Raw genomic sequence first — 72089 nt, 5'->3', positions numbered from 1 at the left:
GGAAAAGAAAGCAGTGAATACTGGCCCAAAGGGGGAAATACAACCAAATATATTTATTATACTGAATAATTTGAGTAGAGTTTTTAAATGACAAAGTTGGGACTAAGGTTTTCAATAGTTGTTTAACAGTCTCTAGTGTTTTTATTTAAAAAGCTCATTAAGTTCTGAATAGTGGAACAGCCTGGTGTCAGGCAAGGAAGACCTATAAACACATATTCCAGGGGTATAAATTATGAAAATAGAAGATGGACTATGTAAATAGAAGATGACTATGTTAGAATAAACTGTAATAAGAAAAAAGACGTTTGCCCCAGAACCAGATTGAAGGGGAAAAAGTCTGTAAGTCAACCACTAATTTTCATTCTTCAGCACAGAGCATATTTTTGGTTAGAATGGAAGTTTAGTTCTAAAATGAAATGAATTTTTCATTTTTCAAGATATCCTATATTAAAACATTAATTCTCATCTGACTCGACTCATGCAATGTTTCTATATATTCCTCCTCATTGATTATTATCAACTCTTAGTTACTGTCTCTAAACTTTAGACATCAAATTTTCATAAACATTCAAGCTAAATTGTCAGCCAAGTAAAAAATAGTTGAGATCATTATTAATATTTCAAGCAAGAGGTTGCTATATTTGAATTTTATGATGTGACCTCTTTTCCACAATCATGTATTATTTACGTGGTATAATGTCAAGTTTTCATCATACATCTTTTGACAGATTTTCTTCTTTCAGACAATCTTAATAAGGTATCCAATAATCACAAGGTGTTCACTTTATTAGGCCCAGTGGAGAATATAAGACATGACTCCATCCTCAAGAAGCTTACATGAGAATAGCAAAAACAGAAAATATACACCATAAAATAAACTCACATTACACTTCATAAGGCTGCTTTCAGTGGAAGATGTACTGTGTTGATTTTTGTAATGAAAAGAGTATTGGCTTTAAGACCCAATGACCACAGTGAGTCTCGACTCTAATACTTAGTAGGAGCTTTGGGCATGTTATTTGACTTGACTTCTTCTCCTTGTCTGCAAAACTAGAATACTAACATCTAAATTATACAGTTATAGTTAGGATTGGAGATAATGTATATAATATGCCTGACACGTGGTAGTTGTTAGAAGACAATTCTCCGTGATCATCTCATGTTTCAAGCCCTCTGAGAAATGGCATTTACAGCCAGTGTTTGTATAAGGAGACATTCCAGGAAAGTAAAGCTGGAGACATCCCCTCCCTGGAGACATCCTAGGGTAATAAAGGTAAAGACCTTCCCTTCCCTTCCTTCCTCTTCCCTTCCCTGGAGAAAATTTTTTTTTACATTCCAGGGTAATAAAATCCTGGATGAAGATGCCTTCACCCTCTTTCCCTCTGGACATTTGCTAACAATTCAGTGCAGTGATAAGGTTTCTCTCTTTTTCTAGAGGACAGAATGGGCATGTCACTAGCAGCCCTATATAAGATGAGAGTGTCCTAATTTTGGACTTCCTTCCTTTCCTTTGATGTGCAAGCAACATCTGGCCCTTACCACATCACCCTGTGGGAACTGGAGCCTTAAGGAATCCACACAAAGGTATTGCTCTTGCTGCTGCTTTTTTGTGAGGAACAAATGGCCTTTGTCTCTGACCCAGATACATACAGTTGGTGGAGGTATATATGTATGTACGGATGGATAGATAGATAGATAAACATAATAAATAAACTGTCAGGTTAAATTTTTGGCTTGCAAGTACTGTAAACTTTCAGACCATTTACTACATAACAGTAGTTACTTAAAATTTAGTCATTATTATTATTAAACTACTATATTCGTAATTTAAGAGGCATCATTATTATTAAAGAAAGTATCAAATATGAGGTAATATTTGGGCTGAATCTTTAAGGATGAATGAAACCCTTTACAAATGTTGTGAGAAAGCATTACAGATATAAGGAATAATATGGACAAGGCTGTGTGCAGGAGCTGAATCATTGCTGGGCTCATCATAGCAACAACCAATTATTAATTTTGATAAAGTACAGGTGGCCCAAGGAAGACTAGACAGGAACAAACCAGAGAAAGAACTTGATTTGAGAGCATGCATTGCCTTACCAGGTAAGTAACTTGAAAAACATCAGATAGCAATGGAAAAAAAATTACTTTTAGCAAACAGCAGGACACTCAAAATCAATACTTTGAAAAGATAACTCCATTAGTACTATGTATTAGGGAGAACTGAACAAGGAGAGACTGGAAGAGAGACCTTTCCAGTCATCCACGTGAGAAGTGATATGGCCTAAAACCAGACATGACCATGGAAACAGGACTGGGAGAGGCCAGAGTAGTGTAATGTTTGGGGTCTTGGTCGTAGGTCAGTATTTTTCTGGTCTTTGTTTCAAAGAGTCTGATCTATTCATGATCTTTCAGAACACATGCAGTAGACTTAGGGTTCTGTTATATAACATTTTCTTATGGTTTGGGAATAAACTAAGTTTGCAACTCTTAGATTAGCAGAAGTGAACCAAGCTTTACAGAGCATATGAGAAGTAAGTTTGGATGCATGCGACCAAAATTCTATTATGACAATGTACCTAAACTTTTCACCTCCCACAATCTCTACATTGATATACGGCTCTCTCCTAATGGTCCAAGATGACTGTCTGACGTCCAGCCTTCTTATGCCAAGCAGTAAGATGAAAGAGTGGCAAAAGAAGCATACTTTAGAGAGAGTTCATGAAGGAAATCTTCACTTACATCTTTTGAAAAAAACACAGTCACAGGCCTACATGAAACTCCAAGGGAAAAAGGGATATGTAATATTTTAGCTGGCAGCAATGTGCCCAGATAAAAATCGGTTTTGTTATTCGATGCAAGGGAAAGAGGGGCATCTCCTAGGCAACTATACAGAGCAGTGCTATGGAAACCCAGTTTCCCACAGTATTCCTGAGCTACTTCAGATTAAAGCTCAGGGTTTGCCCCAATAAAGACTTGACCTGCTCAAACTAGATTTCCATAACGTGCCACTCAAGTGTCACACGGCCTCTTGACTCAGAATTCACCTTCATTGATTAGTATTGTCTAGAGAGCTCTAAGCCACCATTTCAGCCAGTGGCATACTTCTCAACCAAATAAAATATAAAGCCTGGAGGTTGTTGCTATCTTCATTTAATTATTTAACAAGGTTTGTTTGTTGGTTTGTTTTTCAGAATTTTCTTTGCAAATGAGACATCTCACAAGATGAGATAGAAGTTGATGAATGTCAGAGTTATCAAGAATATTCCAAAGATATTAACAATGACAAAGGACCAGGGGATGAGGAAAGTTTTTAGAAGTATGTGGAAGTTGAGCTAGGCCCTGAAGAATGGCAGAATTTAGAATATGTAGAGATGGGAGGGAGAGAGGGAGAGTATTTATGGTGAGGAGAATAAACCCAGAGTGGTGTGAAAGCACAGGTCAAGAATGTAATAAGTAACTCCTGGAGCTGGGGCTGCAGGAAGGGAAATGGGAAAGGCAGGTTACATAGTTCAGGATGAGATCACAGATGGCTTTTAATTCTGAGCTCCAGAGTCTGTAATTTATTCTAAGCATTAGATGACCATTTCCTGTGGAAGGCACTTCATTGCTCCCTGTTTAGTTAATGTGGGCACACAGGAAGAGAAACAGGGGAAAGAGTTAAGTACTGAGATGGGCAAAACAGTGGTGAGGTGAAATAATCTGCTGACATCCTGCCTCAGGACTGCTCTTAGGGTGGGAGAAGGCACATCACCTCCCTGGAATGGGAAGACCTTTCTGTAGGACAGAACCTCATGCAGAGAGAGGAGAGGGCACCCCCAGGCTACTTTCTCTGTGCCTTAAGCAGACCATCCTTTCAGTTCCCAAACAACCAATTTCCCATAACTCATATAACTGAAAGAATTGAAGCTCAACAAATGTTTTGGCTGTTAAGATAGCTATATGGCCACGGACATTGTGAAACCCTCAATAAAATGTTTATTGGGCACATAATGAAATCTAACTATGTTTAAAGCAAAACAAAACTGTGTACTCAAGACCACTATGAGCCTTTCATGTAAATTTAGACATTGACCTAGCTCTATAAAATCGATTAACTCTTCTTGGACATGGCTAAAGTATGATTAAAGGTGCTATTTTCATATAAATAGCTATAAAGATAGTTTCAAATGTGTAAGAATAGAAGAAAAGTAGACGAGAATCGAGTCTACATTGATATAAGCTTGTATTTTTAAAATTCACCTAACCTAAACAGAATGCTACAGTGTAGTTAAATGCTTAAGCCAAACCACATCATTGGAAAAGTTTATTTTGATTTGGTTGTGTTTAATTTGACTTTGCATTCCCAGGAATAAAATATCACAAAGTCAACTGTGAAGACAATTTACAATCATGTATGGCCATTTTTCCTGTTTTACTTTTCTGTCTCTCTCATAAAATCTTTTGGTGACAGCAAAACCTAGAGACACAAGTAAAATTGCCTCAACCCTAATCCATTCCTGTTCCTCTGACGTCCAAAGGTCCTTAGAAAGTGTAGAGCAGTTTCGTTTGGCCTAGGACTTCAAGAATGCAATCAATGAATATCAATAACTTCAGATTTTCTGTCATAATCTATTCGCACACTCGGTTTACAGGCATCTGTTCATGTTTTTAAGTATCCTGCTCTACAGCCTAGGTGTATGAAAGTAACATCAAGTTGTAAGGTCAGCAGGCTCCAGATTCTAAAGACCCTGCTTCTCATATTCAAAAATTTGTTTTGTATAAACCCAACTCTCCAATCTCGGTTATGCTTTTTCTAATACAAGAAGTGCCTTTACTTTTTTTTTAATGTTTATTTACTTATTTATTTATTTTCTTATTAGTCATCAATTTTATACACATCAGTGTATACATGTCAATCCCAATCTCCCAATTCATCACACCACCACCCCCACCCGCCACTGCTTTCCCCCCTTGTTGTCCATACGTTTGTTCTCTACTTCTGTGTCTCACTTTCTGCTCTGCAAACTGGATCATCTGTACCATTTTCTAGGTTCCACATATATGTGTTAATATACGATATTTGTTTTTCTCTTTCTGGCTTACTTCACTCTGTGTGACAGTCTCTAGATGCAACCACATGTCTACAAATGACCCAATTTCGTTCCTTTTTATGGCTGAGTAATATTCCATTGTATATATGTACCACATCTTCTTTATCCAGTCGTCTGTCGATAGGCATTTAGGTTGCTTCCATGACCTGGCTATTGTAAATAGTGCTGCAATTAACACTGGGGTGCATGTGTCTTTTTGAATTATGGTTTTCTCTGGGTATATGCCCAGTAGTGGGACTGCTGGGTCATATGGTAGTTCTATTTTGAGTTTTTTAAGGAACCTCCATACTGTTCTCCATAGTGGCTGTATCAATTTACATTCCCACCAACAGTTCAAGAGGGTTCCCTTCTCTACACCCTCTCCAGCATTTGCTGTTTGTAGATTTTCTGATGATGCCCATTCTAACTGGTGTGAGGTGATACCTCATTGTAGTTTTGATTTGCATGTCTCTAATAATTAGTGATGTTGAGCAGCTTTTCATGTGCTTCTTGGCCATCTGTATGTCTTCTATGGAGAAATGTCTATTTAGGTCTTCTGCCCATTTTTGGATTGGGTTGTTTGTTTTTCTAATATTGAGCTGCATGAGTTGTTTATATATTTTGGAGATTAAACCTTTGTCCGATGATTCATTTGCAAATATTTTCTCCCATTCTGAGGGTTGACTTTTCGTCTTGTTTGTGGTTTCCTTTGCTGTGCAAAAGCTTTTAAGTTTCATTAGGTCCCATTTGTTTATTTTTGTTTTTACTTCCATTACTCTAGGAGGTGGATCAAAAAAGATCTTGCTGTGATTTATGTCAAAGAGTGTTCTTCCTATGTTTTCCTCTAAGAGTTTTATAGTGCCCGGTCTTACATTTAGGTCTCTAATCCATTTTGAGTTGATTTTTGTGTATGGTGTTAGGGAGTGTTCTAATTTCATTCTTTTACATGTAGCTGTCCAGTTTTCCCAGCACTACTTATTGAAGAGACTGTCTTTTCTCCATTGTATATCCTTGCCTCCTTTGTCATAGATTAGTTGACCATAGGTACGTAGGTTTATCTCTGGGTTTTCTATCATGTTCCATTGATCTATATTTCTGTTTTGGTGCCAGTACCATATTGTCTTCATTACTGTAGCTTTGTAGTATAGTCTGAAGTCAGGAAGTCTGATTCCTCCACCTCCGTTTTTTTCCCTCAAGACTGCTTTGGCTATTCGGGGTCTTTTGTGTCTCTATACAAATTTTAAGATATTTTATTCCAGTTCTGTAAAAAATGACATTGGTAATTTGATAGGGATTGCATTGAATCTGTAGATTGCTTTGGGTAGTACAGTCATTTTCACAATATTGATTCTTCCAATCCAAGAACATGGTATATCTCTCCATCTGTTGGTATCATTTTTAATTTCTTTCATCAGTGTCTTATAGTTTTCTGCATACAGGTCTTCTGTCTCCCTGGGTAGGTTTATTCCTAGGTATTTTATTCTTTTTGTTGCAATGGTAAATGGGAGTGTTTCCTTAATTTCTCTTTCAGATTTTTCATCATTAGTGTATAGGAATGCAAGAGATTTCTGTGCATTAATTTTGTATCCTGCAACTTTACCAAATTCATTGATTAGCTCTAGTAGTTTTCTGGTGGCATTTTTAGGATTCTCTATGTATAGTACCATGTCATCTGCAAACAGTGACAGATTTACTTCTTCTTTTCCCATTTGTATTAATTTATTTCTTTTTCTTCTCTGACTGCTATGGCTAGGACTTCCAAAACTATGTTGAATAACAGTGGTGAGAGTGGACATCCTTGTCTTGTTCCTGATCTTAGAGGAAATGCTTTCAGTTTTTCACCATTGAGAATGATGTTTGCTCTGGGTTTGTCGTAGATGGCCTTTATTATGTTGAGGTAGGTTCCCTCTATGCCCACTTTCTGGAGAGTTTTTATCATAAATGGGTGTTGAATTTTGTCAAAAGCTTTTTCTGCATCTATTGAGATGATCATATGGTTTTTATTCTTCAATTTGTTAATATGGTGTATCACATTGATTGATTTGTATATATTAAAGAATCCTTGCATCCTTGGGATAAATCCCACTTGATCATGGTGTATGATCCTTTTAATGTGTTGTTGGACTCTGTTTGCTAGTATTTTGTTGAGGATTTTTGCATCTATATTCATCAGTGATATTGGTCTGTAATTTTGTTTTTTTGTAGTATCTTTGTCTGGTTTTGGTATCAGGGTGATGGTGGCCTCATAGAATGAGTTTGGGAGTTTTCATTCCTTTGCAATTTTTTGGAAGAGTTTGAGAAGGATGGGTGTTAGCTCTTCTCTAAATGTTTGATAGAATTCACCTGTGAAGCCATCTGGTCCTGGACTCTTGTTTGTTGGAAGATTTTTAATCACAGTTTTAATTTCATTACTTGTGATTGGTCTGTTCATATTTTCTATTTCTTCCTGGTTCAGTCTTGGAAGGTTATACCTTTCTATGAATTTGTCCATTTCTTCCAGGTTGCCCATTTTATTGGCATAGAGTTTCTTGTAGTAGTCTCCTATGATGCTTTGTACTTCTGCGGTGTCTGTTGTAACTTCTCCTTTTTCATTTCTAATTTTATTGATTTGAGTCCTCTCCCTCTTTTTCTTGATGAGTCTGGCTAATGGTTTATCAATTTTGTTTATCTTCTCAAAGAACCAGCTCTTAGTTTTATTGATCTTTGCTATTGTTTTATTTGTTTCTATTTCATTTATTTCTGCTCTGATCTTTATGAGTTCTTTCCTTCTGCTAACTTTGGGTTTTGTTTGTTCTTCTTTCTCTAGTTCCTTTAGGTGTAAGGTTACATTGTTCATCTGAGATTTTTCTTGTTTTTTTTGAGGTAGGCTTGTATAGCTATAAACTTCCCTCTTAGAACTGCTTTTGCTGCATCCCATAGGTTTTGGATCATCGTGTTTTCATTGTCACTTGTCTCTAGGTATTTTCTGATTTCCTCTTTGATTTCTTTAGTGATCTCTTGGTTATTTAGTAACGTATTGCTTAGCCTCCATGTTTTTGTGTTTTTTATGTTTTTTTCCCTGTAATTGATTTCTAATCTCATAGCGTTGTGGTCAGAAAAGATGCTTGATGATTTCAATTTTCTTAAATTTACTGAGGCTTGATTTCTGACCCAAGATGTGATCTATCCTGGAGAATGTTCTGTGCACACTTGAGAAGAAAGTGTAATCTGCTGTTTTTGGATGGAATGTCCTATAAATATCAATTAAATCTCTCCGGTCTATTGTGTCATTTAAAGCTTGTGTTTCCTTATTAATTTTCTGTTTGGATGATCTGTCCATTGCTGTAAGTGAGGTGTTAAAGTCCCCCACTATTATTGTGTTACTGTCGATTTCCTCTTTTAGAGCTGTTAGCAGTTGCCTTATGTATTGAGGTGCTCCTATGTTGGGTGCATATATATTTATAATTGTTTTATCTTCTTCTTGGATTTAAGAAGAAGATTCTTGGATTCTTTTTTCCATAAAGAATGGAAACATTCTTTATTTTAAAGTCTATTTTATCTGATATGAGTATAGCTACTCCAGCTTTCTTTTGATTTCCATTTGCATGGAATATCTTTTTCCATCCCCTCACTTTCAGTCTGTATGTGTCCCTAGGTCTGAAGTGGGTCTCTTGTAGACAGCATATAGATGGGTCTTGTTTTTGTATCCATTCAGCAAGCCTATGTCTTTTGGTTGGAGCATTTAATCCATTCATGTTTAAGGTAATTATCGATATGCATGTTCCTATTACCATTTTCTTAATTTTGGGGGGTTTGTTTTTGTAGGTCCTTTTCTTCTCTTGTGTTTCCCACTTAGAGAAGTTCCTTTAGCATTTGTTGTAGAGCTGGTTTGGTGGTGCTGAATTCTCTTAGCTTTTGCTTCTCTGTAAAGCTTTTGCTTTCTCCATCGAATCTGAATGAGATCCTTGCCGGGTAGAGTAATCTTGGTTGTAGGTTCTTCCCTTTCATCACTTTAAGTATATCATGCCACTCCCTTCTGGCTTGTAGAGTTTCTCCTGAGAAATCAGCTGTTAACCTTATGGGAGTTCCCTTGTATGTTATTTGTCATTTTCACCTTGCTGCTTTCAATAATTTTTGTCTTTAATTTTTGCCAATTTGATTACTATGTGTCTCGGCGTGATTCTCCTTGGGTTTATCCTGTATGGGACTCTCTGTGCTTCCTGGACTTGGGTGGCTATTTCCTTTCCCATGTTAGGGAAGTTTTCGACTATAATCTCTTCAAATATTTTCTCGGTTCCTTTCTCTCTCTCTTCTTCTTCTGGGACCCCTATAATGCGAATGTTGTTGGGTTTAATGTTGTCCCAGAGGTCTCTTAGGCTGTCTTCATTTCTTTTCATTCTTTTTTCTTTATTCTGTTCCTCAGCAGTGAATTCCACCATTCTGTCTTCCAGGTCATTTATCCGTTCTTCTGCCTCAGTTATTCTGCTATTGATTCCTTCTAGTGTATTTTTCATTTCAGTTATTGTATTGTTCATCTCTGTTTGTTTGTTCTTTAATTCTTCTAGATCTTTGTTAAACATTTCTTGCACCTTTTCGATCTTTGCCTCCATTCTTTTTCCGAGGTCCTGGATCATCTTCACTATCATTATTCTGAATTCTTTTTCTGGAAGATTGCCTATCTCCATTTCATTTAGTTGTTTTTCTGGGGTTTTATCTTGTTCCTTCATCTGGTACATAGCCCTCTGCCTTTTCATCCTGTCTATCTTTCTGTGAATGTGGTTTTTGTTCCACCGGCTGCAGGATTGTAGTTCTTCTTGCTTCTGCTATCTGTCGTCCAGAAGTTTCTGCTAGTGTTGGAGGGTCTCCTGCAGAGGCAGGGGGTGGCTGCGTCTCACCATGAGGACAAGGACACTGGCAGCAGAAGATCTGGGAGGTACTCCTTGGTGAGAGCCCTCCCAGAGTCTGCCATTACCCCACCCAAAAACTGCCATTAGTTTTTAACTCTTGACTTTTGGTTTTGTTTGTTTTGTCTCAATGGTCCAATCACTCTGGTAGTTGAAGATCAGCCCTCCTCAACAACTGACCCTATTCACATATGGATATTTATGTAATATACATAAATATATACCAGATGTAAAAATAGTACTTAAATATAAATAAGTATATAAATGTACACAATATATACATACAGACATTTTTATACTTCCCCTTGTGAGAAGTATGGTCCATATCCTTTGCTCCTTCTTTCTTTCTTTCCTTCTTTCCTCCCTCCCTCCCTCCTTCCCTCCCTCCCTTCCTTCCTTCCTCCTTCCCTCCTTCCCTCCCTCTATCTTTTTTGGATTTCTAATATCTTTTAATAGCTCTTTCTTCATTCTAAATATTAATCATTTGTTATATACGGTATAAATATTTTTGTCTGCAAATTATCTTTTAACTTTATTTATAGAGTTTCTATTTAGCACTTCATTATTTCTTAAATACTTTTTTTCCTTTATGGCTTTTGCATTTTTTACCTTGATAAAGAATATACTCAAACAAGGATCAAGTTTATGAGCACGTTCTCCTACATTTGATTCTATGACTTTTATGGTTTTATTTTTTTACATTTAGAATTTTGTGAATGTCAGTTAGGATTCTAAGTTTTGAAAAAAAGGACAATGAATTGTCACCATGCTGTAGAATATTTCATGTTTTTTCTCACTTTAATATTCTAAATTAGCAAATTAAATAGACTCGCTACTCAATACTAATGATCTTCTTGACTATTCCTATGCCAAAATGACAGAATTCTAAGTCCATTCTTTAAAATGTTTTGTGATCATGTAGAGAACAAACCTCTCCCTACCCCCTGCAGCACTGCCATTGCCTTCCCTACTGTTCTTTTTCAAAATTGGCTTGGATGTTCTTGTGCATTTTCTCATCCAAATGAATTTTAGTATCCAACATATAAGGTCACCCAAATAAAGATTCAGGGATATTATGTGGGGCTTCTTTTATTAAAAGATTAATTGGGGAGAGAATTGGTCTAACAGATCTACTACATACAATCCATATAATCCAAACAAATCTACTACATATTTTCCAAGTAGACTTTATAAATACTGTGCCCCTAACCCCAATGCAACTGTATAGCCCCTTGGCTTCTATAGGTTAATGATGACAAGTGATCAAACCAGCAGAGACCACAAATCGCTTACATTTTTATAGTCCTTTGTGGTCTTATTATGCTATTTGATCAAAGTTCTTTTGTATGTATTATTGTATCTTGATCCAGCAACAGGAAGGGTTTATGAAAATTCCCATGCCGCCATTACGGAAATTGTTGTCAACAACATTTGATGGAATTACCAGACACAAGCCTAAGTTTTATGTTTTCTGGTCATTTTTCCCACTCCACAATCCTGTTAGATCACCCTCTTAAGATATCATCAGAATAATTCATTTTCTTTTTATTGAAAAGCTGGACCAGTCACTGTGTAGAGATAATATGCACACTCCAAAAAATACTATCTTTAAAAGCAACATAATATTTGAACTGAAAGGACTTTTAGAAAGTATTGAGTAGCATTACTTTGATTTATAGTTAAAATTGAGGCTAAGAAAGGAAAGCCTTTTTCAAGATTGCCTAGATAGTGGATGGTTACATTGTATCTATTTTTAAGCACATGTCCTGGCTTTGATCTGTGCGCATCTCTTCCTGCTGAAAGATACTACACTACAAAAAATAAAATTAAAAAAATTCTGCTGATCTCCATGTTCAGAAACTTTTCAGAACCAGAGTGCCCTCAAAGTACCAAGTGATACTCCTATACTAGTGTTGCCAAAGTTTCTATTATCCACTTGAGAGGTCCTTTCGGATCTCTATTAACAATAGCACACTCTCCATTGTCACCAGGACTGACAATGTTTTGCTAGATTCAATGTGTAATCATATTAAGTGGCTGTTTAGTTCCATTGTTTAATTTTAACTTGAAGGGACACAAAGTAGAACAAGTTTTCTACCTACTTGTAAAAAACAAAAACTAAAAACTTAGAAACCAGACGTATTATTTTTTTACTCTTTGCATTTGCTTTGGTCATAACGTATGTGTTCTGAGATGAGACAATTCGCCACAGATGATGTTCACACTTTTTTTTAGCTCTTCTTTAAATATCCTGGCAAGTATTTCTCTGTGCATTAATGAGGTGGTGCTTAAGTCATCATCCCATGTAAACCTTTCGTATTTTCTAGCACTTTCATCGCTAAAAAGGTCAAATTTTGTCTAGTAACTGCTTCTCAAATTACCCAATTTTGTAGCTCTTTTAAATATTTTTATAGACTCAAACCAAAAAAAAGTGTCGAAAGGCCTTCAAGGCATTTATCTTGCACATAATTTTCTTTTAATTTCTAATTGAAGCTGTTTTTACAAAGCAAAATTAATAGCATTCAACTAATAGAAGGTTGTTCCAGTTATTGTTGAGTAGGGTGGTTGTTCTTCAGTCTTAACTGTTAATATGTATTTAACAAAAGGTTTCGATAGAGTGTCAACATTCAATTTTGCCACAGTCCAATTAACTCTCTTGCCCAGTGTCCCCAAATCCTGAATCTTTCATTCAGACCCATTCAACAACCTCAATCATGGATGAATCTAATCTGGGTGGTTGCAAATGGCTAAAATGCCACAAAATTAACCCACATTGGTTCACTGTAAATTCATGATTTTCAACCCCAAGTGGTCCTAGTTCTGACAATACTTCTGTTTCCATACTCATCTCTCTTACTCTGTTCTTGGCCATTTTAAACCTTTAACACTCCCACGGATCTTCACATTTTTTTGCCACCTCCTCACTCACAGTAGGTGATCCTGTCAGTTTCTCACCTAGGAAAAATCAACTCCCCCTGCTTCTCAACACCAATCCTTTGTTCTGTGTCATACTGTTCAGTGGAAGAAGATTTCCTGTCCACTATGAGACCAAATTCTTCACCTGTGCACTGAGTCCCATCAACTTGAAATTGAAGTATATGAGTCTATATTATCATGTATACTTCTGTATATGTCATCCTCTATCACTAGCTCCCTGTGGGCAGTGACATTGTCTGTCATGTTCTCATTAGCCTAGAAGAGTATATGTCACCAAAAAAGGTGCTTAATAATGTTGAAGGTGTGAAATACTCAATAACTATCTTTAGAAGTTGCATCACTGAATTCAGTGAATAGTTACCCTATGCTCAGCATCAGTACATACTCCCAGTAACTTTAACTTGCATGAGAGGCTCATAATATCCCACCTCTAACTTGTGTGGATTGTTTTGTTCACACAATTTTGCCCTTCTTGCCCTTTCTACTTTTTGTATTTTTTACACTTAGTTTCTTGGCTTTAACTCTCCCTGGTAGCCTTGCCTTGAAATTCTAACTTGATCCGTATATATTATCTACTGTGGACTTAACATGTAATGCATTCTATAGTTTTCCAGGACTTTGGCCCACTTTGGTATCTGCTTGTCAAGCAGGCACTGACTCAGGCTCTTCATCTCACTAAATGGAATTTCTCTACCCGCCACCACACACACACACACACACACACACACACACACACACACACATCCTTGAAAAATTACAGAGTAAAACGTGTAATGCAGGAAATAACAAGAGTGGAGGCAACATGACAAGTAAGAAAACTCTGGAGAAACTGAAGGTTGTTCTGCATTACAACCAGAAAAGAAGGGCAATTGGTGGCCACTCTGAGATGAGAAATATAAAAAGATGGCATCAGTTCTGCTCTTCCCTTACCTTGGACCATTGCCTTAGGACTTCATTGAAGGCCCAGGCCAAGGTGTCCTTGGGAATAATATATAGACAATTCAAGGGTAAGGAGATGAAAAAAAGGAAATACAGGTGAATGCTGACTGACACTCTCTTCTCTGTCCCTCTCTAAACCCCTGGGGTTGGGGGACTACAAGCCTCCTCCCTAATATGTTCTTCTCTGAGGGTTTTATGGTGAAACTGAGGTAAGAACTGCTTGATGGGATAAAATGAAATGGGAGTTATTAGCTGTGTTTTTCCATCCTGGGGATTTGCACCTGAGACTCATCCCTCCCCTTATCTTGAACTCCCAGCTGCCTTAGACCCAGGTCTAACCTCAGGTCCTTTCTCAATTCACCAAGTAGATTAGATGATACCCCAGCCAAATACATGTTTAAGAAATTCCCAAACTTTCTTTAGGTTGAATATGAACTGCTGATTAATATAGGGCACAGAAAGTTATTCTAGGGTAGCCCAATTCTCTCCCAATGCCTTGTCTTGCCAGAGCACACAAGGGGAGGTGCAGGGTATGTGACTTAACAGTCAGATTGTGGGTCCTCAGGAATTCTGCACAGTTCCCATGGAAGATGGCTTATTTTCACCCTGCGGATGTGGAGCAAATATGAAAAAAAACATATGGGAGACATGCCAAAGAATATGAGCAACCCAATCAAGGACAAGAATTATGAGCTCAAATATTAACCAAGCCCAAACTACCAAAAAAGAGGAACTTTTTCTCCTAACTCATATGACTCTTTTGAAAACACAATAGGCTAAAATAATCATTTTAACATTCTGATTCAAGACCCCTAATTTTAGTCTAAGAACACTGAGTCAAAAAGATGGAACATAAATGTGATTAAGGAGATGGGGTTAAAAATTGGAAATGTCTGATTAGATTTAGAAAGTCAAATATGTTTGCTTGTGATACTGTGAATTTCTTTCTTGGGAGATTTGGTAGAAGTAGGTACAAAGAGCTAAAAATATTGCATTTTAAAGATTTATTTTTATTGTGAAAACAACACGTGTAAGGAAAAGTGTACAAAATAGAAGTGTACAGGTAAGTACGACCCAGGTCAAAAAATAGAATATTACCAGCCCCCCAGATACTCTCTTAATGTTCCTTTAAATCCAACCTCCTTCCTCCTCCTTAAAGATAACTACTATCTCAACTTTTATACTAAACATTTTATTGCTTTATTACTTAAATATCCCTCCTTGTACAATGCAGTTAAGGCATTTTATAATTAAAATCATAGAGTATTTATTCATATATGTCTGGTTTCTTTGGTTCAACCTTATGTTGATGAAAATCCATTGATTGTGTTGTTTATAACTGCGGTTCAGTCGTTTTCATTAATTCATAATTTATACATCTCCTATTGATGATATTAGCATTTTTTTTAAAGATTTATTTTATTGATTAATTGATTGATTGATTGATTGCTATGTTGGGTCTTCGTTTCTGTGCTAGGGCTTTCTCTAGTTGCGGCAAGTGGGGGCCACTCTTCATCACGGTGCGCGGGCCTCTCACTATCGTGGCCTCTCTTGTTGCGGAGCACAGGCTCCAGACGCGCAAGCTCAGTAGTTGTGGCTCACAGGCCCAGTCGCTCCGCGGCATGTGGGATCCTCCCAGACCAGGGCTCGAACCCGTGTCCCCTGCACTAGCAGGCAGACTGTCAACCACTGCGCCACCAGGGAAGCCCCTAGCATTATTTTTACCTTGTGATTGTTTTGAATGATGCTTCTACGAACTTTGTTATTCCTATCTTCTGGCGCATATATGCATGCATTTCTCTAGGACATATACCTAGAATTGGAATTGTTGGATTATATGAATATGCCTATACATACCTTCAAAGTGGTTTCATCATTTTAAAATTCCACCAGAAATTTATAAGAGTTGATGTAAAAGTATTGGCCGGCTTTCTAATATTAGCCATTCTCTTGTCTGTGTGGTGGTATTGCATCATGATGCTACCTTGACTTTCCCGGATGGTTATAGGCCATCTGGATAGCTTCTTTTGGGAAGTGCCTATTCAAAATATCTGCTCATATTTCTATAGAATTACCCATTTTTATCTTACTAATTTGTAGTTTAAATGATTTTTTTATCAAGATCACATACACAATAAGTGGCAAAAATACATCTGAAATTCTGATCTGAGTCAAATATTCTTAATTGCTATTCCCTCCCCCCACCCAATAGCTACAGAATAGCTTACGGAAAAATCCAAATAACTGAATTTATTATTAAATATGTTAAATAATTCTGTGTTTTAAAATATTCTAAGTTTTCAAGTAAAACATGTTAGGAGATATACATGTATACATATATTCATACATATATATTAAGCTAATGAAGCAAATTTTCATTCATGGATTGTGCAACTAATCTCACTTATTAAAGACAGCAAATGAGCAGTTATTGAATGTCCACTGCATACCAAGTATGGTTAGTTGTATAAATGTGTATTATATATGACCACACTAAGTATGTGTAAGTTTGTACTTATAAGGAATGGTAGATAGAAATATAATCAGTTGAACCCTTTTGATCTCACTTAAGAATAGCTTTAGTTAAATAAAGTCATAACAGATAACTCAGATTCATTGGCGTGAGTGAATTTTGCATTCATTCAACTGTACTTACTTATGGACATGATGTTAACACAAAGCTATTGCTTCTGAACAACTGATTAAACTGAAAAGTAGCCATATGTGAGCAGAAGAATGACCTGAAAACATAGTATAAAGATCATGAGATTTCATTTAAATGAGCTCAAATATTTGTTCTCTTGTTTTCTCTCTCCCATCATACTTTTCCTTTTTCTCTCACTATTTTTCTTCCTCCTGTCCTCATTCACTCTCTTCTCTTCCATTTATGTGATATGGGGCTTACAAAGGTGGAAGTATTTCAATGTATTAGTGGTAAGGGGATTGCAAGAGAGCAGCTGAAAGGAGAAAGGAATAGAGAAAGAAGCAGAGATTTTCATCGGATGTTGGCTTGCAGGTGCATTGCCCTCTTCCAGCTACGCATTCCGTGGAGATGGTGACTGCCTCTCAGGACATCAGACATGGGGAATGAGGCCCCACGCCCCTGCTAATAAAGAAGCCAGTGCTGTCAAGCTGCAGGTGCGAGCCCTCAATTAGGACGTGTCATTCATCTCTGTCAACACTAATGAAATTCAGAAGCCTAAAGTGACAGGTACAGCAACTGGTTTGGGAGTTTAAAAATTAATACCTTCAAATTTCATTTTCCCATTCCTTCCAGCCTCAGCATCTTCCATTGGGAAGGTGAGCAGGAAGAGCCTCATCCCGCCAGCATGCACAAGCCCAGGAGTCGGGGCCAAAATCGAAGTGGCATTGCAGAATTATTTTGAAAAGCAAGGAAAGGGAGGGGGACAGGAGATAAAACTCAGGTGCCCTTTTGAACTCTGACAAAACAAATGAACCCTCAGTCATGCTATTTCAGACCAGAACTGACAACTTCAGGAGGCACAAGTTTGACTGCAAGTGCAGCCTGTCTGTAGGAATCCACCAAGAAGAATAACAAAAGAAAGCTGAGATGTCACAACAGCCCATTTGCCGCATGCTTCTAGACAAAGCAAATGGAGTATTAAGGAGCCCAATTTCTGAAAACCATCATGAAATATCTGCAAGATTTTATGTAGTGGGGCTGCATATTTATTTATTCTTTTTACAAATGAAACAAACCATTACATATAAATTGCATTCCAACTAAGAGGAACTGAAGACCTCTCTAGGAATGCAATAGTACATGGGCTGACTTTTTTATATATAAATACAGAGGAGATTTTAAAATGATTCTTTTTCCTTTTAAGATTTGAAAACATATTTTTTCAACTCCCTGTATATATATGTTCTCTGAGTTAATCTGAAAGTTTCCTATAAATGATGTGAAAATTTGCCATGAATCAGAACCAAAACATTTGACAGCAAATCCCCTGCTGAAATCTGAGAACCCACACTGAGCAGATTTCTGTAGTATAACTGAAACATTGCCAAGAATTTTTTTTTAAGAGCCATGATGTCTCAGAGGAAATATACAAACAGTTTCTTGATTCCTTTAACCTGTGCAGCCAAATTTCCCCTGACGTTAGGGCCAGCATACCAGCTATGGTGCTTTCCTTCTGCTTACAGGTCCCTGGCTTCACCCATCTTCGCTCTCTGATCCCTGGTTTGTAGCATCTATGCCCTTATTTGAACTCAGTTGAATTTAGAAACTGCTTCCTCTCCTCAGTGAGCAGTAGCTCAGGTCAAGCACAGGGTAGTTGGTCCCATGTTCTTTGAAAGCTGTTTCTCTGGTTTTCTTTCATCATATACAACTTTCTGCCTTTAGCCCTTCCCAGTGAGGTGCCTATTATAAATTCATAAACCTCAGCCCATCCTCACACTTCACTGAACATCATCTAAGATGGGACTTGCAAACATTGTGAGGCCATCTCAGAGCAAACATATTTGCCGTCCAAATCACAAAATTCAGCTCATTAATAAAAATGCTTGTGGGCTTTTATTGTAGGGGAGTCTTCAATGACACATGGTTAAAATCTTACAGAGTGTTTCCTTTTAGTTTCTTACAGAGTGTTTCCTTTTAGTTTCTATTTAAAAAATCATTTTTACAGGAGGCAGTACAGGTAAAATAACCATATAATTTATCATCAAAACCAGGACACTTTTGAGAGTGAAAGGGGGTGCTAGTCATCATTAATCCAGGACAAGGGGCATAAAACAGAACTGTCCCAGGCAAACCTGAACGTATGTCATCTTAAGTGAGGTTGGTTGGCCCACAAAATGGCTCTTATCAGTAAAAAAAAATCACATAGCTGGCTGGTAGAAAGTCAGTTAGCTTACCTCAATGGTATTTAATTGACACCTTTTGACCTAGCAATTTAAGAAGAATGGTATTTGTTTTCCAATAGCTAAGAATCACACTTGATATTTTTTTTTTTTTGGAAAATGTGGATAAGAGAGTGAAAATTGAGTCTTAGGAAATCTGCAGAGGAAGGAGACATAGTTGGACGAGCAAGTTCCAATCAGAAAAATCAGTTAAAAGATTCTTATTAATCACCCAGTATGGGATAAAGCACTCTCCCAGGAACTGAAGGGTATAAAAAATACCAGGTATTACTTCTTGCATTATAGTCTACTTAGAGAGACAATACACAACAGAATGCACTAGAGACGCTCAGTAAAAGAGGAGGATAATTTGGGCTGAGATAGTCAGGAAAAAATTTAAGAAGGAAGTGAGGGTAAAATTGGTTAAGCTGATCCTTAGTTGAAGTATTTCAATAGGCAGAGAGGATGTGGAAGGGGCTCCAGGGAAAGAAATAGCAAGAACAAAGCATTGAGTGGGTGAGGTATAAGCCATGCCTGGTTCATACAAAATACCCAAGCCAGTGCAGAGTGTACTAAGGAGTGGGGAGACACAGCTAAAATGGTCATAGAAGGTATTGAATACCAGGATAGGAGTAGGTATATAGTCCTTTGAGAAGCCATTGGAAATGATGTGATATGTGTTAGGAAACCAGTCTGACAAGAGTATTCCCGATGAATTACTGCCTGGGAAAAAGACTGAAGTTAAGCAGTTATCACAATACTACATAAATAAGGAAAGGCTTGAATTCAGATGATAATAATAGAGGTAGAATATATTTTTTAAATGTTCTAGAAGCACAATGAAGAGAAAATCTAGATTATTCTTGTTGCCTGATTAGATAAGTTGATCCAAAGAGTGTCGGAATCAGACTGAAGCACAGCTTCTAAGTCTCCTGAACCCAGGAATGTCATTATGCTTAGAGAAGAAGACAAGGAGTTTGCTTCCAGATATGTTAACTTTTCAGGGGCACAGACACACCCAGGTGGGAAAGTACGAAACTAGATAGGTGTCCTGCAGGTAAAGTCAGAGTTAAATTTGGATCTTTGGAAGTGATTATGTTGAAAGTGATGATCAAAATTGGAGAAAGTGGGTGAGATTTCTGTGATTAAGTAGATATTAAACAAGAAAAAAAGGGTCATAAAATCTGTGCTTGGAAGGAGTGGCAGGGTGGAAAGAGGAAATAAACCTTTGAAGGAGGCAAAAAGGGAGAGATCTGAGTGGTTAGGTGAAGAACTAGAATTTTGTGGTTTTATAAAATTTAGATGAAGGTAATCTAGTATGATTACCTCTCATCTTCTTAAACAAGGCTAAGAGAAAACAAAGACTATTAAAAGGCTAAGAGAAAACAAAGACTACAAAGACCATTGGATTTTTTGGTTGGATTATTGTTGCTCACCAAGAATTAAGCTTAGTTGGAGTGGTAGAATTTACAAGTGACCAGATACGAAGAAAATAAAAGCAGCAGATGTACTAAGCTCACTGAAACATTTTATGATGTAAAGAAAGCAAAACAGTATAGATGGCAGCTACTGGGGGCATCAATGTATCTCAAAACATAGACTTCTAGAAGACACTGGAGATACTAGAAAAAGGGAACATTTTTTGAATAATTCATAAACAGAAGGAAGGTGACATGATTGAAAGAAGAAGCTAATTAGAATTTCCTGAAATGGAGAGAGGACATCATGCCTTCAGCATCTAGAAAGGATGGCAGTAGATACAGATACAGAGATATTTAAATGAGAAGGAAAGTATAGTATACATGGGACTTAACATCAAAGAAGGTTATAACTAGGTGTGTCTCTGCTTCCCTTTTTATAAGGGTTACAAAGTTCTCTATTTCATATTTTTGCGATAAATCTTTAAATCTTTCTTCCATACTTCCCTATCTATCACGTTTATTTACTTGCTTATTTGATTGGTTCTCCATCTTCTTTTGGTGTTCCCACTTAACTAGTGATACATAATTTTAAAATACATGGATATACTTTTTATTTGTAGTATCTCATATATTTTGTGTTTTCTGTTCATGGTTCATAATTTTTCCCCTCATGGCTTTCAATTAAAAATAAATTTTTTAAATATCTCTGTTCTAGCCCATGTACAAGTTAGATAAGTCATAAAGTTATTTCAGTAAAAAAAGGATTTTAGGGACTTCCCTGGTGGTCCAGTGGTTAAGACTCCATGCTTCCAATGCAGGGGGCACGAGTTCAATCCCTGGTCAGGGAACTAAGATCCCACATGCCACACAGCAAAAAAAAAAAAAAAGGATTTTAAATATCAAGATCTTTAATTTTTCCATTCTTTATTTAAAAAGTGACTAATGATTTAAAGTATTCATAATTTTATACTATTGCAAATTACTTAAAAAACATAGAAAATAACATAAAGATTGGACTTCAGATAAAGCTCAGTTTTATTAATAGTGAAGTGAGTTACAATTTAGTTAAATTTACATTGGATTCAAGGAAAAGTGCATGTGCCAATTATAAAGGGACCTGAGGCTGATTTGTGCACTGAGTACAATTTGAAAATGGTGAAACACTAAATAAATACTTAGATTTAAAATTTTAGATGCATGATATTTATTTTTAATTCTTTAAAAGTCTTAGCTGTGGTCAAAATAGGAATCTTGTAACTGCCAGGTTGATTTGTAGGTTGTGGGCTGTTGACATGACTCCAAATGTGTGAATAAAAGCTAAAAAAACAATGAGTTAACTATCTAGACATTTATGAACACCTAGAGGTTTAGAACTATGTAGAAAACATATCTGATTTCAATTTTTATTCAAATATTGGGTTCCTACAGCCCCTGGAACTGTCTTTTAATCTTCTGCACTTCAAAAATACAATCAATTATTAAGTAATTTTCATTCTATTTTTCACATAGTAGCATCATACACCCTAACTTTCACTCCCCATGACCACCAGTCTAACATTTGCTGGGTAGTAATTTTATGTGCCAGAAACTGCAAAGGTGTTTACATATATTATCACCAGTCCTTACAACCACCCTGCAAAGTAGGATGTGTTAACCTCATTCTACACATGAGGCAAATGAGGCTCAGAAAGGTTTAATAAGTTATCGATGAAGCTCCAAGTCAGCACAGGTTTGTGTGATTCAAGGTCTATAGTCTTTCTACTGCTGTAGTAAGCTACCTTTCTCCCATCACACCAGGTGTAAATCCCTTTTTACCTGGAATTGGATTAATTCAATAGCTCTCTAAATGGATCTCTCTGCTTCAGATCTCACCATTGGTCAACCCACTATCAGTTTTATTCCTTTGGTTACATCCCTTATAACAACATCTGATTATCCCTCTCCCACAAGAGCCTCACAAGATAGCTTATTCAGTAAAGTAAGGATAGAAAGATTAAAAAAATTCTATTGTGAAATTTATAGCATTAGATTGCATGGTACCTATTCATTGAAATTTGTTAAGACATTATTTGTGATTTGTTATGGCGCCAATATTTACAAATGTTCCATGTGTACTTTAAAAGTATAGCCAAGACATGGAAGCAACCTAAGTGTCCATCAACAGATGAATGGATAAAGAAGATGTGGTATATATACACAATGGAATATTATTACTCAGCCATACAAAAGAATGAAATAATGCCATTTGCAGCAACATGGATGGACCAGAGATTATCATACTAAGTGAAGTAGGCCAGACAGAGAAAGACAAATATCATATGATATCACTTATATGTGGAATCTAAAAAAAATGATAGAAATGAACTTATTTACAAAAACAGAAATAGATTCCTAGACATATAACACAAACTTATGGTTACGAAAGGGGAAAAGGTGGGGCAGGGGATAAATTAGAAGTTTGGGATTAAAATATACACACTACTATATGTAAAATAGATAACCAACAAGGACCTACTATATACAGCACAGGGAACTATACTCAATACTTTGTAATAACCTATAATAAAAGAGAATGTTAAAAAAAGAACATATATATATATATATATATATATATATATATATAAAACTGAATCACTTTGCTGTACACCTGAAGCTAATACAACGTTGTAAATCAACTATATTTCAATAAAAATTTTTAAAAAACAAAAAAGTATTTTATATTCTTCAATGGGAGTGGGTGTTGTATCACATATCTATTGAATCGAGCCTGTAAGATCAAGTCCTCCAATTCTGTTGTCCCATTCTTTTATATCCTTATTCTATTTTCACTTCTCTTCTTGCTGAGTTCTCGGTTTTATTGATGTCGCTTTATTTTTTAAATTATCTCTGCCCATCTTCATCTCTTTGTCCTCATTCCAGAAGCTGGTTTTAGAATGGTGGGTTGAAGTATATGCTTTACAGTGAAACTGAGGACATTTCAGGACCCACTACTGAGTCACCTGTTGACCTATTTTAGTTCCTGGTCACCTAGACCAGCTCCATCATCTAGAGTGGTTTGGCAGCAGTGTATTTCAGCCTTTTACATAACTTCAGGGAGGGGATAAGGTGCTCTTTGAGGACCAGAGCCCCTGTTAGGTCCTGGTTTCCACCTGTGAGCTGAGCTGTAGAACCCTTTCTTCTGAGACTTTCAGTCTCACTGTGAACAGAACTTCCCAGACCTACTGCCTACTTCGGGACACAGACTCCAGCAGACTCTTCCCTTCACTCCTCACTCTTTACATTTCTATTTCACTTCTGGTCCATGGAGTTACTATCACATCTTCTAAGCCTTGACTCTATCTATTTAATTATCTCCTTTCACATTTTATCTATCCTTGATACCAGTTTGGAGAAAAAACAACTGTGTGAAAATGCATATGATGTTGACCAAAAGTTGGAATATCACATTTACAACATTATTCGATTTCTGATATATATTAATCACAATATGCATTATGATTTACCTGCATGAGGGTGTCATAACTGGCCAAGCCTCCTTTCACGGTGAACTGAGAGGAACCTGCATTCTTAGGGAAGGAGAAGGAAACCCACCTTTAAGCCCAGGGAGAAGATGTGACCAGCAGAAATCCAGCCAGATTTCCCATGGACACCCCTCTGTGGCTTCCCGGACAGAAAGCCCCTCCTCAGCTGGGTAGAGTTACACTGGAATTCATGTTGAAAGCAGCTGCTGCTCTTCCCAGAGCAGAGTTAGGTAAGGACTGAGGGTAAGTCTCAGAGAGCTCCCAGGACTACAGAGTCTAAGGCTTTCTCCAGCTCGACGATTTTACGGGCCTGTCGTTAAGGAACAAAATCCAGGTGGTGAGCATGGTGTCTCCATTCCTCACAGGACTAGATACAATAGTGCAGGGAAAAGAATGTGCTCTTGAAGATGTTAAAACTGAAAACACTGTCAGAAATAAGAACAGCGTGTTAAGATCACACTCAACTTTATGAAAACGCGAACTGCTGCCAGGGCAAGGAGAATGGGTCAAACTGTGTCCAAGTTGGTCAAAATGAACACACCAAATAAACAAATTGAAATATAGATGGTGTCCTTACAAATTTTGTCTGCATTTCAATCCCACAATGCCACAACTTTCAAATTAACCTACGTTTTCCAAAGGGAAATGAAGGTCAATAATCTTGGAAATGCTAAGATATGTTTTCTAAAAGCATACCTTCAATTTGATTAAGCACAAGTTTGAAAAAGAATTCTGTAATTACACAACACATATTTCCCCAGTATTTGATGAACATAATGAATAGATAAAGCCTTAAGTAAGAAAAGTAAAAGATATTCTGCACAATTAACTTTTTAATGTGGATTGGAAAAAATGGTCTCATAAATGGGATTTTGGAAAGAAACAATAAGGGATGATGTCTGTAAGGAAAAAAGCCAAAGGAAATAAAGTTGTAGTGAAAATTTTATGTCTGTGTGTATCACTTTCTATTTTTTGGCATGATAAAAATACTGATAGGAAAAAAGTTTACCCATTCCTAACATGTATAATACATGTTAGGAAAGAACTGTATACGTTTGACCATCCTTAGATAAACTGGCCACAGAGCTTCCAAATATTTTAAACAGATTTCATTTTAATAATATACATATTAATTTTTAATAGATTTTAGCTAATTCGGTATAGAGGACACGTAGTAGATTTTCATCTTGATGTTCATGTTAGACACTCAATTTCTGTTTTACTAAAAGAAGCTTCCAACTACCCTTTTCTCTGGAGACTAATTCATTTAATTTAAAAAAAAGAGTGGATATAAGTAACTGCGTAATTGAATCACTTTGCTGCACACCTGAAACTAACACAACACTGTAAATCAACTATACTCCAATAAAAATTTAAAAATATGTATCTTAAATGTTACTATCAAAACAAACAAACAAACAAACAAAAATACCATTGTCTGCCTTGTAATATCTCTTGTATGAAGTTACTTTTCCTGACCTGGGTGTTTCCTTCATTTCAGTCTTTCAGTGAATTTTCTTTGCCTTTTTTTAAAAAACTTTTCTCCTTGGAGATGTATGGCTCAAGGCTTGGCAGAGCCAAACAACACAAAATCCTCTTCTGAAATGCATACAGCATCGTACAAGTATAGTATTTCTAATTTCAGATAAATTCCCAGTTCTATTCATCTGAAGAGAATTGCCATAATTTTTTATTAAGAGAGAATGAATGATTTCCAGTAAGTAAACCAAGACACAACCTGTCTCACTGCCAAGTTTATCATTTCCTTCTTCTAGTAGAATTCCCTCAAGCATTCTTTCTGCTTAATTCTCTGAAGTTCTTCTATCTAGACAAAAGGTCCTTAATTCTATGATAGGACTTGTTTCCCTAAACAAGACCTGGAAGACTAGATACTGAATGTTTCGTGTCCAAATGATATTCAATCCGCAATAAGCATAAGTGAGTGCTGGCTGGTGGGTGACTTTTTCAATAACCTTCACCCCTACTTCTAAATGCAGAAGCATCAAGGTTGACTGAGAAGCAGCCCAAGGCCAAACTTTCAGAAGCCTGGACACCTCCAAGATGATGATATCTGATGCTTTATTTCCAAAAGAGCACGTGGTAGGCAGAGTAACTGCCCCCAGAGACATCCACATTCTAATGTCTGAAACCTGTGAATATATGAGGATACATGGCAAAGAGGAATTAAGGTTGTAGTGTAATGAAAGTTGCTAATCAGCTGACCTTGAGATGGGAAATTATCCTGGATAAAGCAGATGAGCCCAATGTAATCACAAACTTCTTAAATATGAACAAGGGAAACTGAACATGGAAAGAGGCCACAAGCCAAGGAAAGTGGGCAGCTTCTAGAAGCTGGAAAAGGCAAATAAATGGATTCTCCTTTAGAGCCTCCAGAAAGGCTTTATGAAACCCTGATTTTAGCCCATGAAGACCCATTTCGGGTTTCTGGATGACAGAACTGTAAGATAATAAATTTGTGTTGCTTTAGGCCACTAAATGTGTGGTAATTTGTTACAGCAGCTGTGGGTAACTAATACAGGACATTTTAAAATAAATCCATCTCCAAATGGAAATCTGCTGCTGTGTAAATGTTAAACATGCCTTAATAATCTTACTTGGAGGAATATGTCAACTGCTATTTTTATTAAAATGTTTTAAAAGACTTTCAAAAAGATGCTCGTCAGGTAGAAGAACCAGAAGACATCTCGGCTTCAAAGACCCCCTATGGCAAAGACAGTATCTGGCACATAATAGTTTCTCAATGGGTGAGTTTTGAATGAAAGAAGGAACATGTGAACAGATACACTCCTGTTGTTTAACTCAGTTTTTCTAGAGTATAATATATAATGCATTAACAGGTGTTATTTATTCAACAACAGATACTTAGTGAGAAAATACTTAGTGTTAGGCTTTGTGCTGGTGATGAAAACAACATGCTATCTTCAGAAAGGAAGATCTTCCTGTGATTGTAATATTCTCTGGAAAAGGAGGTCAAAATTGAGCTGGCCATTAAAGCATAAGTAAATTATAAGTAAATACAGAGGAATGGGAGAGGTGTCATGGCAGAAAAACACCTTAAGCAAGTGCTCAAACTTGAGTACGTGTGACATTTCTTCAGCTGGTAATGGGAGGAGGAGGTCAGGAATAGTGGTCTCAAGTGCAATGTCATTTAGAAATTTAGGGCAACAAAAAGACTATCCTGAGGGCTGGGGCAGTGAATATTCACCATCTGTACCCCCAGTGTCTGCACTAAGTAGGTGCTCAATAAATACAGGTAAATAGTAAATGAATAAACCGAAAGAAAGAGAAATGAAAAGTAGTTCTGAGACATTTTAGAGAAGGTCTTAAATATCAAGTGAAGGAACTAGGAATATTACACGGGTAAAAACAGGATATTAATGAAGGTTTTAAGTAAGAAAATGACATCATAAAATCAGAGTTTTAGAAAGATTAACCTGGTAATGATGTGCAGACTTCGTGGGGACAGAGAGGAATGATCTAGAGCTTCATTACTTTGTGTCTACACTATTATCAATGCCTCCATCTTCTGAGTCCAATGTATAGAAAAGAAAGATGTTACAACAGATCAATCAAAAATGTGCCCACCTTCCACTGGCTACAATCCCATATTAGGGGAAGCTCCAGATCTCTCCGTCTTCCTGCCAAAATCTCACTCTTCTTCCTCTCCAATGCCCACAATTTCACCACTATTGTCTGCCTTGGGACCATCAGGACTTTAATCCCTATTTATGTCAGTCACACAAACAGCCCAGGACTCCCAGGTCATTCCTCACCCCCAACCCTCACTGCTATATGGCTTTTTACATACCTTTTCTGATGGCATCTCCCACTCCTTCCTGATTCTTGAAATCCTTCCACTGAAACATGGGGCACTTCATCAGCAACATCCCCTATTATCTTAGCCACTTCTCGGAATGTCATCTTTTTACTCTACTCAAAACCTAATTTTCAGAACCAAGCATTACCTCACACATGGCCTCAAGAGGTGGTTACTTCTTCTATTGTGGCTCTTACTTCACTGGTCCTGATGTCCCTTTTGCTATATATTACCACATGGATATCATTTTCCTTCCTTCTTATAAGACCCCAGCTTTGAATCTCACAAGATACCTACTTTTTGCAAACACAACACCCCTCCTCATTTCCTTTAAATATTTATTGTTGGTCAGCTGCCATTCCCTACAAGACCACCCTTGTCAACATTCTTGGTGATTTCAATATCCATGTAGACAATCCTTCCAGTTCCTTAGCCTCTTCCTTGACTTTGTTTCCCCCAAAAATCTTGTTCTGTATACTACATCAGCCACTCATTCCCATAATTAGTCTTATCATTAATAATTCATTTAAACTCTAAACAACCCACAATGTTGATTTTTGCATTCTGCTTCTGACAACCATCTCACACCTTTTAATATCCCAACTCCACATTCTTTGATATCACCAAGACCTTGAATACATTAATCCTCAAAAGTCTTTACGTCTTTCCCCATGTGTTACATTTATATTGCGAACAACTCAGTCCAGAAACAATAGACCTATCTTTGACCTTTCTTACATATTTCCTAAGTGAAAGAAATCAACCAGAGAACTGGAGAAACTCTTTTCAGGTGGGATGAAATTATTTTACAAAGGAAGTGGATGAAAACGTTGCCCAGTTACCCTTTGAGGACCAAAGCTGCCAGAGTGTCTGGTGCTGGTGGTTCACAGTTGAGTCTCTCCCTGATAATTGCCCTCAGGCAAAGAACTGCATCATCCAAGATGATACACCCTCGCCAGGGGCAGCCCATGACCAATGACTGGTTGATGCAGGGTACAAAGGCAAGGTCTATTGCCTCAATTTAGGACAGCTCTGAAGGGAGATCCCAGTTCCAGAGCTTCCTAAAGGCTCCACTGAGAGCTCTGTTATGTCTGTATCAGAGCTCAACTCCTCTATCTGCCCAGTACTGCTTCCTTCACTCCCCAACAATTGGTGTTTTTAAGAACACTCCCCTAGGGAATTCCCTGGCACTCCAGTGGTTAGGACTCTACACTTCCACTGCAGGGGTCACGGGTTCATCCCTGGTCAGGGAACTAAGATCCCGCAAGCCACATGGCGTGGTCAAAAAAAAAATGTTAAGAACACTCCCCTAAAAACCCTTTGCCGTTCTTGTCTTTGCCAAGGAACTTGACCTAAAAGATGCATGTATGCATGTGTATGTGTGGATATATATAAATATATACATATGTAAAACTGTTCAAGACAAGCATTGATAGGGATGAAAAGGTAAATGATTTAATTTTTATGAAATCAGGTTTGGGTGCTGGCAATGAGATTAGGATGAATCTCTTTTTATGAAATTATTTTTATCAATTCACCCTAAGCATAAAAAAATAAGATTTTACCAAAGCTATTAACAATTCTAAAGTTTGTAACAATTTTACATCTCAGGTATACTTCTAGAATTAAATTAGATCCTAAACATGACAAAAATGGACTTCTATTTCATCTGAAAACAGAGCATTTTTCAACTGTCCAGGTCTTTTTCTCTTAAGATGAGTCCTGTAAATTTAGTCCAAGAATATATCGACTGCCTCCAGTGTGAAATTTTTCATTCATTGGACTTTTACTAAGGACTCTGTCTTTGTCAGAAAGATACTTTTAAAGTGCAAAACAATATCTAGACTTTTAACACTCGGCCCAGAAATTTAATAAATGTATAGGAAAGGTCTACAATTTGTCTCTAATACAGATTCAATTTTATTTTCAACTCAGTTGGGGCTTTCTATCACAGGGTGTTCAGCTGGATCTAGGATTCTCAAGTTACTTCTTTTCAGGTTATCGTCCAATGCCCCGACCTTTCTATTTAGTGTCAAGTGTTCTCCAGTGAATTCTATTGACTTAGATTTAGTGCTTTCTTCAGGGCATTTGTGAGAAGTTCATTCCTTCATACTCACAGTTTAAAAGATTTCAAAACAAGGTGTTTTCTTTCTTTCTTTCTTTCCTTCTTTCTTTCTTTCTTTCCTTCTTTCTTTCTTTCTTTCCTTCTTTCTTTCTCTTTCTTTCTTTCTTTCTTTCTTTCTTTCTTTCTGTTAGTGTAAATTCAACAGCTCTTTCTAAACCTTAAATTTTGTGAAAACATTTATTTAGGCTAAAAATAGTATTTAGCTGAAGAGCTAATGAGAATCAAAATGTATTTGCCGTCTGACTCCTTCTTTGGAGGGAAAGAAGTACGAGAGTGAGCTCCTTTAGAAAACTAACAGAATAAGCAAGTTAAAAAGGCCCTTGAAGGTCATCTGTTTTGGAGATTTTCTTCTTTGGTTTCGGAGTTGAAACCAAATCAGTAAAATGGGGACTCATTCGATCCATATTGGTATTTACCCGATCATCGAAGGATCACTGCCTAATCCATAATGAGATAAAAGGGAACTCCATGCCTTGTTACACAGAAAGATCAAATTTTTGTCCTTATCTGGCCTCTTAGAACAGAAAGTAACACAAGAGTTCCACAGTTAGTGTTGCTTAGACTGAGTTGAAAGGAAAGAGTTCTGTGAGCAAAGAAAGGAAAAGCTAGGCCAAAATTTTACATACAGGAAATCTCATATTTTTGAATTCATGGTAATTAGCCTAGAGTTCAGCAGGTGTAGTAATAAAAATCTTGACCAGGAAACCATAAATAAGGTGAATGTGATAAGTTTTCAGCTCAGAGAATTAAAACTGTGGATTCCTAAAGGAATTGGCTAGGCAAAACCCAAGCAAGGACTCACTATTTTAATTATGCAAAACCAGACAACCAAGTTATTTGCTGCCAAAAAGACAAAAGTCAAGTATTCAGTGATGATGTGGGCTTAATTCTGTCTCTGATTCAGTGGTGTCATTTAGATGTAATCTTTGAGTTTAGTCTTCTACATAGCAAGTACACAGCAAGCTTTGGGTTTGCCAAAGCTGTGTGTTCTTAATTCAGTGAGGGCATTTAGACATTTAAAATAGAAATGAATAGGAATAAAATATCAAGCAAGAAATTTGAGGTGACTTAGAGCTGCAGAGTTTCCTGAAAGATGCCAGGTGCTATTAAAAAAGTAACTCATGCTGTCACACAAATTCCACATTAGTTGTAACCAAACACCATTTATGTAGCTATCTAATACATCATTAATGCTATAGGGAATTCTCAGGGTGACGAGGAAGACATGTCGGTGGCTCGGTAATAATTTTAACATGCAAAAAATAAAAACACCTTTATTATTATTTCAGTGTAAACTATGTAAATAATTCATTTAAAGGAGATTTTTCATCATATTCGGTAATAATTTTTTCAATTGGGCACTGAGAATAATGAATCAATCAACAAAACAGTTTGCTATTGCTAATCTCTGACAGAATGACATATTGGGCTGTATTTAAAGCACAGCATACCATTTATAAAACAGGATTTATGTATAATTTGTTATGTTCTGACAAAACAAATGCCAGTAGAATACATAAGAAAATAATTCCTGCCACCCTTTGGGATCAGTTATCTCAAGGAAAAAAACTATTCATGTTGGCATGAATGCAGCCGTCTTACTGTAATTATGTCTTTCAAATGTCACTGAATCAGAGACGTGACCAACTGCCTTGACCTACAATCTAGTTAAACTGCATTGCCATTGCCAAACCCTGGTTTTAGAAATTCCTTCATTTTGCTAGTCTAGTGCATCTTTATTCTTTTTATACTGACTAAAAGCTGTGCTGTCCGTAGCTGTGTTTAAAAAAAAACAACACAAAAGTACTTAAAAAATGAAAATATCAATCCATCATTTGTGAGGTAGGGGTCGTCGGATTTCTCAAGGCAACAGGGAGAACCTAAGCAGTGAAAAGGAGAAAAGATCTGGCAGAAAACCCACCCTGTAGCCTGAAATAGAGGGCTGTCTATTTTGTCTAAATCAAAGGCAAAATGGCAAGGTCTAAGTCAGGAGTAATATTCAAAATATTAACAGACACAGCACAACAGATACGACCACCAACCAAAAAGAATGGACACCAGTTAGAGCCGAAATAGTGTCCCGTATGTCTCCTGAGGTGCCAGGGTCCCACCCTTCAGTTGCTGAACAATATGCATGTTTGGGAGTCCCGAGAGAAGGGCCATAATAGCTGAGGGAAATGAGGAACACTTCGGGGTGAGAGGAGGTCCTGGCATCTACAGCTCGTTATTAACTGCTGGGAAGTATCTCACTACTTCAGCAACTGATATGCCCACACTGGTTTGTACTCTCCGAATGTTAATCCTAACACAAATCCTGATTTCATTAATAGTCAGACCAAGATTTCCAGACCAGAAAGTATCAGGTTTTAAGGAGCTGGAAGAATGTATTGGTAACACATCTCTGGAGAGTGGTGTGTGAGTAACATGTTAGTAACAAGTTATCATAATTGGTCTGAACACAGGACACCAGGACCTTAGCCCTGCGCTGAAATTTATTAGCACAGTTCCTGCCCCTGGTCAAGATCTCCAGGGCAGGAGGAGCCCTAACAGGGAAGCAGGGAACACTGAGTTAGAGAACATTACAGGATGCCGGATGGTTTGCACTGGGACCCCCAAATTCCAGATGGCAGAGCATGACTAATGTGAAGTCCCATTAGACACCTGGTCTAGAATGAATTAGATATGCTTTGTCCATACGGTTCAGGAATCCAGGGTCAGGTTGAGGCCTCAGATGTGGAGGTCAGTGTACCCAGCTATGAAAGGTTAACGAAGGTAGGGGCTGAGATATGGTTTGACCAATTTTCCTCAGCCTGTAGAAGTTACCAGCAAACTTTTGTAAAAGCACATATGTCTGCTTCATCCCAGAAGATTTACAATATTCATTCCATAACAGAAATTATCCAAAAGAATAGATACAACAGCATATACACTAAAGGATTACTCTGAGACTGTTATAAAATTTCAACACTGACACATATCAAATACCTTGTAATTGTTATATAATATATATAATTGTTATATATATGTATGTCTAGATGTCTAATAGGTTGTGAGTGTATGTGTATATATTTTTCAGAATGCTCGTTTTTACCATACAGAAGTTCTAAATATGTAGTTGGTTGAGCTAAATTTTTTAAAAATGCCTTTGATGATAATATACTTGACGAAATATGCACATATTGGCAATGAGGTAGTCCTGAGTTGAGTAATTCCTAGGCTCCCTGCCTTTGCATCATACCGCCTACATACATTAAACATGGCAAAACTGTCAGTATCACTAATTCTGGAGATAATGTATGCAGTGTTGTATGTCATTCAACTGACAAACAATTGGCAGGTACTTTTATAATAGCAAGATGGATTCTTGTATGGGAAGTGTTGATTGCTTATGTCAGTTCCTTTGAAATTTAACAGCAGTTGTAATTAGAGCTGTAAATCTCTTCTAACTATAATTAGATTACTATTTATACCCACTGTCATTGTTTTAAACAGTCTGAGATGCTACTATGGAGTGAGAAAGGTGAGGGGTTTTTTTTGGGAGGGAGATGGTCGGAAGGGGGTGGTGTCAGTTGGGCAATATGGTTTCTTTAAAACAACAATCACTGTTAAGAATTGTCTGCATGCAGCTTTGTGAGTTTAAATACTGGGTCTCAAGGAAAATATTTCAGAGAGATGGCTCCATGAATCGTCAGTCTCTACAAAGGAAGTGTATTCCCCAAAGAAGCAGATCTAGTCTTTTCATGGGTTTCCCTCAGATGGACCATATAATCGATAGTTATAACTATCTACATGCATGAGAACAAGATGAAACTAGAGAAGGTCTGTGTCATACAAAACTGAGTTCTGCATTTTACATCTCACTAAATCTCAATTCCCTCTGAAAGCATCCTTTTGCTGACTTGCTAATCCAGTAAGGCTATAGAATAATGCAGGGAAATATACTGCTCATTTAGGATGCTGTGATGTTGCTAAAGGCAGTGGATGGGTTCTCAACTCTTTACCCTCCTCTTCTCAACCTCTTACAAGTGCTAAATAAAGCCAGATTTGTTTCACATTAAGGGGTATTTTTATAACTAACCCTAGACTTTATAATAAACAGTGACAATATTCTGAATCTGGGCAAGAAGTAAAATATGTGCAATCTGACACTTGGGGTGTACTAGGTTCCCAACCCTCCACTCCAAAAAGCTTTAAAAACCTGGAGTACATTTTATCCTCTTAAATTAAAGAAAACGATCAATAAATGTGGCCAACTAGAATCATGTGATGCCCAGTTCATGATTTGCTCATTATGTTATGGTAAAGCAGAGGGATGAATGAAATAAGAGAGTAACCTCATGAGCATGGAAAGAGATGTTCCTTCTGGCACCTGATACTGCAGGACCTTAAGTAAGATATTTTACTATGCTGGCATTCTTTTTTTTTCCCTAATTTTTTAAAAAATTATTTATTTATTTATTTATTTATTTATTTTTGGCTGTGTTGGGTCTTCGTTGCTGTGCGTGGGCTTTCTCTAGTTGCGACGAGCTGGGGCTACTCTTCGTTTTGGTGCATGGGTTTCTCATTGTGGTGGCTTCTCTCGCTGCGGAGCACGGGCTCTAGGCATGTGGGCTTCAGTAGTTGTGGCACACGGGCTCAGTAGTTGTGGTGTACGGGCTTAGTTGCTCCGCGGCACGTGGGATCTTCCCTGACCAGGGCTCAAACCCGTGTCCCCTGCATTGGCAGGCGGATTCTTAACCACTGAACCACCAGGGAAGTCCCTACACTGGCATTCTTTACATTCATTTCCATTTTGCCATCTTGAAAATGAAAACATTTTACTAGATGATCTTTACAGCATATTCTTGCTCTAAAACCTGATTATTATCTCTGAAGTCTGCAAACCCTTGTTTCTAGATTTAATATGTGGTAAAAGTCTTTGAGCTACTTTTAGCAAAGTAGCTAGCTGTGATAGGATTTCTCCACAGCTCAGTTAGAGCAGAGGTGCCAAGCACTGACATTAAAAAAAGTAAACCATAAAAGTACTAGAAGAAAACATACACTGTTTCTAAAAATATAATCTTGGAAAAGGGAAAACCTTTCTAAGTGTGGCATACAACTCAAAAGATATAAAAGAATAGCTACCAAAGTTTATAATATAAAAAAAGCTGCATCGTAAGAGTGGACTGTGGAAAGTGCAGGCTTAGTGTTGGTTTGATTCTGGGTAGAGATGTCACACATGGATCATTAAAGTGTTTGGATTTGCTGTACTTAGAATCTCAGAACCACTCATCAAGACTCTGAGATGTGTTCAATGCAATTAATTATTAATAACAAAGAATCAAAGTTAGTGGATGATATACACGTTTTAATACAAATTAGAGCAAGGATGAGAGTATCTGTATATTTTTATTATCATGTACTTGCACTCATATACATAACTTTTCTTGAGTAGGAAAAATGTGGGAGAGTTTCAGCTAGGACATTGGGAATTTCACATCAGAAAGTGTTACCTAAGTACATATCATTCAACTTGTGTATCATGATGGAAAAAAAAATAACTTGAGTGCTGCTGCTTCAACACATTGTCCTGCATGAATTCATTTAACATGAGAGAGGTTTTACACATAACAAGATGTGTTCAGAACCATTCTATGAGATGGAAGCTTACCAGGTCTGCTTACTTTGGGTTTATTTGGTATTCACTCGGTTCAGAATATATGCATACAAATACACACCTCATTTTGCACGAGGCATATGTCCCTAGAAATGGTATCACTAACTGACCTAGCTCTATGTGGTGTCATGATAGTATATTCCCTAAAAGAATGCACCTTGTCCGGCCATAGGTGCTCCCAATTATACTCCATATAATGCTAGGCACATCTTTCCAGGCTGCAGTGATAGGAAATGAAGCACTTTGTAATGTCAGCGAACTTGTATTAGTCCCTTATTGCCTACTGATTGTCCCCTCTGCATAATGGGCCATTTCTTAAAGGTATTTCAAGTTATTAGGAGACTTGCCTGTTAACAGCTACAATGCTAATCTCTTTGTTGTAAGTCCAGCACTATTACTTTTATCCAGTTAATGGATCAAAACTGCCAGAACACAAATCTTTGGCAGAAGGAGAGACCACAACAGGAAAAAAATTTTTTTTACAAAATATACTTAACTCAGAAAATCCTGGGAAGTACTGATTGGTTGAGAATATACAAACAAAACTTAGGGATTGTCGGAGGCGGGGTCAGAAATAGCTATAATGTATGTAATAGATACATATCTATACATAAATATTAATATGTATTTTTACAGGTATATGTATGTTATATATAAAATTTATATTTTACGTATAAATATATGTGTACCTTTTTTAGAAACAAACATCATTTTAATAAATCCATCTGGTGTGTAGCAGTGTTAAAAAGATACTTATTTTCAATAACACCCAAAGAACTCGATAACTGTAACAAATGGATTAATTGAGTATAGGATTTTGGAATGACTTATATGCAAACAGTAAACAGTTAATATAAGTATAAAATACTTAACAGTACTCCACAAATAATAAACAGCAGGTAGATGATTTTAATTCTTTCTCTCCTAGGTTTAGGAAAATATTACTTAAGAAGATGTGTCTTAAAGAAAAGTTCAAATAGGATTATCCATATTGACCACTTAGATGTCCTGGTTTTCATTAAAACATCTGAAGAGTCCAGGTAGAGAGTACAGGTAGGAATACTTTTATCTAAGAAACTTTTCGACAGCAGTCATATTTACTGAGAATACCTAGTACACATTACCACTATCTACACTTTGATTGACATTTACACGAGGCTATCTAATGGGCATCTCAATAGGTCACATAGCAACTTAGCAAAACCAGAACAAATGACCCCTATGACCACACCCATTTCTCCCAGGATATGACACTACCATATTCCAGGTTGCTAAAGCAAGACAAGGAGTCACCTCTGGTTTTATTGTTTCCCCACCATGCAATCCGTCAGCAAGTCCTGTGGATTCTGTCTTCAAAATATAATATGAATCTGCTCATTTTTCTCTAACCGAGCTGCTAGCACCATAGGCCAAATCACCATCATCTCTTTCTGAACTGCTACTCCAGGTGCCTCCTAAACTGGTCTTGCTTTTTCTGTCATTGCCTTTCTGTGATCCATTCTCCATAGAGTAGCCCAGTGATCTTTGAAGCATAAATTGAATTATGTCACTCCCCTGCCTAAAATCCACAAATAGTTTCCCATCACAGTTAAAACCAAATCTAAACTCCTTCTCACAGCCCAAAGGGGACTGCACTGACTGATTCCTGCCTACCTCCTTGATCTCATGGTAAATATTTCCCTTCCCTTTTTCTTAGTAACACTTTCCCCTCACTCCTTTGGAGTAACAACGGTAAAATCTGAATTTTGCTATCACAAAAGTTCCCATCCCTCCAGAAAAGGCAAAATTCATCCACCTGTCTATAATTTTCCAATCTCATAAAAGTCTTAATAGGAGAAATTACTTGTAAACTAAAGAGCGACGTAGATATCTTTTTTTCTCTGAGTCAAGTACTTTAAAAGCACTTGTTTTTCCTTAGAGAATGCTCTTGGATAACACTATGTTTTATGTGTTCCTTGAGTTTTTGTCACTCTAAGTAGAGCAGTAATGTCTCTGTTGCCTTATCAAGCCTTCTTTTCAAAATGCCTATGTCTTGTTCTCTATTTTTCTTTCCTTGTCCAGCTTTATTAGATATAAGTGACAGATAACATCATATAAGTTTAAGGTATATGATGTGATGATTTGATATATGTATACATTGTGGAATGATTACTACAATAAGGTTAGTTAACACCTCGATCACCTCACAAAGTTACCTTTTTTTTTTTTCTGTCTTTTGGTGACAACAATTCAGATCTACTCTCTTAGCAAGTTTCAAGTATACAACACAGTATTGTTAACTATAGTCATCATAGTGGACTATTTCTTTTATGTCATCATACTAGACTATTTTTTAAATGTGCTTGTTAAAAGCAAAGGAAATATTACTTCTAAATGGCCAAGCCTCGCCACTATATTCTTTAATTACTGCCACTCAACACATCAAGCTTTAGTCATTCTGTAGTAACCTAATTGTTTTAACAACACTAGAAAGTTCATTTCTTAGGAGTTTATTTCTTTTAGGAAATAAGTCTTAGGAAAGTAATTGTTTAATAAGAGAAAGCAGGTATCTTGCTACTTTGAATCTACTATATATCTTTAATGTTTCCAAGTTTTGGAAAATTAAAAAAGCAAAAACTCAAGTGGTTTGACCAAATGAATCTTCTTGGTTCCAAGGAGAAAAAAAAAAAACCTTAAAAATGAAATACACATAGATTAAGAACCTTGTTGGATACCCAATAGCTCTTAGCAAACATTACTGTGATGAGTTAAGTGTAAATGAATCACAAACACATGTACTAAATTTCCCTCAAAGAGCACATAAGTTGAAAATGGAAGGAGCATGCCTTTTGGAAAAATATATTATGGTTTCTACCGCAACCCAAACATTTACATAATAGCCTGAGCTGTTTCACAATCTGAAAGTACATCTGGATTCATCCAACTCTATGAAGTTTCTTTTTTCCCCCAATAAATAAGTGCTTCAGAATCACTTAGAGTAGTTCAACATGCAAAATTTCTCTTTTTCTCATCAGAAGAAATTTTCAGGTTCTCGTGTATACAGAAGAACTTCGCTATTTCTAATATATAAACTACTAAACATTTAAAAAATATATGATCAAGAATACCTGTTCATTTATTCTAAAAAAAAAGGTAATATACACACACATATGCAAGCCTCTACCAGAGACAGATATCAACCTTTAAAGGAGATGAATAGACATATACTATTCTAAAACACTGGGCAGTAAAAAAAATCATACAGAGAAAAATTAAGGGTAATTTGACAAACTACCAGATTTCAGAATTTGGACAATTTTGTTTGAATTTGAAATAAGTGTAAATGTTACTGTGTATACCAAGCTTAGAAAAAAAGTAAAGTTTTAGTGGGCTTAGATCATGAAATGCAAAAGGTTGCCAGAAAGAATTAGTTTGCCACAGATAAATTTGCCATAGTTCTTTTGAAAACCAAACTGATGTTTTCCTTTCTCACAATGCTAATGCTTCCTAGAGTCCCTAGACAAAGGCTTGGTTACTTTACAAACCCGAGCCCGTAGCTCATCTTCTTCTATTGACATTCTTTGTGGGGTAGACTCCGTGAGCCTTTAACACTCTGAGCTTCCAGCTTCCTTTGGGATGACCTCAAGAATGGAAGATAATTTCATCTGCTCTCACTCATTCAAATATTAGGAATCCATTTTCATGCAGTATTTGCTTTTGTTTTTCCTCTTTTTTTTTTTCCAAAACCATTTTTGGCCATTTTTGTGTTCTTCACAAGAGATGTTTCATCTTGAAATATGGGAACCATAGAAGATACAATCATTATTTACAGGCCTATGGATCTCCCAATCTACTGAATTGCCAGGAAGACAGGAAACCATTTTTTTACTGTTTGTCCATTGCCCATTCTACTGTGCCCATGGTAGGACAATAATAAAAGGCTTTTGAAAGTAACCTCCAATCAGCAAGCCATGGTAAGAGAATTAAATATTTTTTTGTGAATAGAATTATGCAGGGGAGAGGCAGATGCACCACTTTCTCTTTCCCATACTTCTTGCTTCCCTTCAGTTCTTTCTTTGCCTTCTAACATCAAAGATAGAAATTGGCCTTCCTGTACTGTGCCTTCTTGTGAATTCCTAAACTTTATAGACAAATCCATTCACGTATCCGTGAGAGCTTAAGGTATGGACTGCCGCTCTAATTTTACTCTCATTTGTTAGGCAAGGAGTTTGAAGTATCTATTTTAATGAATTCCTTGTCTTATGTCCACAGAGAAACCTGAAGTTAATCCTACTTAAAGTGCTATCTAGTAGGGTTTTATTCAAAAGACCTACATATTTGTCAAATTAAAGACTATACTTCAGATCATTTTTACTACTTAGATGTTAGCCCACAAACCAGAAGCAAGTCTAATTTCTGTATGGAAGAAAGTAGATTTAATTTCATAATGAAAACCTATTTTCCCAGCAATTCTAATGCTGCTAAACTTCAAACCATAAGTGGAATGGTGTCTAAACTTTGTAAATCTGCTTTCATTAAAAAAAAATTTTAAAAGCTGAATTTGAGAAATGATAAAGTGTTGGGGTGGGGGCGGATCAACAATTTGTAAAGTTAGGTTATACCCTACACCCTTGGCAATTTCCTGCTGAAAATTTAGCAATTGCCAACGGAAATTGATTCCACTGTATGTAAACCAACACAGAGCTTCCACACACAAATGTTTATCAGTTGATTGTGGATATATTTCTGTGTCTGCCTAACTTGGCTAACATACACCCTGAACTTACTCTCTCAGTGCATACGCACAGAGAATTATGGTAACAAATAATGGATGCCATCTTTCCAACAGTTTTATTATTAGACAACGTAAAGGTTAACCCTTAATTCTAACCAGTCTTATTTCTGTAATTATAATAGCATGTTTTAGGTGGAAATTTAACTTGAAATGTCAATAGGTTAATTAGTTAATTAGGAAATTTTCCATGGGAAAACCTCAAAAAAAAAAAAAAGACAAATACTGGTTAAAATCAAAGAAATGATTGTTTTCGGGCCAAAATTTGTTGACATAAATTAAACACTCATCTTTGTTTTTTACTTTGTTAATTAACTATTAGAATTCAAACAAGCATGCCAAATAGTTACACCTATAGGTATTAGTTCAAAGCAAAATATAACATAGAGAAATGCAAATTAAAGTATACTTCGAAGGAAAAAATATTGAAATAGGGTTAATGACCATAATGTTCCATATAGAGACAAATATAAGTAGCTCACCATTAAAGTGTACAGAGTTCCTCCTCAGCCTGGTTCTTGAAAAGTTTATACACATGCACACACACAAATATGCAACTACACATTAAAAATTAAAACTACACTTAGAAATTTGGAATTAAATTCTCCCCAGATTGTTATGCCTGTGTCTGACTTCCTGATTAAGCAAATCCTTAGAGTTGGGTACCCAGCTGCCCCGCTCCAGACAAACTAGACTCCAAATCAAAAAGCCTCTTCCAGGAGTTTTCAATCTAGAATATAATCAGCCCTGCTGATTTCTCCTGGGATATACTAATTTGATCCAGGCATCTAAGACCTAAGCAAAGCCAGGTATAAGGCTTGGAAAGACAACAGATCTCTCCCACAATACATATGCCTTGATTGTTCTAAGTATAACATATTTTTGTGATTATCTAAGGCAGTACATTTTTTTCCTTTAGTTATATTGCACACCAACTACTTTGCAACTTCTTTCAGACATTTTAAGAAATGGACATCAAGAGACCTTTGTTTTGTGTTAGTAAATTTTTTTAAAAAATCAGAAGTTCTACTGTCCATTAGGGGGCTATAATTGGAAATGTCACCACATGTTAACACCCAAGCTACTTATGAGCCTATCTGTTCAGTTAAAACATCAGCTGTCTATTGGCTATGAAGATGCAGTGCAAAGAATCACATCCATTTCTGTGTTTCTAACACTCACGCACATGGGAGAAATAAAACTTTCCAACTAAATCCATTGTTCTTTGTTACCCAGTTATTCTGGCAGTGAGGAGCATAAAGGAACTTATCAAGTTACTGAGACGTAACTCTGAGGCTCTGCTGGATCTAGATTCTTTTAATAATTCTCAAAATAACATGCATATTATTTCCTTGAAAAGATTTCTGACACTGGATTTTAGTTTCTATATGGCTTCTAGAGGATGCTAACATACGTTAAAGCAAGTGTAATTCAGTAGACTATTACATCAGAAAGACCTTGGCATCAACTTAAAACCATTGGGTAGCTTTGAAGTATCAGTCATAGCTGTTAGCTTAAAAAACCCTCATCATTAAACAACTTCTTTATTCAAAATATCTGCTGGTCACAGAATATTAAAGTTGAATATTATTGGTTTTTTCCATCCTGATGATGACTGATTCATAAGAGCCTGCCATTAAAATGTGATTTCTCAAACTATAAAATTTGGTAGTATGACAAAGTGAATCAGCTATATGTATACATATGTCCCCATATCCCCTCGTACAGCAGAAACTAACACAACACTGTAAGGCATTTATACTCCAATAAAGATGTAGAAAAAAAAAAAAAGAAAAAAAATTTTGGTAGTTGTTCTAGAGTCAAAATTAGAGGCATGTGATCCTCTTTTACTCTTCAAGGGGAAGAATTACAGTTCTGCTCTAATTTGTGGTAATCCAATAAAAATAGGTGATAGGACATCTGTGTGTGATACAGAAACCATGAGAGCGTCTCTCCTATGACAAAAATCAGCTGAGAAAAGGAGGCACAGTGCTATTGGTACCAGAACAAACTGTTCACCCTTTCTAAAAGCTCATGAAACTAAGTAAGGATGCTAAAATATATTAATTACTGATACATAGTCATAGGCCCTTTGAGCTGAACATTGTACACTATTGTTTTCATTGTTGTGTTCAAGTAAATCTTAGTTAAGAAGCGTTCTTTTCTTCTTCTACTTACGTACGAAACATTGACACATAATGAGTAAATCTGTAGCATAACAATATATCAGACAATCATTTATAATCCATAAGGCATATTTATATTAACTCCAATTCCAGTTTTACAATATTTAATGAACAATATTTAGGGGCAAGAAAATAGGAAGTGATGTAAGACGGTCCTTATCCTCAAGGGCTTGGGGTAGTCTCCATAATAAACTATATGATTCTGAATGCCTTGGCTCTCCTACATTGGTAAAGGCCAGGGTAAATCAAACAGTGAGATGTTGCACTGGACAAGTCCAGGTAAGAAGACTAGATGTGCCTCCATCCTGCAATACCATGAATAATATTTGCATTTTGCTGACAAAATAAGAGACAAATATAATTTGGTGGCATATGTTGTATCTGTATCTGTTTAAAAAAACACATGCCTCATAGAATTGTAGTGCCTATGTCAAAGTATTGATATTTGAGAGAACTAAGTGATTTAATACTTGTAAAGCACTTAGAACAAAGCTTGGCTTGGTCCATAGTCAGATCTCAATAACAGTAAGCTGTTTTTATTATAATTACAAGACAAAGACTACAAAATCATTTTAGCTAAAGCAATTCAGATTTCCAGTAAAGGCCAAAATGGCACCATGGAACTAAGAACCTAGGAAAAATGTCCATGGATATTGTTGAAACATTTTTAATATACATCTCTTCCTCAGGAGCCTAACTTAATAAATAAGGGGACAATAGTTTGGCTCTTAACTCTGTCAAAGTCTATCATGAGACATTACTTTCATAACACACATGACAGTTCACAGGTGTATTAAAGACTCTGGTCCCCAAAGGACAGCAGGCTGATAGTGTCATGAAAAAGAACTCAACCCACTGACCTTCTGCTATAAAACAATTCAGCATGGGTCAGAGAAAAGGAATAGAATTTTCATGCAGACTTTATGGAGTGAACTTACCCTGAACCCATGGAAATTTCTGAATTTCATTTCAAGAATCACAGCATAACAGCACCACTTTAAGAATTTTCATTAACCATTCAGCCTGTAGCCTCCTTTTAAAGCAGTTATTGGTGTATTATTTATGATGACCAGCTGGCATCAAAAAATGCCCTCCACTGGAGCTGGTTGACCTTGATTTAAAAAGCTAAAACCAAAATGCTAGGGAGGAAGCCCCCAGAGCTCAGTTCAGCAATACAATTGCTTTGACTTTAAGTTCAAAGATTGTGGCCAAAGCAAAGACACAGTTATGTTAGCACCTTTTAAATAAAGCATCCCTATTTGACTCCAGACCTGGAACTTTACTCCCGAGATGGTTCAAAAAACCTCGCTTACCACTATTTTCAACCTAACAGATTACATTCTAAAACTCAAAATTAAAACACAACAAGCCAAACCTTCTAGTCTTCCCCACTAAGGAGATAAGAGAACAAGACTACGTGATCCAGTAGAAAAAGGAAGAAAGCATAAAGTAATTAACATTTTTTAACATCTAATATTTGCAGAAATTCTGACAGGTACATATTCAATACAAATGTTACTATATGGAACTCTCTAAAATAATTTCTTATAGATATCATAACTGTGTCTTAGAAATTAGAGTGAAGTCAGAAAGAGAAAAACAAATATTGTATATTAACGCATATATGTGGAATCTAGAAAAATGGTATAGATGATCTTATTTGCAAAGCAGAAATAGAGACACAGATGTAGAGAACAAACGTATGGACACCAAGGTGGAAAGGGGCAGGTGGGATGAACTGGGAGATTGGGATTGACATATATACACTAATGATACTATGTATAAAATAAATAACTAATGAGAACCTATTGTATAGCTCTGGGAACTCTACTCAGTGCTCTGTGGTGACCTAAATGGGAAGGAAATGCAAAAAGAAGGGATATGTGTATACATATAGCTGATTCACTTTGCTGTACAGTAGAAACTAACACAACATTGTACAGCAACTGCAACTATACTCCAATAAAAATTAATTTAAAAAAATAAAATAAAATCCACCCCCACCAAAAAAAAGAAATGAGAAAACTGAGGCTCAAAAAGATTAAGTGACATGGATAATTTCACAGAGCCAGCTTGTGGCTTAAGCACTGGCTTGAAATTAAAAAGTGGAGTATCTATTCCTAGTTCTTCAACCAAGCAGCTGTGTCTTTGGAAAGCCAAGTCATCCCTCTGGGCCTATTTCCTCACCTTTAAAATAAGGAGGTTTGGCAAACAGACTCTAGGGTGGTCCCATGATCAAGCTCTCGTGTGATCCTCTGCCCTAGAGTTTGGGCACGACCTGAGACTTACTTCTAACCAACAGAACACAGCAAAGGTGACAAGATGGACATGATACCATACAAAGGATTACAACAAGCCATCTTTGAGGAAACACTTTCTTGATGGTTTTGAAGAAGCAAGCTGAGATGTGAGCTGACACACGGAAAAGGCCATACAACGAGGAGCTGAGAGCAGCCTCTGGCCAACAGCTAGCAAAAAAGCGAAGACCCCAGGTAGCCTTCAAAGAACTGAATGCTGCCAACAACCATGTGAGTTTGGAACTGGATTCTTCCCCAGCGGCCTCCAGGTGAGAACCCAGTGTCAGCTGACCCCTTGATTACAGCTTTGCGGAGGACCCAGTCGAGCCATGTGAAAATCCTAATTCAATTGGTTTCAAAAATAAGGAAACGTATTATCTCCCGTAACAAAAATGTGCAGATATTGGGCAGATTTCAGGGTTGGTCCGTTAGGAAGCTCAACATCAAAGACTCTATATCTGTCCCAACTGTCTACCCTCAGTTCAATTCCCACAGTGTTTACAAAATGGCTGCAGAAGCTCCAGGTTTCATATCCAGACACAGGAATACCTAGAGGCAAAGGACGGGCCACCTGTTTCTTACGTTCCTTTTAAGAGTCAACCTTTCCCCAAACGACTCCCCGAAGAAACCTCTCACATCTTACTGATCAGAACTACGTTACATGTTCACCTTTAAATGGATTGTTGCCAAGGGAATTGAGCCAGACAGCTGTGATTTGTTTCTACCAATCAGGATTTACCCATAGAGCTGGGAAGAAAGGGTCACATTTCACTGAGTCATAGTGGGGGGGCATGAACACCCCAACATCACTGGATTTCGCCAGCCAGAAGGAAGAACTAAAAAAAGATTTAGGGTCAGCAACAGGGGGAATGCTGCAATAACACAAGCCCCTTTGGCTTTGACATTTTATTACCCTATGAATGATCCATATGGAAAACTATTTTTCAACTGGTATTTTTCAAATACCTCTCTGGTAGGCATTGTAGTCTGCACTCAGTATACACTGGTGAATGAGACAAAAACAATCCCTTTTTTTCAGAGTATACAGTTTAGTGGGGAAATATAGATAAATCAGCAATTTTAATGCCAAGAGGGGGTAAGTAGTGACTGCTATGAGAGCACTCAGTTGTGGGAAGATTTCCTAAAGGAAGGATAAGTACATGTCTAGAGGCTTCTCACTGATGACCTTGGTGATGCTGGTATGCTTATTTGCTTCATATATTCCAGGAAATGAGATGCAAACATGGGCTACCAAGAAGGTCTGACATGACGGACACTCTGAAAATGCACTGTCCAATACACAAGCCAAAGCATGTGTGGCTATTTAAATTTAAGTGTAAATTCATTAAAACTTAAATTTAAAAAGCAAAATTTTAGTTCTTCAGTTGCACTATCCATATTTCAAAGGCTCAGTAGGCCTACATGGCTAGTGGCTACCGTATGGCAGCACTGATACAGAACATTTCCATCACCACGGGAAGTTGTATTGGACAGCGCTGCCCTAGACCTTTGAGAAAGCTCAAAAAAGCCTCAACAAAATGTATATGCAGAGCATCTCCCACACACTTCTACTCTAGCATTTATAACACTATGCTGTAATTGCCAATATTTTTCAGTCTCCCCCAGAGAACTGTCAAACCTAATGATGGTTTCCATTATGGATTTTTGTCCTCCTCATATCTGAGGCCCCTAGGTACTACCAAGACTGTTTTTCTTCCAGATTAAAAAAAAGAAAGAAAGAAAAAAAAATAGAGCCAGCCAGCCAGCCAGCCCTTTTGTTCTTTAACTGCCAGTGCAAGAACAAAAGGGAAAGGTTTCTGTGACAATGTGACAGAAATCCCAAGGAATAGTAGGGAAGAAACAATTCCGAGTTCTTTGGCAGATTTCTCTTATAGATGCCTTTTTGGCAACTTCACAGATGAGTTATGAGTTATATGTAGGGGCCAGTTTGATGATCAGTAGAGGTGAGACCCTAGCTGAGACAGCTGAGACCCTAGTTGGTGAAGAAAGGTCATCTCTCTGCTGCTCTGCTTGTCACTCCAGAACTCGGAAGGAAAAATCTAACTACACATACCCTGACAATGTTGACAAACGTCATAGGTGGGAGGAGGGGTGTGGGGAGGGGATGTAATGGTTGCTTCTTCTCTAAATTAGGCCATTTAAGTTAAGACATAGAGTAAAAGGGAGACAACCAACTTGAGGGGTCAAAGGGAACTAATTGTTTGGTTGCTTGGTAATATCTCCATTTACTTTAATTAAGGTTTTCTATGAGATACCAAGAGTTTGGTTACTTCTTTAGCATTTGGGAAATTTAGAGAGAGATTATCAAGTTCTCTCAACATCCCTTTTAGTGACCCAGAGCAGGATATGATAGAATTAAATAGTTTCATAAACGTGTCTTCACAGCTCCTTAGCTCAAAAGAATGTCGCCAGTTCAAAGGAAGATGCAAATGAGGAAGATTAAAAAGTGACCTCACCTTTTGATCAGAGAAGCCAGCATCTTAACAGCCCAAGGCAGATAACAAGTGTTAAAGTTATAAAAATATATGCAGGAGATGGGCAAAGGATGAGAAAGCAGATTGAAGGCAGGCAGAGAGAATAAAACAGACTGTGAGGCACTGTTTGCCACAATCTCAAGGGTTCACATTAATATCTAAGGCATAGAAATATCAAAACAAAAAATAGAAACAGAAATAATAAATAAATAATGGAAATAGGAAAAAGAAGAAATCGAAGCCCTATTTATTTTTTTACAATTTATTGATTTTTAATTAATTTTTTAATTGGAATATAGTTGATTTACAATGTTGTGTTAGTTTCTGCTGTACAGCAAAGTGATTCAGCCATACATATACATATATCCACTCTCTTCTACACTCTATTCCCATGTAAGTCATTACAGAGCACCGAATAGAGTTCCCTCGGCTATACAGTAGGTTCTTATTTATTTTTATTAATTTTATTTTACTTGTTGGTGACCAGAATTAAAACCAGGTGGAGAAAAATAACCAGTAAGTTCTGGGTCATGTTGGCATATTTCACACTCAGTGGCTCATGTGGCCCATATAATCTGAAAAACAACTCCGGCTGCAGGACACTGGAAAGGTGATCTCAGAGGTCATGAATTCCCTTGTTGGTAAAGAGCGCTGCCCTCGGCAGCTTTACACCTCTCTCTGCATTTTCTCCTCTTTCAGTGAACTCGGCTAACCCTTGTCCTATCGTGGAACATATATCTTTACTAGAATGATAAAAAAGTTTAACAATAAATTGAAATAATAACACTGATAGAAGTGGAGGCTGCCATGGCACATATTCAAAAACTACAATCATCTGAAACTAGGACAGCCCAAGGGTGTGTTTGTTTTGGCTCGCGGGTCCAGCTGCAGGCTGCCTGAGGTCGCCAACTACATTTCTGTCAACAGTAAGAAACTATTATAACAAAACCCGTGTTGATCAGGAAGTGTGACCACAGTGAGGGACGCTAAGGAAGTGCTGTATTTATAATGCATTCTGAAAATGTGCCCTGGGCCCATCAGTGACAATAGGAAAATCCCCACTCCAGCCCTGCACTCACCTGCACACCCCAGAGCAGGCAGAGAGGTGGGTAGACCTGCCTGTGGAACACTTCTTCTTGCGGGTGCATTAACATCCTCGAAGCTATTTCAGAGTTTGGGTGTGGTCGGCACCCCCTTTTTGCCATCTTCTTAGTTTTCTCTCTCTCTTGTGTCTTAAGTGCTTGATTGCTGACTTACGTTTCCCCTTTTCAGTTCTTTTTTTTAAATATGAATTTATTTATTTATTTACTTCTGGCTGCATTGGGTCTTCGTTGCTGCGTGCTGGCTTTCTCTAGTTGCGGCGAGCGGGGGCTACTCTTCATTGCGGTGCGTGGGCTTCTCATTGCGGTGGCTTCTCTTGTTGCGGAGCACGGGCTCTAGGCGCGTGGGATTCAGTAGTTGTGGCTCGTGGGCTATAGGCACGCGGGCTCAGTAGTTGTGGCACACGAGCTTAGTTGCTCCGTGGCATGTGGGATCTTCCCGGACCAGGGCTCAAACCCGTGTCCCCTGCATTGGCAGGCGGATTCTTAACCACTGCGCCACAAGGGAAGTCCAAAGTTACTTCCCTTAGTTTTGGGGATTTTTTTTTTCCTTTTTGTTTGTTTGTTTTTGGCGGCACAGCACAGCACGTGGGATCTTAGTTCCCCAACCAGGGATCGAACCCACGACCCCTGCAGTGGAAGCACGGAGTCTTAACCACTGGACTGCCAGAGAAGTCCCCCCTTTGCAGTTCTTACATTGGACAGACCCCTGGATTTGGGCTGGACGTGTGATGAACCCCATGTGTTAATATACCGATAAAGCTAATTTACAAATCAAACTAAAGGAAGTCTACTTGAACTCTGGCTACCTTTCTCCTGCTTCCAGAACATTCCTTGACAGCAGAGCTTCCAGGCCTCGGGCCATCGTGAACATGTGACCCTCAACCACTCCACACATCCCTTCCACTGTTGCCCACACCATGCTGCCCTGATGCAGTCCGTGGACAGGACTAAAAGCATGGGGTGGTCCTTGCCCTCAAGATCACCCTGACACAAAGTGTCACATCTGCACAGGGTCAGCCTGACTTGTAAGCTGAGCAGGCTCATTTGACAATTTATACCAGCATCATTTCAAGGGCTTTACATGTGTTCCCTATTTTCATCCTTCAACAATCCTATGTTGTTGGTTATTTTCTCTATTTTACAGATGTGGAAACTGAGGCTCAAAGACTATGTGACTTGCCCAAGTTTACACAGCCAATATCTGACAGAGGCAGGATCTTGGTCTTTGGATTACATCCTAGCAGTGTAGACACTCATGCTCGTTCAAGCAGAGCTTTTCACTCTTTACTGTGCAGATGAATCACTGAAGGATCTTGCTAAAATGCAGACTCTGGCTCAGAAGGTCTGGATGGGGGAGGTGCCAAGAATGTTCATTGGTTGCGTTCTCCCAGGTGGCCCTGGCACCACATTTTGGATACCAAAGTTTTAAAGAAACTTTACAAATTAGGCTTAAGACTGAGTAACCTGTGAGTGAGAATTGCTCACTAATTATCTTGGAAACTTTTGTACAAGGATCTGGATGGAGGGACCACTCTTAACTCTCTGGGAAATTTTATCTCTCCCAGGGGTCTTCTCCCCGGGGGCCACCGAGGGACAATGCTACCTTCTGGTCATCTTGATGTCAAAACTCAGTCTGAAGATAAGGACTGGGGCAGGGACCTAACAGGAGAGGCCTTCTGTCGTGTTTCTCCAATATGAATCCTACCACTCAGAGAAGGATCCAAAGGAGAACTTACAAATCATTGAAATAATGTGAACTGCTGTAACGTGAAGGTCAATAGACAGTTCCCTACAAGAAGAAACACAACCATTGTACTGGTTTGTCTGCAAAGAAGCAACAGAACCTTAGCCACATTCACATCTCTAACTCTAAAATACAACATTTAAAAGCAAGAGTTCTTAGGTCAGATTCCCCCAGATTGGACCTCGTGTTCATCATTAATTAACTGGTTGACTTTGAAGAAATTGATAAACTTTTGATTCATCAGTTTCCTCATCTAAAAATGGAGACAATAATGGTATTTGCCTCAAGAGTTGTTATTTGAATCAATAAGGTGACATATTTAAAGCATCTAAGAGATAGTACTAATACCATTTCAGCTTTTTCGACAGATGCCAAATATGCCAAAGCATCAAATGTCCAAACGGAAAAAAAATCTATTACACTCACCCGATTTTATCTGGAAATTTTAACATACGCTATTGTGATTATTATGAGGCTTGTTCCCCTTGCAGTGAATTAATTCCTCAACTTGGTCTAAGAACTTTAGGATTTGAATGGCCATCTCATACAAGGAAACTCTAACTTGATGCTGAATGCTGCTTTCACTATTTCTAAGAACAGGGAGATTCACAATGGACTAACATTTCTCTTCTATTTCAAGCAAGATGGAAACAAAGCAATATCTCTCATGTACAAACAGGACCAATTTCATAACTACAGTATAAACCAACAGCATCAGTTAGCCACCAAGACTATATGTACGAAAACCTTGCCTAAAATCGTTTAGGTAGCATAAATACTCTTATCTCGTGTCTACCTTTTCTTGTTCTCCCATCATGACCCAATCCTCACTTTCCATATGTAGCATATAGCTATAGCTCCTTTTAAGAACACTGTTTAGAGCAGTTTTGTGATGTGGTGAGTAGATGTTTAAAACCAAGGAAAGCCTTGAAAATGTGAGCATTTATTTTCTTCATTGAAATCTAAAATACCAAATAGATGCAAAAACATATCAATTTACCCAACATTTCCCCCCAAGGAAAACACTAAGAAAAATGTATGTAGTTTCTACAGAAAAATGTTTGCTATAAGGGAAATCTTTAAGCTCAAAAAAAAAAAAAAAAAGGCAAGATAAAAGCAATTTATTGTTATGCTGCCCAACATCACTACATGAGATTACTACAGTGATGAAAGATGTTGTCATAATGCATGCAGCCAAGTAAGCTGAATTCAAGTATTGTTGGGAGTTTTCCATTCCTTTTCCTTATACACGGTCCTGTCAGTCTTGAAGCCTCAAGGGACTTACAAAATGTAATTACCAAGGTTTATGATAAGGAATGAACCAAACCAATTGGCAGAGACCAATTTTAAAATGCCAGCCAGCCTTCAAAGTCTTTCCCTGAAACATGTCTTCTGCACATCAATCTTAGTTTACAATGAAGAAAATGTTGCCATTTCTAGGTTCTAACTTCAGTTGGAATTTTCTATCAGGCTTAATGTTGACATGGAGATTAATTTATTGCAGGGAGTTGACAGGTGTAACTATTCCAGTCCACTGAAGATCTTAAACAGGCACCTCTAACATGAGTTTTGCTGAATTTATCTTGGGCCTGGGCTGAGCTGTCCCAAACCTGAACTGAGCATGGGACTGGTCTAGTGGGTAAGAGTAGGGGGCAATGGTTTCTCCATCTCCATTGGATCTATGGCTTTGCCACCAAAGCTGCCAACTGGCGCAGATCTGATGGCTTCAGTAGTAAGTGCAGTGCTTGTATGATGGACAGTTGGCAGCTAACATGAAGTGCTGGGGCATTTCATTGCAACTAGGTCAATAAACTCTGCTCACAACCCACATTAGTTTAATTTGAATGACTGCATCAGTTATTAAAGAGTTCCAGGTTATAAAAATTTAATATCTCAGAAGGTTTAGTTTTATATATTCATAATTTTTATCTTCTAGTTCTGAAAGCAAAGAGGAAATAGAAAAGTCAGATGATTCCACTGGGGTGAAGCACAGCACATACTCTTCTTTTTGCTCAGCACTCATTAGAGCATCATGGGTTCTCAGTTTCAAGCTCAATTTAACTGAGCCTTTTGGGCTCTAAGTTTCATTTACTCCAGGCCAAACAAAACTTCCTCATGGCAAAAAAAAAAAAAAAGAAAAGGAAAAGGAAAAAAATCTCAGTGAAGGAAGAACATTTACACAAAGATTTCTGGATATTAAGAAGTCTCCAATAAAACAATGCCTTCATGCAACATGTGAACATAAAACATATGGAACTGATTAGAACTGAGAATGGATTTCTAAAGCTCTTTGGACTAAATATCTTCTGTTGAGCCTATAATCGGACTGCCTCCACATTTTAACTAACTTTTCTCCATTCTCATTTTCCTCTCATGCTCTTCGTATTACTAATCTCTGAACATCTGCCAGCCCCTAAACAATGCCAATTTATCAATCCCTTATACACTATCTGGGAGCAGGACCACTTACCAATTTGAACTCTCTCAAAATAAAAATGACTAAGGTGTCCCAAGGAAGAGGAGTGAATAGAAGGAGAGGATAATCAAGGCAGAATGACTCACCAAGGTTTAGTTCAGGAGATTAACATCCAGACGCAAGTGACTGAAGGCAAAGAAGCAAACACGAAGAGCCAAGTTCTTTGCTACATGTTGACAAAAAGCTCCCCATTGACTTTCCTGAAGGACTCAGAAGAGGGCCCGAGGTATAATGTGTGTGCTGGTATGGCTGGAATGCACCCACCACCCTTTCCTAAGCACATGGTCAAACACATTCAAGTGTTTGTGACATGGTCCTCTCTAGTTGTTGACCTGAATTTTAGGCGAAAAAGGAATCTATAAGCATTTTGAGAACAAACAGCAAATCTTAATTGTTAAGAGGCTTTCTTTTTAATGGTAAGAAAAGCATCCTAAGATTCTGGATGAGCAGCTTGTATTTCTTTCCAAGTCTCCCCTCCCTCCCCCATGTTCCCTGCCACCTATGTCCCCTACTCTGTTCAACAAAAACAATGAGACAGCTGGGGAAAAAGTAGAGAATTTTCTTAAGTTCAAATGGTATGCACCACGTGTCTGGATCAAAAGGTCCCAGAGATGGGCAACAGTCCGTATCTTGCCAGGTTTAATTGGCTAATAGGGACCCGATTGTTTCCAGGTATCAGTGTGCTACACAAAATGCACAATACTCCCTTCAGGTATTGGACGAAAAGCCCACAGGAGTAAGATGTAACCTGGAAGCTTAAAATGAGTTTCAATAAAGAGAGAAATCAACTTTACTGAGAAGGACAAACAGACAAGTATGAATAAGAAAAAGACTGGATGGCAAATCCACAAACATAATTAAATTCAGGAACATCAAATGAAGAAAGACACAAACTGGTATAAAAAATAGAAGAAAACTGATTTTTTGAAGCCTTATGGAAACTCTAAAAGAAGATCCTGACTTTTCAGAGGGTTTTTATTTATTAACTTTGTTACTTCAGCTTTGGCAAAACATATGGAAAGGGTTTAACTACCAACCCTGCAAGTAAAGATGTGTTGTCCCAATCCTGTGAAATGCCAAGCGTACAGACAATATAGATATCTGCATTTTTTTCATTTATGTCAACAAATTACCCTTCCATTCTTGACCTATTAAACACAGACATAATCCTTTTCATTTTCTTCAGCTGTCAGAACCATTTGATAATAAGATATCTACTTTATAATGTTTTCAGGAGAAAATATTCAGCAAAGCTTAAAGATTACAAGGTGATTATGTAAACCAAGAAGAAGAACTTATCAGGGGGAAGAGGCAACAATGATAAAAGTTTCACAACTATACACTTCCTGAATTTATAATCTACTGGAACCTCTATAAAAAGATTTTAAAATATCTCCAATCTCAAGGTTAAAAACAACATTGGCAATTAACCTTGAGATGGCAGATTTATTGCCTGGTTCTCTTGCAATTAGTCTTCCAGACCCCTTAAATTCTATTTTAGCCCATTCTAGAACAGTCACAACCTCCCTTGGCTGCTACCAGTAGATGACTTACTTATAAGTCAGTGATTCTCAAGGTGTGGTCACAGGACCAGCCTCATTAGCCTCACCTGGGAACTTATTACAAATGCAAATTTTCACACACATCCCTCCTCTTTCTGAATCAGAGACTTGAGAGCTGTAGCCCAGCCATCTGTGTTTACCAAACTTTTTAAGCAGTTGTGATGTACACTCAAGTTTAAGAACCATTGATTCAAACAGGGAATATGGAAATTTCACAAGCTAGGGAATACGAACAAAGCAAAATGGGAAATAAAAAGACATGGATTAATAAAGATGGAAAGAAAAAATGAAAAAAATAAAGAGCACTATGAAAGGGAGAGAACAGAAAGAGATTTATATTTTATGAAAAGAGAAAAGAACACCAAGTCCCTTGTTTTCACTTCCATGACCTCAGTACCTTAGGTTATTTAGCCAGTTTTGAAGAAATGACTAATTTTTTCTTAGAGACCAAATAATACATTTTTTTCTCAGTTAACACAATCTGAATAACATTGATTCCAAATTGCTATGATTAGAGATGTTATTTTCAAATCAATTGCTGTGAATAAGAACACTTCTGTTATTTGATTGTATCTATGAACCTAATTGTTTAAAATAATACACATTTCTTGTGTTCTTAGAAAAAATATATATCAAGGAATCTTCAGTCTGGTAAGGTGAATTAAGAATAATCTGGAGAGATCTGGGCTTTCCCTACCACTATAGGGCCTTAAAAGTGTTAGAAAGCTTTTCTCCAAGCTTACTATTTATTTATTTGAGAACAATATGCATAGTAAGAGCAGAGGTAGGTCATTACAAATTTTACCTGAAAAATCTAGCACTCAAAAACCATCCTGCCATATATGTCACTGCCACCAGACCAACTAGGTCTCATTGTAAACAGTGGCAGTTACTATTTACTCACAGACCCAGGATCCCCAGATAATCCATTATGCCCCATCACCACTGGATTCAGTTCCCGATTCATGTATTGCCCAGCAATCCCTTTATTACTCATTCAGCAGATTATTCAAAGAGCACTTCTCTGCTTTATTTAATTACTCTCTGGATTGTTAAGCACACACAGATGAACAAGATATGGTGGTCAAGGCTCAACATGTCTAGTCTTGTGATAAAGCTCATGTTCATACCATTGTCCATTTCCCTACCTTCATCTCCTAGAGAGGAAATCATTTTGTGGTGCAGTTCTGATCCCTTGCTTTGGGGTGTAGCCTGGCACAAATCTGAAAAGCTACATGGGCTGAAACACAGAGAGACAGTAGCCAGATGGTACAGTATTTAGAAGGCCTTCAGCTTTCTGTTTGATTGTCTTTACCTCTGAAAAGCCTTCCCTTACCCCATAAATCTGGTATCAACAGTCTTTCTACATGGTCCCATAGGGACAGTTCTGGACACAGTATTCCATTAGTCCAATTAATTAGCCAATCAACTAAACTGTAAGATCTTTCAGTACCAAGTTGTGTTTACCATGTTGTAGTTAAAAGTGGCCCCAATTACGAGATCCTAGCTCATATAATTAGTTAAGTGAATAAGTGGATGAGTATATAAATACATAGTGAGCTGCATTGTGGTTCAGAGGATTTTAAAATTAGGCTCATTGAGGCCATTTAACTTGACAGTAAACTTCTAAGCTGTTTTCCTAAATGTCTGTATCATTTGACATTATCATCAGCATCGTATATTTCCAGTTGCTCCACCTCAACACCAGCACTTAACTATTTTTGGTCTTTTTAATTTTAGTAGTTCTAGAATGTATGTAGAGGTATCACATTGTAGTTTTAATTTGCATTTCACTATTAACTAATGATGCTGAACATCTTGTATTTATTAACCATTCATATAGCTTCATCGGTGGAGTACTTACTTAATTCTTTTGCTTGTTTTTTTCTTGTCAGTTGTTGGACTCTTAGTTACTGAGTTATAAGTGTTCTTTACCTACTCTGTATTCAAATCCTTTATCAGATATATGTTTTGTAAATATTTTCTCCAATTCTGTGTCTGGCCTTTTCATTTTATTAGTGGTGTTCTTTGGAGAGGAAAACTTAATTTGATGAAGTCCAACGTATCATTTTTGCTTTTATGTACATGCTCTGTGTGTGAGATCTAAGAAATCTTGTCCAACCCAAGATCATAAACATTTCCTTCTAGAAGTTTTATAGTTTTAACTCCTACACTTAAGTCTATTATTCTTTTCTGTGATCTAAGAAATCTTTCCCTAACTCAAGGTCATAAATTTTTTCTGCTGTTTTCTTTCTATAGTCCGTAGTTTGGGCACATATGTTTAGGTCTATGATCCAAACTGAGTTAATTTTTGTATATAGTGTGAGGTAAGATTTGTTTCCCGTATGGATGATTTTGTTCCAGTGCCATTTGATGAAAAGATTCTTCTCCAGTCTATTGAATTAACTTGGCAACTGAGCATGTATGTGTTGATCCACCTCTGGAATCTGTTTTATTCCATTAATTTATATACCAAACATTATACTGTCGTTATTTTTGAAAATTCATGGTAATTCTTGAGATCAAGTAGTTCAAGGCCTTCAGTTTTGTTCTTTTTGTTTGTTTGTTTTTCATTATATTGGCTATTCTAGGTCTGTTGCATTTACATTGTTATTGTGTATTTAAATTTTTGGTAACTTCACTATGAAGCCAGTTGCAACTAGATTTTCTTTGTGAGAAGAATTTTAACTACAAATTCAATGATATAAAGCTATTCATGTTCTTTCTTTCTTTGTGGGTAAGCTTGTATCTCTTTTTGTCTTTGTCTTTCAAGGAATGTCTATTTCATCACACTTGTCACAATTGGCATAAACTTGTTTATACTATTTCCTCAAGTTTTTATCATTTGTAGGGTCTATTTGTAGGTTCTCACCATCATTTCTGATATTGGTAATTTGTGGTTTTTCCTTTTCTAGATTAATCTTGTTACACATTTAGCAATTTTATTATCTCTGTAAAGAACTAGTTTTTAGTTACTTTAACTTTTTGTTTGTCCATAGTCTATTTAACTGATTCCTGTACTTATCTTTACTATTTTCTTCCTACTTCTTACTTTGAGCTTAATTTGATATTTTTCCTCTTAAATAGAAGCTTAAATCATTGATTTTAGACCATTTTCATTCCTTATTTGAGCATTTAATGCTATAAATTTCATCCTAAGCACTACTTTAGCTGTATTTTACAAATTCTGACATGTGTTTTTGTTTTCATGCAGTTAAATGGCTATAATTTTTTCATCGACATGGGGTTTGTAAAGAGTATTATTAATTTCCAAATTTTGGCACATTTTAGAGGTACCTTTTTGATTTTTGTTTCTAATCTAATTTTGTTATGATTAGAGAATATAGATTGTATTATTTTAATATTTTGAATTTTTTAAATGATCAGAATATGATCTATTTGGAGAATGTTCCATGTGTGCTTTAAAAGTATGTGTGTTCTGCTATTGTTTGGTGGTGTGATCTATAAATGTCAATGTTCAGTCTGACTGTTCAACTGTTTATGTCCTTACTAAATTTTGTCTACTATCAATACTTCTATCAATTACTGAAAGAAGACATCTGCAACTTTAGATTTTAATTTGTCTCTATCTTCTTTCAGTTCTGTCAGCTATTTGTCATGTATGTTGAAACTGCATAGACATTTAGGATTGCTATACTTTCTTGATGAGATTCCTTCATCCTTAGAAATGACTCTTACTGGTAATTTTTCTTGTTCTGAAATCTATTTTTGTCTGATATTAATACAGCCGCTTCAGGTTATTTTTGATTATTGTTTGGATGGTCTTCTTTGCCCATCCTTTTACTTTTAATACATCTATATTTGTATTTAATGTAGGTTTCTTGTAGACTACATATAGTAGGGACTTGCCTTTTTTTTTCTGAATTGGACAATCTCTCCCAATTAATTGTCATTTTAAACCATTTACATGTAATAGAATTATCAATATGATTGAATGTAAATCTACCACATTGCTACTTGTTTTCAATTTGTCCCATATGTTTGTTGTTTCTTTTTTCTGTGTTCTTTTGGATTGAGCTTATTTTATTATTATTCCATTTTACTTCTTCTATTGACTTATTAAATTGATCACTTTGCTTTAGTATTTACAATGTACTTCTTTACCTTATTTTAATCTTTCTTAAAATATTACATCACTAACACACAGTTTAAGAACCTTATGACAACATACTCCATTTCATCCTGCCATTCTTCAAGTTATAGACTCCATAATACATTATTGTTTTTGCTCTAGACAATATTTTTAAAAGAAATTTACAAATGAGGAAAATATATTTCATCCTTACACACATATTTACCATTCCTGATTTTCTTCATTTATTTGTGCAGATCTGAATTGCTATTTAGTGTCATTTTTCTTCCACATAAAGAACTTCCTTCAGCATTTCTTGTAATGAAGGTCTGAAAAAGTCATTATTTAAAGATATTTACACTGAGTATAGATTATTAATTCGACATTAAAAATTTTTTTCTTTCATCCCATAAAAATGTCACTTTATTTTTGTTGGGTTTGCATAGTTTCTGATCTGATAGAAGTCTGAGGTAATTCTTAAGGGTTTTTTTTTTTTTTTTTTTTGATTCTCCCTTTAAACAATGTAGCATTCCTGGCTGGTTTTATTTATATTTGTCACTAGTTTTCTGCAATTTTACTATGATGTACATTTGTCTGTGTCTTTAAAATATTTACTCTGCTTTGGGTTTACTGAGTTTCTGAAATATGGGGCTTTATCATTTTCATCAAATTGGGAAAAATTTTATCATTTTTTCAAGTATTGTTTGACTCACCATCTTGGCCTCCAATTAAACGTATATTATACCACTGGATATTATCCAATGGGTCACTGGACAACATCCAGTGACTACTTTTTAATCCACCATGCTTTAATTCTGAATTTTTCCTATTGTTGTGCCTTCAATTTCACTGGCATTTTTATTCCCAGTGTGGAATCTGCTATAATTCCCATTTAGTGTATTTTTCATTTCAGATACTGTACCTTTTATCTCTACAAGTTATATTTGCATTATTTTTCATACTTTCCATTTCTCTCTTCATCATTTTCATGGTTTCCTTATATCTTGTGTGTAAGAGGCATATTTTTTTTCTGTCAATTTCTTCATCTTATAATTCCTGGATGAATTATTCCCTTATGGTTATGTGTTATATTTTCTGTTTTTTCAAATTTCTAGTGATTTCTTGAAGACTGTACATCTAGATTTTTCTGTTTTTCAACAATTAATTTTGTTGTATTTCTTTAAAGAGCATTGGAACTTTTCCAGCAGATAATTAAGTTAATTGAAGGCTAGTTTGATCCACTTGTTATATGGTTTTAAACCTTTTGGCATATGCTTAGAATGGTTTTATTTTAGCTCTAATTTTGCCCCATTTCTAAATTATACCTTTTCTAGGGTATCTACTGAATGCCCCAGGTATCTTCACTCTGGATTGAGTTAGAAGGAACACAAAAAATTTCCAGTCCTGTGTGAGCTCTGGGATTTTTTGTCTTATAGCCCCAAGTAATAGTTATTTCTTTGGAAGTTGTTTTTATTGGACCTTGTGTAGTTTCACCCCATGCAAACCATATTCAACAGGTCTCAAGGGGTCTTATGCACATTTCAGGACCTCTTTCTCTGTGTAGCTGCCTCCTCCCAGTACTATGCTTCACAAACTCTAGATACCTTGACCTTCTGAAACCTAGTATTGGTCTCCTCAACTCTACAAGATTGCTAGATTCTGTTTGGATTCCCCCTCCCTGTGCTGTAGTCCAGGAATTTTCTCCAGGCAAAAAGTGCTCACCTCATTTACTTTCAGAAATGTTATACATATAAATATTGATATCTGCCATCAAAGAGAATTTATCTTTTTAATCACAATAAATAATATGCATAAAGTTCAGTAGTGGCAAAGGTGGGTTTTTTGTGGGGGTGCTTTTCTTGGAGGGGGGAGTGAGGGCATAGGGATTCTGTGAGAATTCTGCTGTAACATCAGAAACCTTCAGATGATTTTCTGAAATTTCGTTTCTCAGCTTTCTGATAAACTAGGTTCACAAATAAGGTTTACCTTGCTTCAGTCACTGGATTCAGGAATGCAAATAAAACGTTAATAAGGCACTTCTCCTGAAGTATCTAGAGCAAAGAGTATTAACCTTCTTCCACCGATAGGGAAACTGTGGCACAGAGCATTATAAAACTTGTCAAAAGTCACACAGCCAATAAATTGTTGGAGTCAGGAACAAGTCCAGTCATTAATTTTTATCTAAGGGTTTAAAATACTTACTGGCTATAGTCCACAAGTGAAAAAGAATTCAGAATGTGTTATTTTGCTGGAAGGCTTCTTTTTCATTAAAAAAAAAAAAAATCAGGATTTTTATATCTTCTTGATGCCAATGATTCTGTGCCTAAAATTCAGCCTTCAGAATATGACACTTATATAGAATTTTGAATTACTAAAATATCCATTATCTTAATCGTTAAAGTTAAAAAAAATGTTACCCAAATCTTTTCAGGTCTCACAAGCTTGTGAAAAAATGAAATGTGGACCTTAATATCCAGATTTCACTGGTTTACCTCTGAGACCTGATGATTACAGGATCTCAGACCACTATTGAGGTGTCTCCAAGTATTCCAAGAGTCTCTAGAAGCACCTCACATGTGAGTGTCAGAGTCAGGATCATCTGTGAGTATAGGACAGGAAACAGACACCACCGTGCCCTCCAGTTCCCAGTCTTCCCTATCATTTGGAGTGGGATAATAGCACCACCCTCTCTCCAAACTTCTTTCATGACACACACACACACACACACACACACACACACACACACACACACTCCTTATTACACATCAGCTCACGAACAAAGCCCTTTTGGGAGAGAGAGATCTTTGCATTCACTTAAATTGACCACTCTGCTACAAATACTTTAAATCAATGGCTTCAAGCCTATCACTTTCACCTAGTACGATCCCTTTAGTGACAGAGTTCCACTACGGAATTGATTCTCAAGTAGGCAAGCATATTTTTTGAAACCCAGCACCCAATTCAAATCTCCTTCCCAGACATTCTGATATACCATTTTTTCTACTTCACTCTCCAACCCCACCATTGAGAATTGCTGCTCTAAATGAACGTCATGGCTAAGGACTAAACACAAAATACTGTCAATTGCAGGGAAAAGCAATTAAAAGCTTCCACTCATTCATTATAATTCCACATATTCTTCTTACTATTTAGACTATAAATATAAAGTATAAAATGATTCCAGTACAGTGTGGAACTGAAAAGGAATGGTTTAATTCAACCTTTGGCTCCGATGCTCAAATCAAGAACAAAACCCACGTTCTGACACACGGAAGTCTTTTGGTTTCATGTGGCTCAAGCTCAGGAGGGAAACACACTTGGATTTATAGCATAGCCCTTCGACAGGATTACCCAGCAAAATGCCAATGAGAGCCTGAATCCAGCGTAAACTAAAAGATTCAGGATTATTAAAATGTCACTCCCACCTAGTCAGATCTTAATGACTCTGGAGAGATTAGATTGGGTTAATACATTTTTAAATAGTCAAATTATGGATTATTTTACAATGAAGTAACAGATTATATGACTTACTAAATGATTAACAGTTTGTTTGAAAAGACAATAACTATCTGTCTTGTGAGTGATGATTTGCCGAGAAATCTCTGACTACTTGTAATTATTAATAATTTTTAAAAATCAGTAATATATTTTAATCATTATAAGCTTTCTTAATATCATCTGTGATTATAAATATGTTTAAATTTCATTGTGTTTGGATTTCATACACCACATATTTTTAGGCAGATTCAATTGATGTTTTCAAATGCTGATGCCTGTAATCAACTTAAAGTCTTAGAACAGCACTTGATTATCCTTCAAAATTAAACTATACACTAATCTTTAATTTTCCAATCTGCAAACAGGTAGATATATTTTATGAATTACTAGATTTCTGTCTTTAGTTGCAATGTATGTTTATGAAAAATATATTAAGGTGTTCTTAAATAAATGCCCTTTCTATCCAAACCCTTTAAATATAATTTTACTGGAATTCCAACAATAGATCAGATACTCTCTAGCGGCCTATTATGACTTTTGATTCTACCATTTATGTTATTTATGCAAAGAAAAGCAGTGCGTAGAGTTCACAATGGTGCTTCCGTTCAGCAAACCAGAAATGGACATATTCCATGTGAACTTTATTACTGTAAAAGAGCAATGCTTCCATATATTATGCATAACAATCTTAGTATATTTAAAAGAAAAACTACAGAATTAGTCACCATTAAGGAAAGTATCTTCTCCTAGGCTTCAGGTCATTTAAAAAAAATCCCCCAGTTTTCTTAACTATTCGAATCCTAGAATAACTGAGTGTACCTCCCTAGTGCCCAAAGACTGGTGCTCCAAGCTAGATGTTATAGAAGAATGTGCAGCATGTCAAGTGATTCAGAGTGTAAAGAGACTTAGGAAGAGCAAATACACAGAATCCAGAGGCAACACAATAGACTGACCTTCTTATCAACCTCCTTCCCTCCCCTTTCCTTAACCATGTAAAGTCGAGAACAGTAAAAGCATCAGAAAAAATAATAAATGAAAAATGACCCTCAGTAATTGTGGTTTCTCAGCACCTGATTACCCTGCTATCCCCTTCTATGCATCAAAGAGCAAAGGATAAGGGAGACAGGGTAGAGGAGAAGAAAGAAAATGAGAGATTATTTACTGGCTGTTTGAGATCTGGTTACCAGCCTGAAAAACAAGAACAGATGTATTTGCATGATTGTAAAATAAAATGCCTTCCAAATAACTTAATCTTTGGGAATATTATAGTATATACATTTGTTTTTAATTCCCCAGGGATAGGCAACAGACTGTGGGATCCGTTGTTTACCCATGGGTATAAGGACAGAAGATTCTTACATACATCTCTGAATGCATGCTAGTGAATAACATGTGTGAGAACCAAGAGGATTACAGTATTATCCTGCATTGTTTTCTGCACTACATCCACTTCAATCTTCAGGAAAACAAAAACAGTAACGGGCCCAGGAGATTATAAACAGGCTGTTGCCACTGAAGTCTGCTCTTCGAATGTCTATGTAGCCCAGGATGCAAGTTTGTTTCTTTAGGTTTTATCAAAAACCCTTTATGAACATGAAAAGAATTAGTGGAGGTGAAATCACCCAAAAGGCAATTACTGTCTTCTCTCCCGGAGGAGTAGATTTCAGCCAAGCACACATAAACATCTAAAGTTTCTGTCATAGCTGAAGAGTTCAAAGCCAAGAGGCAGAGTACATGGGCTTTGGAGATGTTCGTGGTTAGTGGTAGGTAATAAAGGATATAAAGGCAGCAGCTCAGACTAAACATGAGTTTGGGGGAAAGGGAAGAACAGAGTGCACTGCTGCCCATGTTGTGTTTCCCCAGAACGAACACACTTCTTTTTCCATTTGGCACGAAAAGAACCTGGACCCGCCCCAGCTGGATCATTCAAAGAGCCCTCAATGTGTTGTGTCTACAGGGCCCACTTTTGCTCTGAACTGGATGACCCTGGGCCAGCTGTCAAAAGGCTGAGCCTCATCGGGTAGCACGAGGCCATCAGGGTCAGATAGAAAAGAAAGCTGACTGGCTCATAGGGTTACAATCACGTCAGGCAAGGTCGGCTCACTTTTTCCATTCCAAGCCCAGGGCTGGCCTGTAATGGTGATCTGGAAATATTAATAACAACACGGACAACCAACACCTTTCAGGGAATGGTTTCAAAAGGCTTTCCAAGACAAGGCTGGTTATTAATTCCCCAAATGACAGATAAGAAAACTCAAGCAGAAAGAAGGAACATGATTAGACCCAGAGCACACATGTGAGTTGGGGAACAGCTGAAATAAAGACCTCAGGACTACCTTCCCGGATCATGTTCTGTCCTCCAGAATTGTCTGACTCCCCTGGGCCTACTGTCCTCACAGACTGACTGCTCTGCTCTCAGGAGCTGCCCAGACAGGGCAAACTCTCTGCACTCGATGTGCTGTTTTCAAGCCTTCCTATCCCATTAACTCACCTCCCGATTTAAACAGGTACAGAGGTCGCCTACACTGTTTCTGTTTTTGTTTTTCTTTTAACATGCATTAGAAACCTGCTGCATATACAAAATAAGGACCAAAACAAAATGCAGAGTTAAGAAAATGGACAGAAATGTTTACTTCTCCCAGCACAAGAAGGTGTTTTAACGTATCCACATAGATACACTCACCCCAAAGGTACAACTGCTCATGTTCCCTTGAGTAATTCAAACAATAATTATTCATTTGCTTGAGATTTATCACTTAAAGTAGGATCAATTTTTCAAACTTTTCTATAAAGCTTGTCAGATACTATGACTCTTCTGCTTTTCAGTCTACGGTGGTTTTGGAATCACAAAAATATCTGGGAGTTCTTTTTAAGTGATCAACATACATTGACTAAGCACTTAACTAATATTATTAAAGAGGTAGTATAACCTTGTGATGGGGAGCAGGAAAGTGTGATTAGAGCAGCAAAGCTCCACTCTTTATGAACTATGTGACTTTGGCAGGGTCCTTAACTTCTCGACCCAGTTTTCTCAGCTGTAAAATGGGAACAAGAAGGGTCACCTGCTTCTGATGGCTGTTGAGAGGATGAATGAGCTCACATATGCAGAGGGCTTAGGACAGCGCCCAGCACGCAGTCAGCAACTGTATGCGTGTTCCTCCACCACAGAGCTTTCACTTTATAGTGAAAAAGAACAGTTCTATGCAATGATTCCTGCCTGGGGAACACTACCCAAATGAATAAGTGGAAAACTAAGTATGCATGTGGCATAGCATTTGGTTGAAAGACAATATGTAGTGAAGGTAGTTAAGCAGAATAGTAGTTGCAGTAATCAAGAAAGATTTCCTGGAGGAAAGGACTGAGGTTTTCATCAAAATAGGAAAAATGCTCCCTTTAGTTTCTTTGTCATTCATAGTCTCTCTTACATCATATACCCATTAGAGTAGTGTTACTCTAGGGAAAGACTAGATTCAGAAATAATTATACATTTATAACAATTTTTTTAAAAAAGCAATTAAGAAACCATCCAAAGGTGGTCAACTGATGAAAAAATGGTTCCTAGATCTCAGGAAGCTCCTGGTATTCTAGGATAAGGATGACAGTAACTATTAAAGAAATAGAATCTCTGCCTTCTTATAACTGCACCTTAAAATAACCTTGGTGTTCTGCTTTATTAACCAAGGCCCTATTCTGCCTACTGGACCCTTGTCTAAGGTCTCCTTTTTTATTCATCAAGTATGTCTCTTTTTTCCCCCTACAACCTTCTAAGCACTGGGTGCTGGAGTGCTCAAATTCGGGAAAAAAGAAGACACATCCCTTATCCTCAAAGTGCTCCTAAACCAGTATATTTTAATTAATACTTTAATTTCTCTGCTCACAAGTTCTCATATAATCACGTTTTAAATTGAAAAATCAAAAAAAGTGTGAAGGAGATTAACAAAACAATCATAAATCCATCACATAGAGATAATCACTCTGGTATACTTCCTTCTTGTATTTTTCATATTACAAATAGAAATGCACATGCATATAAATATGACTATATTGCATGTACAGTTTTAAAACTGGCTTTTATCATCTACATCTAAAGCATTTTTTTAAGCCCTTAACATTTTCTTTAAATGTATCATTTTTTTTGTTTTTTAATAAATTTATTTATTTATTTATTTATTTTTGGCTGTGTTGGGTCTTCGTTTCTGTGCGAGGGCTTTCTCTAGTTGCGGCGAGCGGGGGCCACTCTTCATCGCGGTGCACGGGCCTCTCACTATCGCGGCCTCTCTTGTTGCGGAGCACAGGCTCCGGACGTGCAGGCTCAGTAGTTGTGGCTCACGGGCCCAGTTGCTCCGCGGCATGTGGGATCGTCCCAGACCAGGGCTCGAACCCGTGTCCCCTGCATTGGCAGGCAGATTCTCAACCACTGCACCACCAGGGAAGCCCTAAATGTATCATTTTTAATGTAGTATAATATTCCATTATATGGATAGTCTATGACATAATCATTTCAACATTAAAGATGAAATTAATTCTTTGACTAACGGAAGTCATTGTAAATAGCTGTATATCCACGGAGATGGTGTGCTGGATAAAAGGAACTAATCTTCTGAAAAACATGCTACCTTTATATAGTCAATTTCCATGAGCTATGTTAAGATAAAGCAGTCCTCAGAGCAGGCCAGGACCTCTCACATGTCCCGTGGCCTCCTTCTACCATATTCTCATTCTGCAACCTTTTCCCCCAAGATTGGGGAGCTTTACTGGTTAGACAGGTTTCCCATCTTCTGGACTTTTGGCAGGGGGAAGGCCACATACATGTGAGTAGCTGGGAAAAAACAATCCAAATTAAACTTGTTAAACTTGTTAAACAAGTTTAATTAAACAATCCAAATTTCCTCTTGTATCAGTTTTCTACTGCCACAATAACGCAGCGTGATAAACCATCCCAAACTCGGTGGCTTAAAACAATAAGCCTCTGTTTTGCTCGTACGTCTCCAGGTCAGTGACTCCGGTGGGCTCAGCTGGGCTTAGCTGGACAGCTCTGGCCTGGGCTCACCCAGCTGTTGCTGATGAGGATGGCATCAGCCAGGAAAACTGGGATGATCTGGCTTCCCTTACCTGTCTCACCTTCCAGGAGGCTCCCCCGGGCACATTCTCACAGAAATTGCAGAAGAGCAAAGGCAAGCAGAAACACACAAAGGCTTTTTCCAACCTCTGCTTGTGCTATCTCTGCTGACATCTCATTAGCCAAAGCAAGTTCCAAGTTCCGCTCAGATCCAAGGGACAGGGCAGTAGATGCCACCCTGTTAGTGAGAAAAGCTGCAAAGTCATATGACCAAAGGCACCATGACAGACAAGGGTGAAGAATTAGAATCGTTAATATAACCGATCTACCACAATCTTATATTTTTAAAGGACAGCAACAATAATAAAACAAACAAGATAATTCACGTTTCCAAGAGGTAACTAGGTTTAATACTCTAAAGTACTACAGAAAAGAAAAAGATGACCATAAATGAACAGAGCAAAACAGATACTTCAAAACATTTCTTCAATATCCTTTGGCAGGATGGCATACCTCTTGATTTCTTATCCCCTTTTCCTAATGGCTAATGGTAGAGGCTTATGTTTAGAAAAGTTGATACAAATAAAGTAGGAAAGAAGACCAAAAAAAAAAAAAAGACAAATAAAACAGAATTTTTGGTAAATAAATATTTTTAATTAAATAATTTTTAAAAATAGTCATTTTAGCTTAATTATAATCCTTAAAATAAGCCATAGAGGTACGTTTTATCTCTGGATACAAAATGAAAACTTTCCCAAGGTCACTCAATCAGGTGGAATAGAAACTGAGATTTAAATGTAGGACCAACTTCCAGGGTATGTAATATACAGCATGGTGACTAGAGTTATCAATACTGTACTGCATATTCGAAAGTCATTAAGAGAGTAGATCTTAAAAGTTCTCACCACAAGAAAAAATTTTGTAACTATGTGTGATGATGGATAAATAAACTTATTGTGGTGATCATTTTACAACATATTGTATATATATAAAATTATGTTGTACACTTAAAACTAATACAATTTATATGTCAATTATATCTCAATTTTTTAAAAAATGTAGGACTAACAAACACAAATGTTGCTTCCATGTTATATCAGAAACAACTTTTGAAATTGAATAAATTCTGTTCCTTATGCCTAAAATACTTTTCCCTCTCTCACCACCTAGTTAATTCTTCCCCTTCCTTGAATCTCTTCAGTTCAAAATTCACATATTTGGAGACACTGTCTTTATCTTCCTGACCAGTTGGAACCCTTCTCGTACACTTCTTTTTGAGCTATGTATTTCTTCCAACAGAGGCCACGGTTTTATATTTGTTCATGAAATAATTAAATTGCATATCTCTCTCACTAGACTGTCAGATCCACGGGGGCAAACACTTTTTTTCTGCTTTGGCTCAGTTCTACCTGTGACCCAGCATAGTTGCTGTCATATGATAGCTCTCAATATATAAACAATGAATGAAGGAATAAGTAAAAAGTAATCAATGCGAGAGCATGTTTATTGGAAAGATGAGATAGTCTTCTAGATAACAGAGCACATACATGGGTGATGAGTCCTAAAAAGTTCTTCATAGTGAAGATTTAGGTAATACATTTCCAAAAGAAGGAACTACATCTAAAATACATGTTTTAATATTCCTATGTTGAGTGTTCAATACACAAATGTTTCTGCACACAGAAACAACAGCATTTCATGTTTTTCTTACTGAGAACCAGAGAAAGTCAATGTCAGAGACTTATAAACAAATGCAGCTCCTCCCATAGGATAAGCCTCTTTCTTTCCATCATTTTCAGTAAGAGAGGAAGATGAAAGGGAGGATATATATTTCAGATGTGATTCAGAGCTGGCTGATGCAAAACCGAAGCCTTTACTGAGACACTCTGCAAGTGTGTAATATTACCTGGAGACAGTTTAGAATTGTGTGCCTTGTCTTATCACTTACTTGCTGGTGTTACAGTACCTTCTGTATAGGACAGGACTCACCTACTGCCACCTTGCTTGCCAAGGAATATGTTTTTCTGGTTGCAAACCAAAAGTATAAAGGGGTGTCTTTTACCAATCCTGAGAGAATGCACCTAAGATTGGGGTTTTCCAGAGATTCATAATGGAATTGGAAACTGCTTCAGGAAGGAAACTTTAGTGTCTGCCTGTCATGGCTGCACATGGAATGATGTATGTTCTATAGCATCAGAGCTCCAGATGAGTATCTTATGTACAGGGACATGCACATCTCACACACTGGCTGTACTTCCTTTAGAATTCTCAGAATACCAGAGTTTATGACACTAGATTAAACACTGCAATTCTGAAGACTAAACATGCAAATGGAAAGGAAAGGCCCTTTCCTGGTAGACTCAGAAACTCCATGATATAATTTTAAGACCAGACTTCAGAAATACAGTCAACACAGAAGCAAAAGTGAGTTGAGGCATAGGGTAGCTATATCATTTACTTCACTTCATCTTGGCTGCAACGTTGCTGCCCTAAATAACTAACTTACTGAATCATTGCTTTTTCATTAGGATAGGTTCACATATATCTATGTATAATTCACTAAGGAAAAAAGTGTTAACGTGGACTTTTTTTCTTTCATATGTACTTGGAATTATCCAGTAAATGTGTAATTATGAAGGAGGCACAGTGTTTACTATCTGGTAAATACTGAAGTAATAATTCAATGTGAGCTTAGGAAATGAGTGACAGAAAGAGGTAGAGAAAAAGTAAATGAGAGAAGGGAGGGAAGGAGGAAACAAGGAAAAGAGGAAGGGAAGGAGAAGGGAGGGAAGAAGAGAAAAAGAAATATCTGTCTATATTATGCTTGTGTATTTCCCTCAATGAACACTGTTGTCCCAGCAAAAAAAATCTTACTTTCTACTGGCAGACTCCACTGGAATATATCCTTTTCCCAAAATATCATATTTCACTTAAAATTTTGATTAAAATGTTATAATATTTTGATAAAATGTTTCCTCTGCCCTCTCCTACTTTAATTCCTTCAACTACTCTGAATCACACAGATTCGTGATAGGTCCTAAAGTTAGAAATTACCAATATTTATTTTATTAGGTCAAGAAACTGAGATTAAAGAAGATGCACATATAAATAAACAATTGTACTAACAGACTAACATGGTACAACAAATAAGATATCATCATGGCACAAGAGAAGAAATGGAGAAAGGGGAGAAAACAGAGATGATGCTTGATCTAGGTCCTAAAGAATCAGTAGAGACTCACCAGAAAGATGGCAGAGGGGGAAGCAAAGCCTTAGATGCTGAGGGAATAAATGCAAAAGCATGCAACTTGAAGTGGCAAGGTGCACCCAGGGACCTATGATGGAAGCAGAGTTTGTACACAGAAGAAAATAGAAGGTGAGATGGGTGAGTAGACAAAGACCAAATCACAGAAGACCTTGAATGGCACACATAGATGATATTGACTTATTTCACAGGCAGTAGATTTGAAACATGAAAGTAAAGTAATATTGTTTTCATTAAAAAACAAAACCAAAAAAACGCTTAACTACCAACAACGTGGAAGACAGACTTGGAGAAACCATAGGGAGAAAGACCTATGAGGGAATCCTTAAAATAGTCCACAAGAGAGCTGATGAAGATCTGAAAAGGGGCAGTAGCGCTGGGATTGGAGAAGGGTTGACAGACTGAGAGATGTTAAGTAAGGAGAACCTGTAATATCCAGTAACCAGACGGGTATGAGAGATTAGGTATTGGCAGAAAGGGAGAAGTTTGTAATTATGTCCAGATTTTTGATATATACGTAAGAGCAAGTCTAGGGAAAAAGATACTTTTGGTTTTAAATATGTTGGATTTTCTTGTGGGATATCCTGTTAGTAATTAATAGCAGGGAGCCAAAAAAAAAAAAAAGAAAAGAAGATTAGAGAGCTAAAGAAAGAAGCCTGGAACGGAGGTACTGATTTGCAGTCATCAGTATCCTGGTAGCGCTGGATGCAGTGAGCATTGGAAAGGTTGCCATGGGAATGCATGGAATTGAAAAGAGAGACTGGCTAAGTGTAAACCCAAGGAAATACCAACATCTAAAGGGTAAATAAAGGAAGAGGAGATTATGAAAGGGGGAAAAAGGGGAAACGGGAGAGAATGGTGTCAGAGAAGACAGTGCAGGAAAGATTTTTATGGATAAGGTAGTACTCACTAATGAAGCCACAGAATTTAGGTTAGCTTTATGTAGGATGGACATCATATGCTGTTTGAGTTATTATTTACAAAGTGAATTTAGAGACTAACTTAGAACCTAAGTTTTTGGCCATTACAGTCCCTTTTGGTTAAACTGAATTAAACACTCGGAGAACCAGTACAGTTTCTTATCGATGTTTTTATACCAAGCAGCACCTGACACAGAACATACATAGAAAATAAGCACATAATGCTTGACTGTGAATATTGCTGAAGAAAGGACTTAACAGATTCTCAGGTTTTAGTGAACTTGCATCGTCACTCTGACAATGAATATGTTTTTCAGTTATATAAAACTTTAATATGTAAATGACTCTGAGAGAAAGAGACAGAGAGAGAGAGAGACAAAGAGAGGAGAGTCTCCAGGTTTGAAGACACTCATTCATTCATTCTGTGTGAATCACATTCTATCACAGCTAGCAGGAAAAAGTACTTCTGATAGGTCTGGGCAAGCTGAATTTGCTTAACTTCCTCTCTTCCAGTAACTTGCTTCAACTGATCTATATTTTTGCCATTTCAAGTCTACCGTCATCTTTTATCAGTTTTAGCTGCATTTTCAGCCTCCAATTTGCTACTTTGGCAGAGTGAAAGAGATTCTAAGCTTGGCATTGACATTTTTTATTCACTCGAAATAATAAAAAGGGTAAATTTCTCTTACCATTCGTGTCATGTGAAAATAAAAAACCAATTGCATCGGTCACCAATCTTGCTCAGTTAGGCTGACATGAGTTTCAGTGTTAGTAGATGGGATTGAGATGTTGTTTGCTCAAGTGTATACCCCTCAACCTGTGGCAAGTTAAGACACTGATATTATGAAGGACTTGGGCTCCATTACTATCACAGAAAAGTTAAGTCACAGGGTGGTCAGTTCTAGGCCTCTCTGCTGCTCCAAAAAGAAACACAGGAACCAATTACAAAACACGTTATCTTCCTCCCCCTTTCTCAATAAAGCCCATCACATACAAAGTTCAGAAATACACCCCCCAGGAGAGTTATTGTGGGGATCAAAGGAGATGAAGCATGTTAATGGGCTTATAAATTACAACACATTATAAAATGTCATTCATGGCTTGCTTGCCCAAATCCATCATAACTCCAAATGCAGCTCAGTGTAGAACAAGAGCATGGGGCTAGCAGGGGACAGTTCCCAGGAGTTAAACCTACAAGTGGAGTGAGGCAAGCTAAGGGAACAAATAGAGAAGCAGACACTCAGAGGACCAAAGGGGTATGATCGCCAACACTGGAAACATAGGTGAGCAGTTGGTAATAAGAAATCAAGTAGTTTCTGACAGGCGTGGCCCTATGGAGACTTAGGGACATCCTAGTCAGAG

This window comes from Eubalaena glacialis, chromosome 7 (assembly GCF_028564815.1).
Source record: "Eubalaena glacialis isolate mEubGla1 chromosome 7, mEubGla1.1.hap2.+ XY, whole genome shotgun sequence".
In the NCBI taxonomy this organism is placed as follows: Eukaryota; Metazoa; Chordata; class Mammalia; order Artiodactyla; family Balaenidae; genus Eubalaena; species Eubalaena glacialis.
The sequence above is the reverse complement of the archived record's forward strand: the minus strand, read 5'-3'. Positions refer to the sequence as shown.